This window comes from Morus notabilis, unplaced genomic scaffold (assembly GCF_000414095.1).
Source record: "Morus notabilis unplaced genomic scaffold, ASM41409v2 Scaffold35, whole genome shotgun sequence".
NCBI classification, from domain to species: Eukaryota; Viridiplantae; Streptophyta; class Magnoliopsida; order Rosales; family Moraceae; genus Morus; species Morus notabilis.
The window spans coordinates 334,523-393,718 of NW_010361505.1; the positions used below are offsets into that span (position 1 = coordinate 334,523).

Genomic DNA, 59,196 nt, shown 5'->3' on the forward strand with positions numbered 1-59,196 from the left:
TTAACGTCAATCCTCGTGGGACGATATCGGTCTTCGGACCACTTTATTACTTGTACGACTTCTGTACTTGTGTAGTCAAAATTATATTGCAACAAGTTTTTGGCGCCGTTGCCGGGGATTGAACGGCTAAGAATTAAATTACTATAGTGAAGAAATATCTTGTTTTAATCTAAGTTTTTTTTTATTTGTATTTATTTATCTAATTTTCTTTTGTTGTGTTCGTAGGTGCATGCAAAACGCACGTGGCTCGGAACTCTTGCCTTTGGATTCAGAAATCGAATGAACTATTCAAGCATTAAGGAGAGAATGACGAGCTAGGGCTAAGAACATGGCCGAGGAACAAAACCAAGCAGACCAGCAACGGACGTTGCGAGATTATTTCAAGCCCGTAGTGAACGAGAATTATTCGGGCATCCAACGTCAACAAGTCAATGCCAACAACTTCGAGCTCAAGTCGGCCCTCGTCAACATGGTCCAGCAAAACCAATATGGAGGCTTGCCGCACGAGGATCCCAATATCCACTTGGCCACTTTTCTGGACATTTGTGACACAATAAAGATTAATGGAGTGAGTGTCGAGATCATCCGTTTGAAACTCTTCCCATTCTCCTTGCGAGACCGGGCTAGATGATGGCTTCAATCTTTACCATCAAGGAGTGTAGCTGCATGGGAGGACATGGACTAAAAGTTCCTCATCAAATTCTTTCCGCCCTCCAAGACGTCTCAACTGAGGGCCGAGATTACTCAATTTCGGCAGTTTGAGTATGAACAATTATATGAGGCGTGGGAACGGTTTAAAGAGATGCTCCGCAAGTGTCCTCAACATGGCATTGAGGATTGGTTCCAAGTGCAACTTTTTTACAATGGGCTTATGGGCAAACTAAGGCTCATATTGATGCAGCAGCTGGTGGAACCATCTTGTCAAAGACACCTGGGGATGCACTCAATCTCTTTGAAGACATGGCAATGAATAGTTGTCAATGGCAAAATGAGCAGTCCACTGTGAAGAGAGCAACAGGATTATGATGTGGATCAAACGACAGGAATTTATGATGTGGATCAAACGACATCTCTCATGGCTCAAATGGCGCTCTTGACCAATCAAATCCAGGGACTTACCGCGGCCAATGCAAATGGTAATAAAAAAGCAGTAAATATGGCACAAGCTTTGAGCTCAAGTGATTCATATGATGAGCAATGTCACTTCATCAACCGTAACTACAACTTCAGGCCCACCAATAACTTACCAACATACTATCATCCCGGGCTCCACAACCATGAGAATTTCTCTTATGCCAACAACCGGAATGTTTTACAACCAACCCTGGAGTCGAGTAAACCGGAAATAGAAAAGCCTTCCGCATCACTTGAAGAGCTTTTGAAGACGTATATTGTGGACTGTAAGGCTCGCCTTGATCAACATGACACACGTCTCAATAACATTGAAACTCACTGCACCAACTTGGGGGGTGCTATGAAGGCACTAGAAACACAAGTTGGCCAATTGGCTAATGCTATAACAGGGCAATCATCATGGTCCTTCCCGAGCAACACCGAGAAGAACCCAAAGGAGTGCAAGGCCATCATATTGAGGAGTGGCAAAGAGCTTGAAGGCCCTAGGGGTCAAAAAGCCATGGTTGATGAGGAGCCTACGAAGAGCAACGGCAACGTTAAGGATAAGTCAATGGAGGTAAACCCGGAGGCCAAGAAGGAAACGCCGGTGGTTAAACCGGGTTCGATCACTTTTCCGTATAATCCACCTCATAACACTCCCCCATTGCCATTCCCTCAACAGTTCTAGACGAAGGCGTTTGACGAGCAATTTGAGAAATTTCTCAATATCTTTAAGAGGATCCACATCAACATCCCTTTCGTGGACGCTCTCAAGCAAATGCCAAACTATGCCAAATTTATGAAGGAGGTTATGTCCAAGAAGCGCAAACTCGAGGACTATGAGACAGTGAAGCTTACAGAAGAATGTAGCGCTATCATAATGAGACAACTACCGGAGAAATTGAAGGATCCAGGAAGTTTTACCATCCCATGTACAATTGGTGGGTCAACTTTTGAGAGAGCTCTTTACGATCTAGGAGCTGGCATAAACCTCATACCTTTGTCGGTGTTTCGAAAACTTGGGCTTGGAGAGGTCACCCCTACAATTATCTCCTTGCAAATGGCGGATAGGTCCATTACCTACCCATGGGGAATCATTGAAGACGTATTGGTAAAGGTGGATAAGTTCATCTTCCCAGTTGATTTTGTAGTTTTAGACATGGAAAAGGATCAGGAAATCCCCATTATCCTTGGAAGGCCTTTCCTAGCTACCGGAAGGGCTTTAATAGATGTGCACAGTGGGAACTTGACTCTAAGGGTCAAGAGGAGAAAGCCATCTTCAACATCTTAAATCCCAAGAGGTCTCCGCAAGAAAAGCCGACATGCAACCGAGTGGAGGAATTGAAATCTTGTATCAAGGAGTTCACTCAAGAAGTTATACCGAAAGATTCTTTGGGGAATGGTCCTACCAATTCCCTAACCATAAAAAAATTGAGCAATGAACATTGTCCCAAGAAAGATGATACGGGGGAGTATATTGTTAAGAGGGCTGAAGCCATTGCTACCCCGATGAACAATGAAATGGTGGTGGCCAAGAAGAAAGCCAAGAAGAAGCACGACCAGCGAACCTCATGGCAAGATCTCACTCCGGGCCAACGCATCCTTCTTTTCAACTCTCAGTTAAAGCTCTCCCCTGAAAAGGTGGAGTCAAGATTATCTGGAACATTTAAGATCAAGCGAGTATTTTCATTCTGTACCATCGAGCTAGAACTAGGAGGATGAAGTCGTGTTCATGTCCAGCTAGGGACGTTAAATTAAGCGCTTCGTGGGAGGCAACCCACATATGATTTTTCGTTGATTCTGTGTCAAATGGGCTTCATTGTAAAAAAAAAAAAAAAAAAAAAGTAAATCAGGAGAGGGAGACAGAATGACAGGCGATATGTCGCCTAAAGGATTTTGACAGCCATATTAGTCTTCGGGAACCTCAGATGGCGAACCCGACGGTGGAATTGATGATGCTGGATGAGGTATGGCCGATAACACTTAGACCGGCCGTGAGGTATTGTTTTTCTTTCCTTTGCCCTTTAAGTTTTAACGCCGAATAGTGGGGACACTATTCCTTTTAAGTTTGGGGGAGAGTATCATTTTCTTTTCTTTTGTTATCATCTCTACCTATTGATGTTCTTTTTGTAGGGTAGTTAGATTTCAATTTATTTTGATATTTGTACCGAACTGAGTGTTGTATTACGTATGACTTTGGGCTTTGATGATGACTTCATGCTAAGCCCTCTTCTTTCATTCGATATAGTCACTGCATATAGATCAATCCTCCATAAATAATTCATAATTAGAGCAAGGTAATATCCGTTAACCTCTCTAATTACATCTGTCTCCTTGAGTACCATTGATTTTCTAATGGACAGTGATTCATAAAACACATTCATGAATCGGAGCTCCTACTGGTCCAAGTACCAAATCAACCCTCAAGAGAATTATTTATCTACTTCTTTCTCAAGAAGGAATGGATTCCATCTCATATAATAACATTCCCGGATACCTACTTCATCATATCTCCAAAATATAAGGAATGGGATTCAGGATCTCAGAATCCGTACCGAGTAAATCAAAAGACACAAATCCATAAATAGGAGTCTGTTAAGAACTTAGGATTAAGATCATTCTATATATGACCATCGGTAGACTCAATTATAATTTCTATACTTAACAGAAATTATTAGAAATTCATATTGTGTCTGTGTCCTTGTTCCGTATACTCTCATTATGCGAAATAAACTCATTCAATATCTCACCATATTAACAGTGTGGATAACACCGTTTCATTCTAAATGGGAATGACATGCATTAATAATGTTTTAGTTAAAGATTCTGAACTTTAATTAAATTCATTATGAACAATTTTTTTGATTATTATCCTCTAACATTATCCTCTCATATATAACACTTATATACAATGTTTAAGGTCACATAAATAATCATGGAATTTTCATTGATATTCATAAAATAGTCACAAATATATACACATAAAAATGATTAATAAACTCTTTTATTAAATAAATAATAAATATCCTATTACATCTTATGCTTCTAGGACACCAGTCCCAACAATCCCCCACTTGTCCTAAAGCAGGTAGAATATGTCTCCAAACCTGAAACTTTCTAGGTATCTATGGCTGATCTATGTCTGGAACAACTTCCAGATCAATTAAGAATTTTTAGAGTCAGGTTGCTTTCTTTTGCCACTTCACAAGCGGCTACACATTAACTCTTAATGATAGAACTAGCAATCACACTTTGCCAACAACCTTTCTTGTCTTGACTCCTTCACCTAGTGTGAACACAGACTTGGATGTTGACTCTCAAAATCCACGTATGACTCATAGTCAAAGTCTATATATCCAGTGAAAGACAACTCTTTCACTGACTAAACTATCTTATAGTTTCTCATTTTTCTTATACACTTAAGGATACACTACACGGCTGCTCAATGATCGAATCTTGAGTTCAACTGACAACAACTGACTACTCCCACTGAATATCAGATATTCAGGCTTGTAAAGAATAAGAACGTCTTCTTTTCTTTTGTTTGAAACATCTTGGTTTTGATCAAATCCATAAGACTGAATAGCCTCATCAAACCTGATATTCCATGATCTAGAAGTTTGCTTCAATCCATAAATGGATCTCTACAGTTTGCAGACTTTCTACTCTAGGCCTTTCTCTATGTAACCATCTGGCTGATCGATATAGATGGTTTCCTCAAGATAGCCATTCAGAAAAGTTGTCTTGACATCCATCTGCCATATCTCATATTCAAAATATGTTGTTATGGCTAAGAGTTTTCAGATGGACCTAAGCATGGCCACCGGTGAGAAAGTTTCCTCATAGTCAACTCCCTCTTTCTGGGTGTAACCCTTAACCACTAACCTTACTTTATAAGTCTCTACTTTTCCATCCGCTCATCTTCTTCTCTTGAAGATCTACTTGCATCCAATGGGTTTTACCCCTTGGGGTAGATCTACAAATTTCCAGACTGAGTTAGAGTACATGGACTCTATCTCGAGTTTCATAGTTGCTTCCCACTTTTCCTTATCAGAATCATCCATCGTAGCCTTAAAGGTCAATGGATCCTCCTTGCCATCATTCACAGTGACAACATGTGCTTCCTCGATATACTAGTCAGGTAACCTGCTTATCCTCCCACTACGATGAGGTGCCACAAGAGTTTGATTAGGAATCATGGTCTTACTTCTTAGCGTACCAGTGACTCTTGTCGGTAGTGGTCCAATCTCATTGGAAAGTAACTTTTCAGAACTACTTTACTTCTAGGCTTGAAAACTATCAAATAGTCATGCTCCAGAAACATGGCATTTGTTGATACAAATACCCTTTGATTCTTGTGACTATCTAAAATAATCCTTCTCTTGTCCCCATTGCATATCCTACATAATATGCATATTTTTTATCTTGGTTCTAACTTCCTAGTCTATTGTTTCATCACATGAACCAAACACCCCCATATGCGAATATGCTTCAAAATTGACTTTCGACCATTCCACAACATTAGGGGTGTCTTTGGTACAGAGTTAGATGGTACTAGATTCAGAATATACACGGTGGTTCTTAGGGTATAAACCCAGAACGAAGTAGGAAATGAAGAATAACTCAACATTGATCTTATCATGTCGAGCAAAGTTTGATTTCTCTTTTCGGCTACACCATTTAGCTGTGCTATACCGGGTGCAGCCAATTGGGATACCACACCTTCTTCAATCAAGAAATCATGAAACTCTTGGTCCAGCTATTCACCCCCTCGATCTAATCGAAGTGTCTTGATTGGTTTACCTAACTATATTTTCAACTTATGCTCAGAATTCTCTAAACTTTCTAAAAGTTTCAGATTTCCGTTGCATTAGGTAAACATAACCATATCTCGAATAATCATCAATAAAAGTGACAAAATATTAGTAACCTCATTTATCTTGGACGTTTAACGGTCCACATACATCCGAATGTATTAGCTGAAGAGGTTCTATGGCTCTTTCTCCTTTTGACATGGAAGGCCCCGTGGTCATTTTGCCTCCCATACAAGATTCATAGGCTGGAAGCTTACTAACTTTTACTTTGCGTAAAGGACCATCCTTTACCAGTCTTTAAATCTTATTTAGGCTAATATGACCAAGTCTAGGAGGCCACATATATGTGTTATTTATCATGAGAGATCCTTTGTTTCTTATTCTTAGGTTTGGCAACTTTTAAACTTTTTAATATTTCATAGTGAGCCAGGCATCGGTTTAAATGGTATAAACCATTTTCTAAATATCCAGAACATATATCAAAAAAATTCCGAAAGATGTGGACTAGATTATTATTAAAGGCAATTCTTCAAATAATTTGGAATTAGAAATCAATTTTCGCTTTATGCCTAGAGGGAAATAAACATTGTTCACAACAAGGTATTTCTAAATTGAAGTCTAACTTCTCCCACTGCCTTTGTCGATACCCTCGCGGTATTCCTACCATCATATAGTCCCTAACGGCATGTTCTTTGTAAGAACTAATATTTTGCAAAGAAAATCAAACATGATTAGTTGCTCCCAAATCAACTATCCAGGACGTGGAATCACCCTCTACTAAAGATGTTTTTAGAATTAGTAAATCTTATTTACTTTGATTATATTTCTTTGTTTAGGTGGAAACAGTTTCCATTTACAAGCTAAACGCTAAAACTTAATAAAGAAAATAAACATGATTAGTTATTCCTGAATCAACTATTCATGATAAGGAATCACCCTTTTACTAAACATGTTTTTTTTAGAACTAGCAAATCATATTTGCTTGAGTTCCTTTCTTTATTTCGGGAAACAATTTCCATGTAAGAACTAAGACTTAATAAAGAAAACAAACATGAGTAGCAACTCTCAAATTTACTATCCAGGAATAAGGATTCACCATTTTTACTAAACATGTTTTTAGAACTAGCAAATCATATTTGCTTGGGTTCCTTTCTTTATTTCAGAAAATAATTTTCTTGTAAGAACTAAGACTTAATAAAGAAAACAAACATGAGTAGCAACTCTCAAATCTAATATCCAGGAATAAGGAATCACCCTTTCTACTAAACATGTTTTTAGAACTAGCAAATCATATTTGCTTAGGTTCCTTTCTTTATTTCAAAAAATAATTTTCTTGAAAGAACTAAGACTTAATAAAGAAAACAAACATGAGTAGCAACTCTCAAATCTAGTATCCAGGAATAAGGAATCACCCTTTCTACTAAACATGTTTTTAGAACTAGCAAATCATATTTGCTTAGGTTCCTTTCTTTATTTCAAAAAATAATTTTCTTGAAAGAACTAAGACTTAATAAAGAAAACAACCATGAGTAGCAACTCCCGAATCTACTATCTAGGAATAAGGAATCACCATTTTTACTAAACATGTTTTTAGAACTAGCAAGTCATATTTGCTTGAGTTCCTTTCTTTATTTCGGGAAACAATTTCCTTTTGTCTTTTACTCATGCCCTTACAGTATTTAGCCAAGTCTTTTTATTTTATGGATTTTTAGATACGATATCTGATGACTGCATTATCTCATAAGCTGTCTCCATGCCTTCAGGCTTCTTGTGAATTACCACGCTCAACCCTAGCTAATAGTTAGCTACAGTGGTTTCGTTAGGGATGGGAGGACAATTCTCCATTTGGGACAAACTTATATTCATCACATGAATGTAAGTTGTTTATGTTACTTTACCACTTTGCATAGTTTATCTCTAGTCAGTGTTTCAATTTCATGTAGTGAGATTTTAGGATTTGACATATTGGAAATAAGTAGAATATTCATCTAATCACTTTTTGTGCATGAATATCAAAACATGTAATTTTTAGGCACAATTAAATATGATGCATGATGCACATGAAAAATACATAAATCACGTTTTAATTTTAGGTGCCAACGATAATTCAATTTACCACAAATAAAGTGTACCTTTGGGTAGTCAAATTATTTACAAATTGAACTGAGACTCATCTCAGTTAATAAATATAGTCAAAATATCTCATATTTTCATATTATTAACTACCGTTATTTTAGTCAAAATATAACCAACAAACTTTCATTATATCTTTCCACAAAGCCCCTCTCCAGATCTCACGGTGTTGCGCTAACGGTGGAGACCAGTGGGTCGTATTGTCATACAACTCTCTCCCACTCATTATTTTACAAATATGTATTTTATTTAAAAATCATCTCATGTTTTTTAAAACCCGATAAATAAATAATTTATTTTTCGGACATGTGAATTTCTAAAATTTAACACTTAAATTCAATTTCACATATAACATTATTTTACAAATCAATTTTGCAACTTAAATCAATTTAATCATATTAAATCAATTTTAGTGCATGGTTCTTATTTTATTTTATTTTTCTAAAACACTTTTGTAATAAATAATAACAAATGCGCAAGTATGCATGACATATTATAAAATATATGAGTAGGTACACTATATCTATATGGCATGTTATATGCATGGACATAAAATATATAATTATCAACATAAAATATAAATATATGCAATCGGCTATTGAGATGGTTTGACCGGGTCCCATGGGAAATATAAATTACAACCAAATCGAATAAATAAATAATTACAATAATTCTTTTCTTCCGTTACATCAACTGGTCTTCAATTCTTGAATTCTTCATTCTTCGGCTTCGTTCTTTGTCTTCGGGTCGGATTTCACCTTCTTCGGGGTGCGCGTGCGCAGGAAGGCCACACATCTGGGCGAGCGTGCCCGGACTGGCCGCGTGCCTATGCGTGCGCGCGCGGCTGACCACGCACGGCGTGCGCAAGCGCGGACCGCACGCTGGCAGTGGGCTGGCTGCGCGGGAATTATTAGAAATTCATATTGTGTGTATGTCCTTGTTCCACATAATGTCATTATGCAATATACACTTATTCAATATCTCACCATATTAACAGTGCGGATAACACCGTTCCATTATAAATGGGAATGACATGCATGAATAATGTTTTAATTAAAGATTCTGAACTTTAATTAAATTCATTATGAATAATATTTTTTATTATTATCCTTAAACATTATCCTCTCGTGTATAACATTTATATATAATGTTTAAAGTCACATAAATAATCATGGAATTTTCATTGATATTCATAAAATATTCACAAATATATACACATAAAAATGATGAATAGACTCTTTTATTAAATAAATAATAAATATCCTATTATATCTTATGCTTCTAGGATACCATTCCCAACAGTTTCAAAAAGCATTTTTCAAATGAACAGTACTTCAACCAAAACGTGCGGTTTGGTTGAAACGCACTTTCTAGCTCTTGTGTGTTTGCGTTATTTTATTTATATATATTTATATATATATTGCTTTTGATGTTTTCTTCTCTTTCCATCCTCTCCTTTTCTTTTTACTTTTGTCTCCAAATTTTATTTTTTTCATTCATACCATTCTTTTTAATTTATCCAAATTATTAATTTTTTTTGCAAATATTATTCTATTTAGATATTTCTTTTTAATAGTTCTTTAAAACTTATTTATTTATTCATTTTATTCAGTTTTGACCCTTTTTTATTTTTGTCATGAAAACTTTTTTCTTTTGTTTTAGTTCCTTTTGTCTTAAGATTTATTTATTTTTTCATTCTAGTCCCTTTTTTATTATTATTTTTTATTTTTACATTGAAACTTTATCATTTTTTGTAATTTTGGTTGTCTTTTTCTTATTTAGTCGTGAATTTTATTTTATTTTTTATATTTTGGTATATTTTTTCCTAAAACTTATTTGTTTTTTATTTTTGTCTTTTTTGACCTTTTTTTATTTTTACCTTGAAATTTTATATTTTTTATTCAAGTCCATTTTGTCCTAACTTTTATTTATTTCTTCATTTCAATCCTTTTCTAACCCTTTTTTTAAAATTTTCCTCTCAAATTTTATTATTATTTTTTTATGTAGTTCCTTTGGCCTTAAAACTTATTTATTTCTTCTCCGTTGTCCTTTTTTAGCTCATTTTTTAATTTTTGTCCTGAAATTTTATATTTTTCGTTTTCATCTCTTTTGCCCAAAACTTATTTATTTCTTCATTTAGTCTTTTTTTAACCCTTTTTTTGGCTTCTTGCCCTAAAACTATTTTTTTTTTCAATTTGGTTCCGTTTTTTTATTTCATATTCAGATATTATATGCTTTAAATAATTATACGGTAACTAAAACGTAACACACAGATTACTCCTCACGTGCTAGTTCAACTAGTTGACTCTGAAAAAAGAATTATTGCCTTCTGCCAAAAAAAAAAAAAGAATTATTATCATCAGTGTCCCCTGAAATTTAGAATAATTTTCAATTTGCCCCTGAACTTCAAAGACTCTCACTTTGCCCCCTAAACTTTATATTGTTCCCACTTAACTCCTTCTGCTATAATTTGTGATAATAACATATCAAAAAAGAGAATAACATAATCACGTAACCTTTCTGTTTAGATTTCTGTTAAAAATAAATAAATAAAAACGACCTGACCACACTTAATCCCCTCATTTTCCGTTTGATTTTAATAGAAATTACAATAAAAATGGTGGGTTAAGTGAGAACAATTCAAAATTTAGGAAGTAAAATAAGAATTTTTAAAGTTCAAAAGACAAGCTGGGTATGACTGAAATTTAAGGGGCACTAGTAAGAATAATCTTGATTTTAATAATCATTTTAGTTATCTTGAGAGTGGCAGCCGAACATTTGGAATCACAGAGAATCTTATTTATTTGTTGCTCCAATAGGACTAGGCTTTAGGGTATGCTTTCCTTTATTTGATTTTCAAATTTTTGACATAGTTACTTTTAAAGAGGACTGTAGCATTGTTATCTTCAACTGATTGATTAAAAAAACTTAAGGCCCCGTTCATTTCACCGATTCGAGTTTTGCTATAGTAAAAAACTCTCATAAACAGTCACATTTAATTTTTTTACTACAGTAAAAAGTTCTCACATAAAGTTACATCTCAACTCGAATTAAAAACTCGAATCAGCGAACTAAACGGGATTATTATCTCCTTTGCTTGTTTTCTGATATTCTTTGAATCAACAAATTACTCGCACCTTTATTTTCTAATATGCTTTATGAATCAATGGATCTCAAGTTGTCCTACATGATTAACGCCCAAAAGTGATGTTCACAAGCGGTCAATTGTAGCACAAAAGGGCAGTCGTATCCCCAGAGAGATAACAAAATAACAAGAAAGATTATCAAAATAAGAGCGTTAGAGAAAAATAAATAATAAGGGAATTAAAGAAAAATAAGAGTTTTTGAAGACTTTGTTGCAAATAAAAAGGAGATAAGATTTGTGTGGAAGAAATTCAGTAGTAAAAACGGTAAGGTGTCGAGAATCCCTAATGTTTCGTTCACCAATTCAAGTTTTGATTCGCAAAATAAAAGAATCGAACAAATTAAATCTATATGTTGACTCCGAAAATATTATTATTACAACTTATCCAAAATTGACAATATATCAATTTGACAATATTGCAGTAAAAGACAATTTGTAAAATAATTTGGATAACAAAACAATGCGTGACATAATTACATAAGAAAAGCGTGACTGAACTTATATAAAAATTGGCACACAATAGTTTGAAAAGTAAAAGAAAGATAGGTGAGATTTACTTCATTCGGATGCTGAAGTTTCCAGCACAAGGAATCAAAACCCAAATTAGGTCACTCAACAAAAGTTCATCTCTACCCTCACCAAGAGAACTCTAGCCTAGCTTGCAAAACATTCTCAAAAGTTCTAGAGAGAAAATATGAGACTGACAGCAAGATGATAGAAAACTGAATATTAAAAGCTTTTTAAAACCTTAGGCTAACCCCTCTATTTATAATGTTCAAAGGTTGCCTGTCAAATAAGAAAACAAATAATAAAAATAGAAAATTACAAAAGAAAAGGAAATAAAATAAATTACACATAAATTAGGAGAAATCTTATATTTGATTTAGGGAAGAAATTCGGTAATTTGCTCTGATTTTTGGGAAAGAAATTCAGATTCAGCATCAAAGGGGACACGTATCGCATTACGGTTGGAAGATGGAGTCAGTTCGCCACGTGTCACTCTCAGAGTGGTTGGAGTGTGCTGGCACGGAGTCAGAGCAGGGGACAAGTTGAATGCTGGTGCGCATTCATTGGGAAGTCAGGCTGGCATCATAGACACGGGACCCACACGGAAGAAAGCTTTGCGCTGATGTTTGTACGGAAGGAACGCGCACACTGAGAGAGGGCGTGCTGGTGACGCGCGCGAGGTAGAGTCGGGAAACGCGGAAGAGCTGGGGCCCACATGAGGGGAAATGATAGTTGTTTGGCTCGGCTTGGTGGCTTGACTCGGCTTGCACAGCTCTATCTCTATATGGCTCGGCTTGGCTGACTTAGAATGGCTGAAAACATGGCTTTCATGGCTTCTTTTTGTGTGGCTTTTTACACTGCTATTTATCTGCAAATAATTAAGCAACAACTAGACAAATTCCAATGAAAAATATTCTGAATAAAAATAATGGAATTGTTTAATTAAAGCTTAAATATTTTAATATTATATAAATCAAAAGCAGTATTTAGGGTGCATTTTCATGCACTAATCACAACCCCTAACCAGCTTATTGCTAGTCTCTAGCAATCCAAGGGCAAGAAAAATCATGTCAAAGAAAATTAGAGTCTCAACTAGCTTAGTCACTTGAGTATTTCAAACAAACTGTTAGTATGAAGTCAAAAGATACTATCAAGATTATTTCAGCCACAACTCCAGAGTCGTGTGTGTATGCTCTAGACCATAACCTTCTTACCACTAACCATAACACATGCAGCTTTGAAAATTTCAGCAAGTAGAAGTCTCAACTCCATTAATCTCACAGGTGTCAGAAAATATTTGAGTACAAAGGTTTTCTCTCATGGAGTTGGAAATGGAACAATCAACGTTCAGTGTGAGGAAGGTAAAATTCAGGACAAACAGTCAAACGAACATTGACCAAAAGATAGGTTAATCAACTACTAGAACATTCCACCATTCTTATCACAAACTAACTTTTGAAATTTCATTCAGGTCAAACAGAAATTTACAGAAACGAACAAAGAGCCAAAAAAAATGCATAAGAAAATAAATTACTCTTTTTTTTTCTTCTTTTTTTTCTTTTTTTTTTGGCAAGAGACAACCTGCAATAATGAAGTGAATGTAGAAAGGTGTTCTTTTGACAAACAACTATATAGCACCAAATGCGATTACAACCAAACTATATGATATGTGAAATGTTGCTATTGCTCAAGATCATTCCTATCTAACCTAAAATCCATCCCTCAAGCATACCACTAACCATGTAATGATGTTCAAATAGTGTTTTTACCAGTTCAAAAGATCAATGAAGGTTCAAAAGTCATTTTCTCAACTCTCTTAACTCATCAAAAATCAAGCACTTAAACTTGGGAATTTTCTCAGCTGACATGCATTAACATCCATCTTACCACAAGGTTTAGCACGTGCAAAAAGAAACTCTAGAAGTCATTTCTTAGTAACCAAGACAACGAAAATCAACTCAAACCAAACATTTTCAAATCATACTCAGATAACTTTGCAAAAATTTTAACCCAAATATCAACATGACAAAAATCACTCTTGCGCATGAATATGCTCACCACCCCCAACCAAAATCAGACAATGTCCTCAGTGTCAAAAATTATGGAAATATAGAGAAAGAAGACACCTGGATGAAGAGTATTCCATATATGAGCACAGTCTGAGCTTCCTGATATGATTCTCTGAAAACACACACATAAAAAAATGTAAAACAAATAAACAAGGAAAACAGAAAATGAAAATATGGTACAGGAGATGTGAGCAAACTACTCAGGGCTGATAAACAGGGTCGTCAAGAATGATCTCTTCAACCTGGTTCACCCGCTCTAAGTAATTCTTTAGACGCTGACCATTTACTTTGAAGATTCTCCCATCGGTTAGGTCCTCAACCTCGACAGCACCATTGGGAAAAACACATTTTACTACGAATGGGCTAGTCCACCGCGACCTCAACTTACCGGGGTGGAGATGCAAATGGGAATCATAGAGATGAACCTGTTGATTCAACTCAAAATTCTTCCTCAGGATCTGCTTGTCATAGGCCGCTTTCATTTTTGCCTTGTAGATCCTGGAATTGTCATAAGCATCATTCCTTAACTCCTCAATTTCAGAAAGCTGGAGCTTCCGATTGACACCTGCAGCGCTGAGATCAAAGTTGAGGGCTTTGGTAGCCTAATAAGCCTTATGCTCGAGCTCTATAGGTAGATGAAAGGCTTTTCCAAAGACAAGCCGGTAGGGAGACATCCCAAGTTGGGTTTTGTAACAAGTACGGTATGCCTAAAGTGCATCTGGAAGGCGCATAGACCAATCCTTGCGATCGGGATTAACCGTCTTCTCCAGAATTTGCTTAATCTCCCTGTTGGCCAACTTAGCTTGGCCATTTGTCTGTGGGTGATAGGCAGTTGAAACTTTATGAACCACACCATATTTTTGCATCAGAGCCTCAAAATAACGGTTGCTTAAATGGGTGCCTTGATCACTGATGATAGCATGCGGCGTTCCGAATCAAGATAACACATTTTCCTTTTTAAGAACTTTACAACAGTGGTGTTATCATTATTCCGGCACGCCATGGCTTCTACCCACTTAGACACGTAATCCACAGCGAGGACTATGTAGAAGAATCCATAAGAAGGTGGAAATAGTCCCATAAAGTCTATGCCCCAGCAATCGAATATTTCTATTACGAGAATCGGGTTCAAGGGTATCATATGGCGACGGGACAAGGCACCTAGCTTTTGGCACCTCCCACAGGAATGGCAGAAGTCATTGGTGTCATTGAACAAAGTGGGCCAATAGAGACCACAGTGCAAGATCTTTGCGGCGGTCTTCTTCACAGAAAAATGACCGCCACATGCATTATTGTGGCAAAAGTTCAGGACACTAGACACTTCATCATCCGGGATGCATCATCTCATGATCTAATCGGGGCAGTACTTAAAAAGATAGGGGTCATCCCAGTAAAAGTTATGAACCTCAACCAAAAACTTCCTCTTGTCTTGTGCATTCCAGGTAGATGGAATCTCACCAGTCACCAAGTAGTTAACAAAGTGAGCATACCATGGCATCTTAGTAACGGTGAAGAGATGTTCATCGGGGAAGTCATCTCCAATAGCAGGACTTTCGGCGGAATCATAAAACTCAAGACGAGATAAGTGGTCCACCACCACATTTTTAACTCCCTTCTTGTCCTTGATTGTCAAGTCAAATTCCTACAGAAGAAGGATCCGCCTAATTAAACGTGCCTTAGCATCCTTTTTAGAGATAAGGTACTTAAAGGCAGCATGATCTGTAAAGATGGTGATAGGTGAACCAATCAGATAAGCACGAAACTTGTCGAGAGCAAATACGACAACAAGCAACTCTTTTTCAGTAGTTGAGTAGTTCATCTGAGCACTATTCAAAGTACGGCTTGTATAGTAGACAACGAAAGGCTTCCCCTCCCTCTGTTGACCAAGAACGGCCCCCACAGTGTAGTTACTTGCATCACACATGATCTCGAAAGGTAAGCTCCAATCTGGTGACTACATAATAGGGGCAGAAGTCAATTTTACGATGAGTGTTCAGAATGCATCCTCACACTCTTATGTCCAGCTGAACACAACATCTTTTGCTAGGAGGTTTCTTAGCGTTCTCGCTATAGATGAAAAGTTCTGAATGAACCTCCTGTAGAATCCTGCGTGCCCCAGAAAAGATCGAACATCCTTAACAGCCTTGGGGGTGGGCAAATTAGAAATGAGTTCAACCTTGGAGTGGTCGACCTCGATTCCTCTTTCAAAAACAATGTGCCCAAGAACTATGCCGGATGACACCATGAAATGACACTTCTCCCAATTGAGCACGAGACCCTTCTCTTCACATCTTTGCAGAATGACTTCCAAGTTGAGAAGGCACGTGTCGAATGAATCTCTGAAGACTATCAAGTCATCCATGAATACTTCCATGCATTTCTCGATCATGTTGCTGAAAATGCTCATCATACACCTATGAAATGTGGCAGGTGCGTTACATAGTCTAAATGGCATTCGCCGAAAGGCATAAGTACCAAAAGGACATGTGAATGTGGTTTTTTCCTGATCTTCTAATGTTATCTCCATCCGATAATACCTTGAATAGCCATCGAGAAAGCAATAGAAAGGATGACCTGCCACACGTTCTAAGATTTAATCGATGAATGGAAGTGGGAAATGGTCTTTACGAGTGGTGTCGTTAAGCTTGCGATTGTCAATACACATGCGCCAACCAATCACGACCTTCGTGGGAACTACAGCCCCTTTTTCATTTTCCACCACAGTGACCCCCGATTTCTTTGGTACTACCTGGGTTGGACTAACCCACTTGCTATCAGCAACTGGGTAAATTATCTCAGCATCTATTAGCTTGAGAACCTCATTCTTCACAACTTCCTTCATTGTTGGATTCAATCTTCTTTGAGGATCTCTTCGGGGGTTAGCCCCTTCTTCCAAATGAATATGATGGGAGCAAATCAAAGGACGGATTCCTTTAATGTCAGTAATCGTCCAACCCAATGCAAATTTATGCTTTCGCAACATGGTGATTAACCGCTGCTCTTTTGATGCATCCAGTTTGGAAGAAATGATAACAGGAAAGGTATCGCCAACTCCCAAAAATGCATGCTTCAATCCTTCAGGTAGTTGAGCAAGTTTGACTGTAGGGGTCTCCTCGATGGAAGGCTTTGGTTTCTCTCTTCCTTGCAGAAGTTCCTCAAAACATAGTTGCTTAAACTTAATTCCTCTGTCCTGTGAGTTGTTGAAAATTGCAGACAAGTGAGCTAACTCAACAGAACCGGAATTTTCAGAATCAGAATTTTGGAGGAGGCTTTCAAGATTTTCAGAGTTGCTTTGCAGCTGAACCTCCTCCTCGACAAATGTGTCGATCATGAATGTTTGGTGACACTCGTCGTCACCTTGTGGTTATTTTACAATGTTGAAAACATTTACCTCGAGAGTCATGTTCCCAAAAGAGATCTTCATTAGACCATTTCTACAGTTAATTAGGGCATTTGTTGTCGCAAGGAATGGTCTTCCAAGGATGATCGGGATTTTTGACTCTACATCAACCACTGACTGAGTGTCCAAAACAACAAAATCCACGGGATAGTAGAACTTATCAACTTGCAATAACACGTCTTCAACTATTCCACATGGTTTCTTGATGGATCGATCGGCCAATTGCAGTACTACAGGTGTCCGCTTAATCTCTCCAAGACCAAGTTGCGAGTAAACTGAATAAGGCATGAGGTTTACACTCGCTCCAAGATCCAACAATGCTTGGCCGAATTCGTGTGTCCCAATTGTGCAGGAAATGGTGGGACAACTAGGATCTTTGTACTTTAGCAGTGTCTTCTGCTCAATCACTACACTCACTTGTTCCGTCAAGAATGTAGTCTTCTTGACGTGGTGCTTTCTCTTTATGGTGCATATATCCTTGATAACCTTAGCGTAGGCTGGCACTTGCTTGATCACTTGTAGTAAGGGAAGATTGATCTTCAATTGTGTCAAGTGCTCCAGGATCTCACTTTGATTTTTTGGCACTTTCCCAGCAGGTCGGAGAGCTTGGGGAAAAGGCACCTTTATCAGAATTTTTATTGGCTCTTCTTTCTCCTGAGCCGATTCTTCATTACTCAAAGTGGTTGTACATGTTGATGGCGTGTCAAAATTCATACCACTTGGAGTAGAGATGGCGTTAACTTCCTTGATATTTTGACCTTTAGAGTTGGAAGTTTGAGCAATGTGTTGTCCTCTCAAATTGGATTGGGCTTGTGATGGAAATCTATGGTGCTCCTGAACGGTTAAAGCTTCTGTTAGCTTTGTGATCTGACTTTTTATTTCCTTGTTCTCTTCCACCAGCTGCGTGAGCATTGAATCAACCCTTTGATTCATTTTATTTTGCGTGTCCATAAAAGCTTTTAGGGTATCCTCTAAAGAATTCCCTTTCGGCTGCATGTAATTCTGAAGCGCAAAATATGTCCTTGGTGGTTGAGATTGTTGCTCTGATCTCCATTGCCCTCCAAATGATTGTGCATGTTGGTTCGAATCTCGCCAACTGAAGTTCGGGTGGTTTTTCCAACCAGGACTGTAAGTTTTTGAGAAAGGTCCACAAGGCTTTTTGTATGTGCCCAATGCATTGCACTGCTCCTCGTATACCCCTCTCATTTCACTTGAAGTGTGGCAATCCTGAGCTAGATGGCCCTCTCCACCATAAATGAAACAGGGCTCATATGCCTCTGTCCTTCCCACCATGTGGGGTCCTTTACTATCTTTACTTTTGAGGGCCTCAATTTGCTTTGTCAATGCTTCAACTTGGGCCTTGAGGCTGTCATCTTCCCTTAATTGATAAACTCCAACTACTCGGGACCTACTGGTGCTCTCAGTAGCACTCGGTCCAATCCAAGTATGAGCTTTCTCAGCTAACTCATTCAGGTACTCGATAGCTTCGTCAGGATCCTTTTGGAGAAAATCCTCATTGCACATCATCTTGACAAATTGGCACTCTCGGATTGTGAGTCCATCGTAGAAATAGCTTAGGAGGTGCCAACATTCATATCTATGGTGGGGACACAGATTTAACAGATCTTTAAAATGCTCTCAAGCTTGATAGGTAGTTCCATTTTCCTTCTGAGTGAAATTCGAGATCTGTCGTTTCAAATTGTTGGTCTTGTGGTATGAGAAATACTTGTTAAAAAATGTCGTCGTCATTTCTTCCCACGTACCAATAGACTTGGGCCTAAGAAAATACAACCAGTTTTTGGCCTTGTCCGTCAGATAGAAAGGGAAAAACTTCAATCTCACGATGTTTGCGGCCTTAGCACGGCTGTGAAAGGTGGCCACCACCTCTTCAAACTCCCAGATGTTTACATATGGATTCTCGTTCTTTAACCCGTGAAAGGTTGGGAGAAGTGCAATCATGCCCGGCTTGAAATCCGTAGGTGGTTCATTCAGTGGGAACTTGATACAAGATGGGATGGCCGTGCGCGTTGGGTGCAGGTAATCTTGCAACGTCCTCTACTGAACTTCCTCGTGTTGTGCCATTGCGAATAGATTTTGAAATGCGAATTCCAATGACGAGTGTGAAGACGGAGGCGTAGAAGACGAGTCGGATAGAGTTTCATTAGGGGTTTCGAAGTCTTGATGTTGAGCAAAACTCCCTAGTTCGTCTCTATACCGATGCATTCACCCTAAGCGGCCTTTTTTTTAATTTTTAATTTTTTTAAAAAAAATTTTTGTTTTTTTTTTAAATTTAATCAACACAAAAGAAAATAATTATACAGTAACATAAATTGTCACCACCGAGAGTGCTCCTAGGAAAGACTATAGCTCTTGGCTCAATGAATAGTCTCCTAGATAGAGCAAAGTTCCTAGGAAAGATTAGTGGGGCGAAGCCCACTTAAGTACCAACTTTTCTAGACAAAACTCCCTCAGATTGCACTTTCCACGTAACCACACAATTATTCTCAAAATCAATTATTAAATTTTATTGAATAAATTATGAAATGAAAGCTAATTAATGGAAACTATTCCTAAAGTAAAAGGCTTAAATCTACCAAATTATGAAATTTCTATATTTAGAATAGTCAATTAATTACAATCCTAATTATAATCGTAAGAATTAATAAAAACTATAAAAGGAAAAATTAAATTAGGCAATAAGATAATAATTAACAATTAAATTATATAAATTGAGAAACAAAATAAAATCCTAATCTATCAAAATTAGAAGATGACAAAACCAAATCAATGATACTTTAAATTGTTAAAAGGAAAGATCTAATATTACAATGAGAAAATTGCCAATTAAAATAAATCCTACGGATTAACTCCTACCAATTAATAACGAAAAATTATAGGAAAGTGAACTAGAAAAAGATTTTTTTATTAATATAAAGAAACAAAAAGAAAGGAATGTGCACGGGGATTTAAGGGGACAGCTAGCAACTGGCCTTTTTTTTAAAATCAAATTTTAATAAAGAGAATGGAAACTAACGCTAAAAAGAATGAAACAAAAAAGACGAAGAAAAGAAAAAGAAATAGAAAGACAAATGCAGTAAACAAAGATTGTTTTTTTTTTTTTGAAAACTAAAAGAACGTGAATAAAGGCTAGACAAAGACTAATAACTAAAAATAAAAAACACAGCTTAATAGCAAAGAAAATAATAATAAAAAAAATGTACACTTACCTCTTTGGCACAAAAATCTACTGATCAATCTTGTTAATAGCACATTCCCGGTAACGACGTTAAAATTTGATTAACGCCCAAAAGTGATGTTCACAAGCGGTTAATTGTAGCACAGAATAGTGGTCATATCCACAGAGAGATAACAACATAACAAGAAAGATTAGCAAAATAAGAGCGTTAGAGAAAAATAAATAATAAGGGAATTAAAGAAAAAAAGAGTTTTGAAGACTTTGTTGCAAATAAAAAGGAGAGAAGATTTGTGTGGAAGAAATTCAATAGTAAAAACGGTAAGATGTCGATAATCCCTAATATTTTGTTCACCAATTCAAGTTTTGATTCACAAAATAAAAGAATCGAATAAATTAAATCTCTATGTTGACTCCGAAAATATTATTATTACAACTTATCCAAAATCGACAATTTATCAATTTGACAATATTACAGTAAAAGACAATTTGTAAAATAATTTGAATAACAAAACAATACGTGAGATAATTACATAAGAAAAGCGTGATTGAACTTATATAAAAATTAGCACATAATATTTTAAAAAGTAAAAGAAAGATGAGATTTAATTCATTCGGATGTTAAAGTTTACAGCAGAAGGAATGAATACCCAAATTAGGCCACACAACAAAAGTTCATCTCTAACCTCACCAAGAGAACTCTAGCCTAACTTGCAAAACATTCTCATAAATTCTAGAGAGAAAATATGAGACTGACAGCAAAACGATAGAAAACTGAATATTAAAAGCTTTTTAAGACCTTAGACTAATCCCTCTATTTATAGTGTTTAGAGGTTGCCTGTCAAATAAGGAAACAAATAATAAAAATAGAAAATTACAAAAGAAAAAGAAATTAAATTAAATTAAACATAAATTAGGAGAAATCATATATTTAATTTGGGGAAAAAATCTGATAATTTGCTCTGATTTTTGGAGAAGAAATTTAGATTCAACATCAAAGGGGACACGTGTCGCATTACAGTTGAAAGATGGAGTCAGTTCACCACGTGTCGCGCTCAGAGTGGTTGGAGTGTGCTGGCGCGAAATTAAAGCAGGGGACAAGTTGACAGCTGGCGTGCATTCATTGGGAAGTGAGGCTGGCATCGCAGACACGGGACCCACGCAGAGGAAAGCTTTGGACGCGCTCTGATGTTTGCGTGGAAGGAACACGCGCGCTGAGAGCGGGCGTGCTGGTGACGCGCGCGAGGAAGAGTCAAGAAACGCGGAAGAGCTGGGGCCCACACGGAGGGAAATGATAGTTGTTTGGCTCGGCTTGGTGGCTTGACTCGGCTTGCACGGCTCTGTCTCTATATGGCTGGGCTTGGCTGACTTAGAGTGGCTGAAAACATGACTTTCATGGTTTCTTTTTGTGTGACTTTTTACACTGCTCTTTATCTGCAAATAATTAAGCAACTAGACAAATTCTAATGAAAAATATTCTGAATAAAAATAATGTAATTATTTAATTAAAGCTTAAATATTTTAATATTATATAAATCAAAAACAATATTTAGGATGCATTTTCATGCACTAATCACTACGCTTTCGCTTCCTCACAGAAATTTTTTAACAAAAAAGTGTTCCCAACAAATTGTCCCCCAAATTTTGATGTGCAACATGTTTTTTCTTTTTCCCGCTAATAGATGCACAACTTGGTTCATGCACAGAAACTTTCAGGAAGCACTTGATAGTACTCAAAAGGTGGATAAATGTTTGTTAATAATACAAAAAAGCCTAAATTTAGATTCAGAACAATATTGGTTGAATAATGCAGCAGAGAGTTCTCCCTCCGATTTGTATCATGTATTGACCAATCTACCAAGTAAACCTTCCAGGAACCGTGTGAGAGACATTGCAGCCTAACAGAAAAGCAAACAAAACTAACAGAAACAAGGAACTAGGACTCTATCATTCCTTTTTTAAAGCAAAATTAAATGAAATGAAACGATAGCAAGTCAATCCCATATTCACAGATTCGGCTTTCGCAATGCATTTTGGTCTGTGTGCATCCCAATTGCAGGAAAAATGCACCCCAATATCCCTATAAGCTCAAGGACACAGACATCAATTAGTGCATTCTCAAATTTTTTAATATCATATGCAAAGACATGTATTCAGACACACACACAAACTCGGTATCTGGACCCAAAAAATTTGCAACGAAGATATGTATCCACATTCCATATATTGTTAACCTCATGTAGAAGAAGTGACAAACCATCAACAAATATTTATGACCAAGGAATGGACAAGAACTTAAAAACCAGTGAAAAGAGTTGGGCAATGCACTACTTCCACAAAAGAACTAAAAGCAACACATGAAAATGTGATATGAAAAAGTAACTACAGCAAACTTATTAGAATCTCGCATACAGTCAAAATGAAATGGGTAGATGTTGATACGAGAAAAGCAACAACAAGAACTCATCCACTTAGCCCTTCGTCTGCTAGTCTTCTCAAGTACGGATGAATAATGTCGATGGGAAACTATCGAAGGTTCTAGAGATTTCAGGTTTATAACTAGTCGAACACAGACCTAAGCTAATTACATAGCTCGTTCTCTTCCCCTTTCCTTCCCTCTTGACTTACCGTTGTTAACGCCTTTTGCTGTGCCTCCTGCTCTTTCTCCTGCTGCTCCGATCGTCAGAATCAGAATCCGATGCCGAGTCAGAATCAGAAAAATCCGATGATGAGTTGTACCTCCGACGCCTACCTCTACTTTTCTTCTTTTTCTTCTTCCACCGCCTCCTCTCCTCCTCAGAATCAGAGGATGAACTATAATCCGAACTACTCTCCTCTGAAGAATAATCGGAAGCTTTAGCTGATGATGACCCACTATCAGTCTCGAAAACTGAAGCCTCACTATCACTGCCAGAATCAGAATCTGACCTGTGCTTCCTTTTGCTTTTCTTAGACTGCTTGCTTTTCTCTTCATCCTCTTTAGCATCTGGATTATCCAAATCATATGAAATTGACACCTTCATTTTCAATTTCGGGTTCTTCAACTGCTGAGTCCGAGAGGGCCGTGAGATATAAACGCGTTCGTTCTTGCACTCATACGTCCAATGCCCAGGCTGAAAACACTTCTGGCATTGCGAAGCTGCGCCACCAACAGTAGACATACTGGCCTTAAGGTCTTTCCTCTCACCCAGTCTTACAGCCTTTTCAGTACTCATCAGGTACATCTGTCTTTTCGCTTCTCGTTTCTCCTGCCATCTGCTAGGCCCTTCTTCTTTCTGCCCATATGCATTGACGTTTCTAGCCGCAGCTGCAGCCGCTCTCTCTGCCTGAGCTCGACTAAGACCCTTTGCAGCACTCAAGGCGGCAGCCTTGATTCTTTCAGCTGCCGCCTGAGCTTTCTCTTCTTTCTTACTCGACATGTTTTAGAACACAGTTCGTTCTTAAACAAGAACTTGCAAAAAATTGGAACTTCAACTCCCCAGTCAACGTCAGCGCAAGCTCACTTACCCTGCATTCACCAATTAACATAATCACTCACTTTGATATGTTCCAATCCTCATCATAGTCTATGGTCAAGAACCCTAGAAAAATATAATGTACAGATAACAGTGGCAACATTACAGTAACGGAGGGAATTAGATAGCCAAAAAAATTTCACTAATCAAAAACCAACAACTAGACCAGAGTCAGAGAAGATAGAAACAAAAGTGGCGCTAGCAAAATCAGTATGTTTTCCATTTATGCCCAATTATTCTAGCTTAACTTTACTTCTAGTTATAAAAGCTTTCTGCAATGTCTGCTTATAAGCGTCAAGCCATGAAGGCAATTGCGTAAGACCCCTTATTAGGAAATTTTTAACCAATTAAGTCTCAAAATATTGAATTTATCATATTAATTAGGGTTTTTTTTTTTTTTTCCAAGAGTGAATCCTGTAGCCTCAGCTTAATTCCTTAATCTTTGCGGCTCAAGATAAATATCTTAAAAATATGAACAAGAATTCTCACGCCCAGAATCCAAATCGGTAACTAATACGGTTTAATAAAATTACGAAAACCAAAATCAAACTCAGGTTTTTAGGGCTGAACATAGAGGGCTTCTATAGCTATGCAAAACAAAGACTTTAGAAAGATATTCAATCAGATTTCAGAACTGACAAGAAAATGATGAAGGAAACACTCAAACGGCTCGTATCTATGGACAGAGAAAATTTCGGGATTTTAGGGTTTCTTTTTTCTTTTTGTAAAATCAGAAGAATAAAAGAGATTTCATCACACAGAAATGAAATCTAGAAGGAAGGATCAATTCATTTAGGAACTTTTGGATTAAGATAATTCAAAAACCCTACCTCAGAATTTCAAGATCTCCAGATAGCTCCTTGCTCCAAAAAGATTCGCTGCAGAAAATTGGCCTTCTACTCTGTGGAAAGCTCGGTGGTGCAGCCAAGGAAAGAAAACTTCGGTTGTGCTTCCTAGGAGAGCAAGGGAGGGACGTTCGGCTTGAGGGGGAAGTTCGGGGAACGAAGAGAGAGAGAGAGAGAGAAGGGGAAAAGGGCAAAAGGAAAGAGAGGGAGAGGGAGAGGGAGAGAGGGGTGCTTGAGAAAGAAGTTCAGATATGAAGTTGGTCACTTTTGTAAAATTCAGAAACTTTGTGTCAAAACGTAATTTTAATAACGTGTAGGGAAATTTTCATTTCTGGAACCTTGGAAAAGATAAAAATTCACTTTTGAATTATAATTCACGTTTATTTAGATTATTTTTTCTCATAAAAATTTAAATTTAATTTTTTTTATAGTGTTTTCTCTCGCATGAATTCATTTTTTAACTTAAATTTTTAACTCGAACGAGCAAAATAAATAGACCATATTTTCTTAAGAGTTTTTTAAATAGGTCTCGGAAAAAACCACTAAAAAGTTCTTATTTTTAGCCGTCAAATCTATATTAGAATTGTCTATTTCTTTTTCAATTTTATGTGATTTTGATCAAATTTAACGCCCATAAATAAAATTTACAAAAATTGCCACCACAATTTCATCAACATCTGTCTTCTACAACCCATCTTTTCTGTTTCATTTCACTCTGTGGCTTAAATAACAAATAAAAGGCTTCCATGGAAAGTGAAAACCTGATTTATTGAAAGGGGTGCGTTTATTGACATCTCATTTTTTTACTTTTTACACACCTCTTTTTGATATTTTTAAATTACCCATTAATAGAATAACTTATGCGGACCCTGCTATTATAAATATATGTTAGAAATAATGTCTTAGAAACATGAGATGTAATAAGATATTTATTATTTATTTAATAAAAGATTTTATTTATTATTTTATGTGCATGTATTGTTGAATATTTTACGAATGTCACTGAAAATTCTATGATTATTTATGTGACCTTAAATATTGTATATAAGAATTATATGCGAGAGGATAATATTTAAGGATAATAATCAAAATGATGTTCGTAATGAATTTAATTAAAGTTTAGAATTCTATAATTAAAACATTACTAATACATGTCATTCTCATTTATAATGAGACGGTGTTATCCACACTATTAATATGGTGAGATATTGAATGAATGTATTACGCATAATGAGATTATACGGAACAGGGACATCCACACAATATGAAGTTTTGATAATTTAAGTATAGAAATTCTAATTGAGTCTACCGATAGTTATATATAGAATGATCTTACTCCTGAGTTATTAGCAGACTCCTATTTATGGATTTATGTCTTTTGATTTACTCGGTATGGATTTTGAGATCTTAAATCATATTCTTTGTACTTTATAGACATGATGGAGTGAGTAGCCGAGAATGTTATTATACCAGATAGAATCCATTCCTTCTTGAGAAAGAAGTAGATAAATAATTCTCTTAAGGATTAATTCGGTACTTGGACCAATAGGAGCTCAGATTCATGAATTTGTTTCATGAATCATGTCCATTAGAGAATCAATGGTACTAAAGGATTTCACCTAACTCTAATTATGAATTATTTATGGAGGATTTATCTATATGTAATGACTATATTAAATGGACACTTTATAGTTTAAAAGTAATTTATATTTATAATTATCAGAGTACAATTCTAAGTTTATAGTGCAGTAACTTTTGAAATTAATAAAATTAATTAGTTAATTAAAACGTTTAATTAATTATTAATTTTATTGGAGCACAAAATTATATGTTCATGAGTCTCCGCGTCGTTCTTGTAATCCTACAAGACACTAAAGGTAAAATGAGAATTTTAAAATTTTAAAATTCTAAAAATAACGCTCAAGGATAATTAATTGAGAATTAATTATAAATTAAATAATGTGATTATTTAAGTTTAAATTAAAATTTTGAAAAACAAATGTAAAGGTGTTCACATAGTGTGAAAACCCAACATAGTGTGAATCTATTTGAAATTCAATTGCTTACTCTTTAAGTTATAAATTGACTTATTTGATAAGTTATCTAATTTAAAATTTAAATTGATTTAAATTTGACTTAAATTAAAATTTGAATTGAAGTAAAAATTAGGCTGTAGAATAAATGAAAAGTTTTAATCTATTCTTTACTTGCAGATGTGCTTATCGCAGGGAGAAATTTCCTTGTGCCGACAAGAAAAAAGAAAACTCAAAAAGGGCACAATATCTTCTTAGAAATCCATGTCCACTTGGGCATTCACTTCCTCCAGCGTCGGCCTCTCATCAACGTCCGCTTGGGCATCATAGTTGCCTTCTTCCTTTCCATTCTCCATCATCCACATGCCTTCTTCCTTTAGTTTGAAATTGATATTTTCTTGAAACCTTCATTTGGGCAATCAGTTCTTAAAAAAAAAAAAAATGATCTTCGTTAAGAAAAGATGTTTTAGTTCTTTTGGTCTCAGATCCCATACTTGTTATAGTTAATTTATTTCATATACTCAACTCAAATAATTAATTTTATTTTAATATTTTTCTCTCATAAAATATTTAAATTTTAAACATTAAAATCAAGAATTATAGTTTGAAATTTTTTTTAAATTAGCCTTTTTTTCTTTGCTTGTTGATCACTATTATAGCTCTGCTTCAAATTCATTATGATTTTTCCGTTGACTTTTCTTTGATGAAGTTCTTTCAAGGTATAAAAATTATAAAAAGTACTTCCTCTTCATGTGCACACAAAGAAAAAAAAAAGTAGATTGATAAATAAAAGGCTGGTTTAATTTGTTAGTTCGAGTTTTTAATTTGAGTTGTGATGTAATTTTATGTGAGAGATTTTTACTGTAATAAAAAAGTTAAATGTGATTATTTTTGAGAATTTTTTACTATAATAAAACTCAAATTCTAAATTCGAATCAGTAAAATGAATGAGACCACGTAGGATGGTGAGTTTACATTTGGTTGCGTATGGTTTTTTATAAGATGCGGACACATGCATGGTTAGACAATATACTCACAAATTTTCAGCCAATCAAAGTGGAGTCGAGAACTTTTTTATGCGAACTACCTGTAGTGTTAAAAATGTATTTTAAATACAATACTTTATTAAACTGATTAATGTGACAGCCATTACACAAATAATATTTTCCCTTAATAAATCTGTTACTTTGTCCTTCCTATTTTTTCTATCATTTTTGTCGACGATGAAAGTTTATTAGCTCGAATTAAGTCTAAGGAATTTTTGCACGCAAATTAATGAATAATAAATGCAAAAATAAAAGATGAAGACAAGATTTATAGAGACTCAGCTGGTGCAATGCCTACGGCCTTTTTGGGTTCTCAGCTTTTCACTAATTCTCAAAAGTACAAAAACAATTGTCAAATTATCTAAGAGGTTAAACTTGTGTGTAAAAAATGAAGGAGGAATCTTAACCTCTCTTTATAGATCTCCAATCTCTTTCAAATTGGGATCTTAGGTCTTTCTTTATCCACTAATACAGACAGGGGATATAACAACCGTTATTAACCATTGTTAGAAGATTTAGTTACAAAAACTATCATCTAATCGCGAGTCTTTAAATGTCTGAGGCATTTAACAACGATTTAAAAACGTCATCTGATGTATTAATTTTAGACAACGGATTTTAAAAATACCATCGTCTAAAGTATTATTTTTTTAAAATTTTTTTTGCTTTACTGAAGGCATACAAAAAATTTATGTCTGCATATACAAAAACGTCATCTAACTTCTATAAGTGCAGGAAATTATGTCTCCGCTACCACCACGAGCCCCAACAAAATTTCATATTTAAAGCTCAACCACAAATATTGCACCGCGAGCTTTTCGGACCGGACCAAATAAAAGTCGGATCACCGTACTCTAACAAGTAATAATACATATATTTAATAGATTCCTAAAAAGTGGTCGAACCTTATATTATCCAACCATGCTCATTAAGTCATACCAGCCCTACCTTCCCTTTCAAAATGTCATTTTCTTTCTCTTTAGTATAACAAAACACTAACATTAGAGCAAAGCACTTATTGGTTGGAAAATAAAAAAAAAATGTATCCTCCAAATTCAAAGATCTCTGAGGAACACTCAAAAGGCTAATCATACATAACCAAAACATGGGACAAACATATATACTAGAAATCTACAACCATGAGTTGAAAAAAAAAAACAAAACAAAAAGAAAGAAAGAAAATAAAATAAAATGAACAAGAGCATAAGAAGGGAACTTACACAATCTGATAGAGGTTCCAGAGTACAGAGTAAGAGTGTAAATCTTTAATTAGATAAAAAAAAAAGGTAAACAATGTAACAACCACTTTTATATTTCATAAACAAGTAGAAAACCCACAAGTTTGACCTCGAAACAGATCTGCACTGCACTTAATTGTCATTAGGAGACAACTTTCATAAGAGTCATAATAGATCTCAGTCACACGCTGCATCAAACACCTATAAAGTATTATTGTAACGTCCTTCAGAATTAAACGTGTATAATTATGTTAAATTGTGAGTTATTAGTATGCCTAATTTGATTTTCACAATTAATTAAGAAACTTTAAATTATTTTCAATATTTATGATTTCACCCTAAAATTTTTTGAAAATATACTTAAATTTTAGTGCATTTTCCTTTTTTTTTCTTTCTATTTTTCCCTTTTCCCTTTTTCCTTTTCTTTTCTTTTTTCCTTTTCTTCTTTTTCCTTTCCCTTTTTCCTTCCCGTGCAGCCCACATAACCCCCCTCTCTCTCTCCCTCTTTCTTTTTCTTTTCTCTCTCTCTCCTCTGGTTTCTCCCACCGCCGCCCTTCTCTCTCTCCTTTCTTCTTCCACGCCGGCAACCACCTCCGGGCTCTCTCTCGCCGGCTGTCTCTCTCTCCAGTTCTCTCTCTCTCTCTCTCTCTCTCTCTCTCTCTCTCTCTCTCTCTCTCTCTCTCTCTCTCTCTCTCTCTCTCTCTCTCTCTCTCTCTCTCTCTCTCTCTCTCTCTCTCTCTCTCTCTCTCTCTCTCTCTCTCTCTCTCTCTCTCTCTCTCTCTCTCTCTCTCTCTCTCTCTCTCTCTCTCTCTCTCTCTCTCTCTCTCTCTCTCTCTCTCTCTCTCTCTCTCTCTCTCTCTCTCTCTCTCTCTCTCTCTCTCTCTCTCTCTCTCTCTCTCTCTCTCTCTCTCTCTCTCTCTCTCTCTCTCTCTCTCTCTCTGCTTGCTGCCGAGACACAAAAAAAAAGCCATAGAAAATGGGAGAAACATAGGAAAACAAGGCTTCATCAATTAATTTGAGGTAAAATCCCTTGAAACCCACTCTTGATTTGAATTTTAAACTTGAGAAAGTTTAATTTTGGTTAGATTTGAATTATTTTTAGTTAGGGTTTGTATTAGAACAATTGTTATTAGAATTGAATGAAATTTGGAGGTTTTCAGTTATTGGACTTTTTGAATTGATTGGAAATTGATTTTGATGGATTCTAGAGAATTTATTTTGAAATTGAACTTAAATTGCAAGTTTGGCATCTTTCTTATTTATGCCGACATGCTGCCAAAATTTCTTTAAAAAGTTATTTTTAAGCTGAAATTAAATAAGAAACCAAACCCATGAATTGGATTTCAAACTTTAAAGAACCCCCGAACTGATTATAAAATTGTTTGTGAAACTTAAATTTGAGTCAAGGCACACTAATAAGAAACAATTAAACATGATTGAGCTTGATTCGTTTTAGGAATGAGAAATACTTCCTAAGATATTGCTTTTGTAATAAAGCTAGTAGAGAATGTCAAGTATTAAAGCTTTAAGGAAAGCGGATGCTAGGAGAACGAACGGCTAGCCCAGGTTTGACATCGAGAGGTAGGATATTCTTATCCATATTCTTGTTAGCCTTACTTTAAATGATTTTGGCCAATGAAAATGTTTTAGAACAAAACATGTTGAAAGAAAATGGTTTTAAAGGAAAAGCATGAATAATGCTATTGACTTTCCAATGGTTTTTGGAAACAATATTTTTAAAAGTATCATTTCTTAAAATGAAATATTTTAAGAAATGATAAAACGCAGTGTAGCCTCAGTGATCGGGATATAAGAATCGTATCCTTGGGGCAAGACCCTAAACCCGTACGGATCCACTTTCTTGCTCCGTGGTGTTATGGCTCTGCACATTTTCATTATACAGACATTTTATCACTTCTTGCCCAGTGGTGTTATGGTTCTGCATATTTTCATTATACAGATATTTTACTACTACAACGTGAGTATTTCCTTTTTTTTTAAAAGATGATCAGTTTCGGGTGTATGTTTTCAGACCGTGAGTACCTTTATTTACTATGTTTTATAAAATTATATCCTACTGGGCCTTCCGCTCACTTTTCTATGTTTCAAATGTGTTAAACCCCTCCAGGCGACGCGAGGAGTAGTGCGGAATAGGTAGCTTCTACTGGTGAGGTGAATCTGTCTTCGAGAAGTGAAGATTTGCATTTTCTTTCCTTTTATCTCAAGGCATGTATTAAATTATAGATTATAAACTCAAATATTACTAGACTGTGGTTGATGTCAACATTTACTTTTGTTTATAGTCATGTATGCTAAACCTATAGGAATTCCTGACATGATACTAGGGGCGAGGTTTTGAACTGATTGGTTGGAAATTCCACCACTTTTCTTGAAATTAAATTTCTCTTAAATAGCGGGGCTTGTTTAGAAATACCTGAATGTTTTGGATTTGAAATTTAAATTTTACACTGTTATTTGCTAATCACTTTTTTAAACATGTTTAAATTTCTAAACAAACCTTCACGTCACTAACCCCTGTTTGGGGGGCGTGACAATTATTAATTGGAGTGATCAAACGAACTAAACATGAATGTAACTCTGTAAATGGACAGAGACAATTCAAGAAAACACAGAGACAATTCAACCAGGAATCGCCATTTCCAATTTCTATAAGCGCAGGAAATTATGTCTGCATATACAAGACAACTATGAACGAGGAATAAAAATTCAATATTAGACAACTATTAATTGATCTTTGAAAAGAAACAACCGAGACTAATAATTTCCTTACATGTTGCTTGACTCGCTTCTACAATACAAATCCGCAATTTCACCACAAAAACTCGAAGCTATCCTAAGCTGCCCAAAAGCATATAGAAATTCCGCAAAAATGTTCACGTTTCAGGCCTTGTAAATATTAATCCTCGCTCAAATTATAGAAATGTTTAAGTAAACTGCAATACACCAGAAATTCAAATTCATATATCCCCGCGACACTTTTAATTTCAATCTAGCGCAACATAGAGCCCCAAAAAAGCCAAAAAACATGCAGGAGAACTCATATACATTCAATAGCGATGCATTGATCTTCAGAAGACGAACGAAAGGGGGGAAAAATGACCAAATAGAATGACAGTATCAAATTTCAGCAAAAAATGAAAAATTGTTGGAACTTGGCATAAAACGCCACATTAAGGAATCGTGAACACATTGAAAAACCGAAAAAAAGAGGAAACGAGGATAAAAAATGAGAATTCCGATTAAAAGCCTATCGCCTTAAATGAGAATGCCGATTGAATGTAAATATTTTGCAAAACTCTGCATAGTATTCATTCATCATTTGAAAAAAAGCAAACTCAACATCAAACCGAAAATCAAACCCGCAATCAGAACCACATACCTCCGGAAAAAAAAACCTTAAATTAAACCCATACCGGCGTGCTCTTCTATTTGCAGCCATCGATTTAAAACCAATCAGGCGCACTGTTTGAAGCCGTGGCAAGTCACCATTTGAAGCCATCGTCCGTCGTACGTCGAGGCTCGCCGTCGTTTCTCTGCCCAGAACCGTCGCCATCATTTCTCGGTCCCGAACTGCCGCCGTTTGAACCTACAAAGTAGTATCCATTGGTCGACCGCCCTTCACATACCGATCACCTGGTCCGGTCGCCCAATGTACACTGACCGGACTACCCACCGGTTGACCGGTATCATTACGGGGAACTTGTTTCTCAGACTTTTCAGTACGGAAAACTTGCACAGAGCATCGGTTTTAATTCAAGTAATCCAATAGGAAAGTTACCTGATCAAAACAGTCATATAATAGTCTTCCCATATTAAATAACACCCAAAATAATAATTCAACCAATTTATCCAGAATTAATTTATTAATTAATTCACCCGATAAATTACTCATGAATTAGCAGCCTAAAAACATTAATTCAACCAATTTATCTAGAATTAATTTACCAATTAATTCACCAGATAAATTACTCATGAATTAATCAATCGATCTCTAATTAACTTTGAACCTTATTACGGAAATAACACAAGTTACCAATATGTAGTAAATACGCCGTATTGTTATAGGAGATTGTATGAGCTAGCAAAGGGACTTTGTGGACATATACAAATCAAGTTCCTATAATCACAACAGTACTTGTAATCCAACAAGTTCATCTCATAATTATAAACTCTAGCGCTACTCCACTAAGCGTAGAGTTGCACTCTCGATTCATATAACATATTTACAAAACTCCGAATAGCTCTCGTTCATGACTCATTATATTAGTGCATCATCCCCATAGGAATCCACAATCGACTTAAGCTCAAGTTCCGTTTTACCTTCTCGATTATAATTATCTTATGTTTCCATTACCACTCCATCAGAAAACCACTATCCATACCAATGCAAATAGTAAACCATTAGATAACATAGAATAGTCTAATGGTTGAGCGCTCATATTTTCCAATCCACAGATAATGCATAAGAGGATATCATTGACTTTTTATAGAAGTTATGGATTCCACTATCTATGAACAATGAATCTATGCACACAAGAGTCATACGCCCAACGTACCGTAAGCTTACCTTTACATAATGTCAGGATGTCTCTCTTTGGTACATCAAAGGATAAAGTCAAGCACACAGGTTCATTATCCATCTCAAGATTAAGATGACCACATATAATTTGTCAAAAATGAATTGTTTTATTCAAATGGAATTATTTATTAAAATAATTCAACTTTGTTCTTACCCAATATAGATTCCACCACTAGGAACTATATTAATATCTCAACCCATGGAGTCCCTCCTCCGACAACCAAGACAAATCGTCACTGTTAGGAAATAGAAAACATAACAATCTTAACATGAATAATGTACCCAACTTCATTCCCTCGATTGCGAATCACATTATTTAGACTTATCATCTTTAGATTCTTGTCTTCCGCATTTTCTTCTCATTACATACATGATCTAAAGATTTAGAATGACAGTCTCAGCTTTTCAATTTACTTATCATATATTCAACTAATATGTATGTAAAGAGGACAATGCATACATATATATATATATATTTGAAATAAATAAATCTTTATTAGTAGTCAAAATGTCTCAAAGAACATTGTTACACTTATTCCTAAGGCCATAAACGCTAACAATCTCCCACTTGTACTGAAGTGAGTAAATGTGACATGCTACACATCCTTATAACCTCGACATGCTTCTCAAAGGCCTTAGTCGGTAGGGCATTCGTGAATGGGTCAGCCATATTGTCCTCCGATGCGATCTTGTATATTTCCACATGCCCTTCTTCGATCAAGCTCCTTATCACCTGATACTTTCTGTCTATATGCTTACTCATTTTTTGATATCTTGGTTCTTTGGTGTTGTTTATTATCGCATTGTTATTACAGTACAGTCTCAATAGTTTATCCACACCAACAACTACCTCAAGATCCATCAAAAACTTACAGAGCCACAATGATTCTTTCCAAGCATCACTAGCTGCCACATACTCGGCTTCCATCATTGAGTCAACAGTGTAAATTTACTTGACACTCCTCCAAAGGACATAACTGTTAGTTTCTGAAACGATTTCGGATGTGGATGTTGGTTTCTGAATCAAATTTGGATGCGGAAGCATGAGAGTAACGGATCGTGTATAACAAAGAATTTACATAAAACCTGTGAGATACTCTATAGATTATATTAATTAATGCATGAATAAATTAATCTCATTAATTTATTTATCAAGAACAAGATTAGGATTTATACCTACCAACCGATTAGGATGATAACTTGAGTTTTTTAACCTTGAGCAATCCTCGCTCCAATGCTTTGTTTAGAAAATCCGAGCCTTCCTCGTCAATTCCTTGTATCCATGAAGACGTGTGTGTGGGCACACCTAAAACAAAATGAGTTAACAAAAACACTCAAGAATTTCCACGAACACCAACGCATGCACGACATGGAATTTTTGGAGAAAAATTTTCCACTCACAACTCTTGTGAAAATCGGTCACTCTATATAAAAATTAGGAGCCAAAAGATTGGGTCACAATTTTTTACTATATCCTTATTTATAGATTAGTAGTTAGACTCCTAGAAGGAGTCTTGCCTTTATGTCCAAGATAAAGCTTATCTAGTTTCTCCCACTTTAAAATTGACTTTTTTTTTTTTAAAAACAAAATCTCCATTCCTTTTCTTAGATATGGCTGGCCACCAATTGGAATCCTTATCCCTATGGTAGGCGCAATCCCCACTTAAAGGATAAGGTAAACTTCTGTATTTATCCTGCAATCCAATTTTAACTCAAATTCAAATTCTAATTTAAGTCAAACTTAAATTAATTTGAATTCTAAATTGAACAACTTATCAAATAAATTTAAATGGATAATTCCATATGTGTTAAACATGTGCCTTGCATTCACACTATGTGAACATGTAGCGCCCTTAAGAATTAAATGTGTTTAATTATGCTAAATGTGGTTTATTAGTGTGCCTAAATTTGATTTTCTTAATTAATTAAGAATTTTGAGCTTACTTTCAACATTTATAATTTTACCCTACAAGTGTGTGAGAATACATGCTTCCACCCCTCTTTACTTTTATTTGTCTTTCCTTATTATTTTCTTTTCCTCATTTTATTTTCCTTTTCTTCTTTTCTTTTCTTTCTTTCTTTTCTTTTCCCTCCTCTCCCGTAACCCTCTCACCGAGCTCTCTCTCTCTCTCTCTCTCTCTCTCTCTCAATGAGCTCTCTCTCTCTCTCACCCATCTCTTCCTCTTTCTTTCAAGTTTTCCCTCTCTCTCAAGGACGTTTTTGAACCAGATTTGAAGAAAAATGGAGACTTTTAAGAGATTTTCAACATCAAAGCCTAGATCGAGGTAAAACTCTTTGAAACTCACTTTAGATTTTTAGATTTAGCTTTGTGGAGCTCGTTTTGGGTCGAGTTTGGTGATTTTTAGTTTAAATTTGTTTTCGAATGGATTTCGAATGAAATTTGATGAAATCTTGATAGAATTTGGGGGTTTTTGATTCTTTGAACCCCATTTGTTGATTGGAACCTGGATTTATAAATTTCCTTTGAGAATATGTCGAAATCGAACCCTAAATTGCAGGTTTTGGCTTTGTCTCTCGCTGATCAGTCATTTTTGGCCCTGGAGTTTCATCCCACCGGTCGACCGGTCACCCTTCCATCGGTCAACTGGTGGAGTTACACTCCTCTATCACTGGTCGGCCGGTTCACACTAAAAGAACCCGAAACTCGATATATACCTGACACAACTTCATTTGAGCACTCAAAGCCAGTGGATTAACCACCTCAACACTGGTTCCCATTTGATTTTTAGAAAGAATTTCAATTGTCAAAGAATCGTGATTTGAATTAAGAATTATTAATAAGCTTGATTTTGCTTAAGTTAAGGCACACTAATATGATACCATTGTGCATAATTAAACAAGAAGGTTTAGTGAGAAAGATTGAATCCTAAACCGTTGACTTTGGTGATGAAGTTAGTGGCACGATTGGAATTGGAGGTTCAAAGGCAAGTGGAGCTAGGGCTACGTGAAGATAGCCACAGGTTTGATATCCAAGAGGTAGGATATTCTTGTCCATATCCTTGTTAGCCTCACTTTCAATGGTTTTGGCCTATGAAAATGTTTCGGAACAAAATATGTTTAAAGAAAATGATTTTAAAGAAATAGCATGCGAATGCTATTAAGTTTTTCAATGATTTTGGAAATGAGATTTTAAAGAGTATGATTTCTTAAAATGAAATATCTTAAGAAATAATACACCGCATGGTGACCACAGAGATCGGGATATGGGAATCATATCCTTGGGGGCAGGTCCCGAAACCAGTATGGAACCACTTCTTACTCAGTGGTAATATGGCTCTACATTTTTCACTAGACAGACATTTTACCACTTCTTGCTCAGTGGTATGATGATTTGCACACTTTCATAATACATATATTTTCTACTACAATGTGAGTATCTATTTTCTTTAAAAAGTGATGATCGGTTCTGGGTGTATGTCTTCAAACCGTGAGTACCTTATTTATTATGTTTTATAAACTTATGTCTTACTGGACCTTCTGCTCACTTTTTCTATGTTTTCAAATGTATTAAACCCCTCCAGGCGACGCGAGGAGTAGTGCGGATTAGGCAGCTACCACCGGTGAGGTGAACTCATTCCTGATAAGTGAAGAATTGTATTTCTTCTTATCCTTTATCCCAAGGCATGTATAGAATTGTGGATTGTAAACTCAAATATTGCTAGACTGTGGTTGATGTCACATTTACTTTTGTTTAAATTCATGTATGCTAAACCTGTGGGAATTCCTGACATGATACCAGGGGCGATGTTTTAAACTGGTTTGGCTGGAAGTTCCACCTTTCTTCTTGAAATTAAATTTCTCTTAATTGCAGGGGCTTGTTTGGAAATTCTTGGATGTTTTAGATTTGAAAAGTTAAATTTTAGCATAGTTATTTGCTAAACACTTTCTTAAATAGGTTTAAGTTTCTAAACAAGCCTCCACGTCACTAACCCCTATTTGGGGGAGTGACAAGACATGGTATCATAGCGCCCATAGTTTAGAACCTTAGGGTTTGGATTATGCATACATGAATGACATCAGGGAACCACTAAAATGCTCTAGTTTTCTTTTCAGGTAAGAGGATGCCGCTGCGCCGTAGAAACCCTAACCCACCGGCGATGCCGAATGAGCAATTCATGGAAGCCATGTATGCAGCCTTCCAGGGGATGGCTACTAGAGCCCAAAATGAGCGTCCTGCAGAGGACAGAAAATAGAGCTACTTCCGTGAGTACAGGCGTAGCTCAATTCCCACATTCACTAGCGTGGGTGGACCCCAGGAAGCCGAGTATTGGTTTGAATCGGTGTCCAAGCATCTGAGTACCATGGGAGTACCAGATGAATACTGGGTGGAGTTTGCAGCTTTTAAGTTTGAAGGTCCTGCTGGTGCATGGTGGAAGCATATCCGGTGAATGCATGATGTAGAGGGGATGACTTGGGGACAATTCAAAGCGTTATTCAATGAACAGTTCTTTCCTCAAAGCTATCGAGATGAGAAGGCCATGGAATTTATGGGCCTACAGCAAGGGGACATGATAGTGAGGGAATACGAAACTAAGTTCAACGAACTATCCCGTTTTGCTTCTTCACTGATTGAGTCAGAGCACATGAAGTGCCTTAAGTTTGAAAGAGGTCTTAAGTGACCTGGTTGCAGCAGCCATCTCTGTCAAACAAGAGCACGTCGCCTTCCTCCAGAGTCGAGAAATTTCAGGAAGAACTTTAGGGGGACCCCAAAGGAGTAACAGAAAAAGCCGTGATCAGGGGCAAGGTAATGGGGGAGTGCCTAGTGGTAGCAGTGACTCTTTGGGGAGTGGGAATAGTGGACCCTATAGCTTCAAGTGCCACCATTGTGGGGAGCTAGGGCATATCAAAAGAAACTGTCCTCTTAAGAGCCAACAGGTGAACCGACAGACCCAGCAATCACCACAGAGTCAAAGGGGTGTTGCTCCTAGTCAAGAAGACTCCCACAGTTCACGCCTTTTTATCAGCCCCAGTTGCCTGCTGATAAGTGCATGAAAGTGCACCTAAATTGTTCATAATTGCTAAATAAATTGAGTTTTAATTAAATATTTTCGTGGAATTAATATTTTGTAAAAGTATTTTATTTTAATTTAATTTATTTTGTTTTGTAGGAAAATAAGACACTTGGGCCAAAATTATAAAGAGAAAGTGAAGCCCAAAGCCCATCTGAAGCCCATCAGCCCTTCAGCCAGCTGTCCGCCGAGCCGAGCCGATTGGAGCCGAGCCGCGCGTGCCTCACCAAGCCGCCACGTGTCGCTCTCTGCCGCATCACAGATTAGTGGGCCCCAGCTGCACCGGTTCCCACATGCGCTTGGCGCACACGGTCCTCCTCCCCTGGCAAGTTCTTATCACGCGTGCGTCAGGCATTTTCCATCCAATCTCCGCATGGGTCCCGCCTTGCAGCCATTCTCCAACCATCTTCTGCCACATGTTCTGGGTGGGCCCCTGCTGCCGGCCATTCTTCCTCTCAGCCAACCAGCCCGCGCCACGTGTCGTGTCCGAAACAATTTGCATCCGCGTTTTCCAAGCGTCTGTCCTGGACGAATCAAGTTGTGCCACATGGTGTTTTCTTCACTTGCTCTAGCCGTTCATGCGAGATTGTTCATCAGTTGTATCCATTTGTGATGGTTTTTCTTCCCATCATAATCAGCTTTTACTCTCAAAATTAAGACTTGTAAATTCTGATTCAATTAGGATCCGTTTGTGCTCTTTTTTTATTTACTTGCTGATTGTATTTTTGTTTAACATGGCCTAGAGACTCTATAAATAGGGCCATGTCAAAGTGTTTAGGTTGTTGATTTTAGAGCCTAAATTCTCACACATTTTCTCTTATTTTCTTGTTCTTATTCTCATACTTTTTTAAAAAAATTTTATGAGAATTATGTGCAAGCTAGGCTAGAGTATTTAGGTGAGGCTAGAGATGATCCTATATGTGTAGTGAACTTGTTTGGATTTTGATTCTCCAATGATTTGTAAGTTTTATACATTCGAGTAAATAATCTTCTTTTATCATATTTCTTCCTCTTATCAATATATTTTATTGTCAACTTTCATATAAATCTAGTGAAGCACTTTTTATGTGATTGTTGCATTATATTATATATTGATAGGTATTATTTTATGAGTAGTCTTTTACTGCAATATTGCCAATGGTATATTGTCGCTCTTAGATTTCTCATAAGATAATTTTTCTTAATTCTAAACGTTAGAATTTTATTTACTCGAATACATTTTTAATTCATATGTTCTTCAAATATTTATTTTCCGATTGATTGTTTGGGATGTGAAACTTTCAATTGAGTCAATTTATGAATCAAAATCTAAATAGGTGAACAAAGCATACGGAGGATTCTCAAAGCCTTACCACTTTTTATTATTGAATTTTTTCCATTTTAAATTGTTTAAAAAATCATCAAAAACACTCATTCCTTTTCTTTGTTTGATTGCTTACTTTCCTAACGCTTTTATTTGCTAGTCATTTCTTGTTCAATTTAACACCTCCTTGTGGGATCGACCATTCAAATTGTACTACAATTGACCGCTTATTTTTGTACACGTTTGGGCATAATCAAATTTTGACGCCGTTGCCGGGGAGGTGCGACTTACAAGAGTAATCAGTAGATAATTAGCCAAAGAGGTAAGTACACTGTTTATTTATTTATTTTAATTTCACTTTATTTTTCTTTAGTTTATAGCCGTGTGTTTTTTATTACTGATTAATTAGTCAAGTTTTTATTTTACGTTTTTGTTAGTTTCATTGTTTATTAGTTTAATTTGGTTTACGTTTTGCTTTTACTTGTTTATTAGGTATATTAGTTATTATTCTAGTTAACTTCTTATTCATTGTTGCTTTTACTTGTCGTTTGTTGCTGTGTTGTTTTAGCTTGTAGCCAATTTTCATTTTCCCGGTTGTTTGTTAAGTTTTCTTTATTACTTTGTTAGGCTTTCTTTTGATTTATTTTGTTCTCAAAAAAAAAAAAAAAAGTTTCTGTTAGTTTGATTTTTCATTTACTATTATTATTAGTTTTCATTTTTGTCCATAAAAAAACAAAAAAAAAAGTTAATACATTTCCTTTAGTTTATTTGTTTTGCAAGTTTATTTGCTTGTATATAACTTTTATTTGTACATTTTCTTTTTACGTTTTACTTTGCATTTTGTTGTTAGTATTATCTTTTGTTTAGTTTATTTGTTTTATTTAGTTCTCTTAAGTTTTCGTTTAGCATTTCTATGCCTTTTCTCTTTATTTAAATAAAATAGCATTTGTTTTTATTTATTTATTTATTTTCTTTAATTAGTTTGCTAGCTTTTATTTTTGTTGTTATTCTTCTTTTAATTTGCATTTATTTTTCCTTTCATAACTAGAATTAAATTTATTAATTTTTAAGTTGTGCCTTTTAGGTGACCAATTTAGACATTAAATTAGAACTCTTAATTTGTCATAATTTGTATAACCTTAGGTTTTAGAATAGTATTAACTTAGGGTACTAATATCTGACATTTAACATTTCATAAAACACGTCATAAAATATGTCGTAAAACTTAATAAATTTTTCAAGCAATTTTGTGGAAACGTTGGAAAGTACAAACTAAGAGAGTTCTGTCTAGGAGGCTGGTTCCTGTTAGCGTTCTACGACACCAGTCTTTCCTGAGAACGTTGCTCTATCTAGGAGGTTGGTTTTTAAGGAGGCCTCGCCCCACCAATTTTTCCTGGGAGCACTCTTGGGGGTTGTGATTCGTGATTCTACATTATTGTTTTCTTTGTTTAAAAAAAATTAAAAAAATAAAAAAATAAAAAAAAATAAAAAAAAAAGTGAAACGCTGTAAAGTGAATGAATTGTTATAGAGACGAATTAGGGAGATTCACAATAAGACTGGAGAACCCTAGTGAAGTTTCTTCCCACACGTCTAGTGCTCCTTCGACCCCAGCCTCATTAACAGTTGTAAATCCGTTCGCGATGGCTCAAAACGAGGAGGTCCAGCAGAAGACGTTGAACGATTATCTTCACCTTACACGTATAGCCACACCGTCATGCATAATGTTTCCCCCTAATATGCCAAATTTGGATTTCAAGCCGGGCATGATTCAACTCTTGCCGACCTTTCACGGGTTAGAGAGCGAGAATCCATACGTGCATATTAGGGAGTTTGAAGAAGTGGTGGCCACTTTTCACAACCGAGCTGAAGCTGTGGACTCTGTGTGATTGAAATTCCTTCCTTTCTCTTTGAAGAACAAGGCTAAAAGCTAGTTGTATTCTCTGCGACCTAGGTCTATTGGAAGTTGGGAAGAAATGACGACAGCATTTTTCAACAAGTATTTCCCTCACCATAAGACCAATGGTCTGAAGCAACAGATCTCAACCTTTACCCAGAAGGACAATGAAACTCTGTATCAAGTTTGGGAACAGTTCAAGGATCTGTTAAATCAGTGTCCTCACCATGGTTATGAGAGTTGGCGACTCGTCAGTTATTTCTACGAAGGACTTACAATTCGAGAGCGCCAATTTGTGGAGATGATGAGCAATGGTGAGTTTCTCCAAAAGGATCCCAAGGAGGCTTTTGAGTATCTCAACGAGTTAGCCGAAAAAGCCCACACTTGGACCGGACCTAGTGCTACTGACAGCACCAATAGGTCCCGACCGGTTGGAATCTATCAATTAAGGGAGGAGGACAACCTCAAAGCCCAAGTCGAATCTTTGACAAGGCAAATCGAGGCCCTCAAAGGCAAAAAAGGTAGAGGAATCCACACGGTCGCAAGGGCAGAGACACATGAGCCATGCTTTGTCTATGGTGGGGTGGAACATTTAGCTAAGGATTGTCCTGCTTATGGTGAAATGAGAGGGGTTTATGAGGAGCAATGCAATGCCTTAGGGGCATACAACAAACCCTTCTCTAACATATACAATCCTGGCTGGAGGAACCATCCAAACTTTAGTTGGCGAGATTCCAACCAAGCACAACCATCAGGAGGACAAGGGAGAACTGAGCACCAGCCACAACCACCAAAGGCGTATTCTGCACCTCAATACAATTCGCATTAGCCAAGGAGTTCTCTTGAGAACACCTTGCAATCTTTCATAGAGGTGCAGAGGAAGACGAATCAGAAGTTTGAGTCACTGTTCACGCAAATGGTGGAGGAAAGTAAAGAAATGAAGAGTCAAATCAGGAAGCTGACTGGAGCTTTGGCTGTCCAAGAATGCGGCAAGTTCCCTTCACAAGCTCAGTCAAACCCAAAGGGTCAACATATGGCGCAAACCTCATGTCCTGATAATCAAAATGTTACGGAGGTGAATGCCATCAATACTCGTAGTGGGAAGATTATGGAAGAATCGTCAACAAGTGCCACCACTTCGAGTAGTAAGGAAGTTGTCCCTAAGAAAGATGAGCCAACAAATGTTTTGGTAAAGGTGCCTTTTCCCCAAGCTCTGCGTCCAACTGGGAAAGTACCGAAACACCAAAGTGAGATCCTAGAGCACTTGACTCAAGTAAAAATTAATCTTCCTTTGCTTCATGTTATCAAGCAAGTACCTGCTTATGCTAAGGTTATCAAGGATCTCTGCACTATCAAAAGGAAGCACCATGTCAAGAAGACAGCATTCTTGACAGAACAAGTAAGCGCGGTGATCGACCAGAAAACACCGCCCAAGTACAAGGATCCCGATTGTCCCACAATTTCCTGTCAGATTAGGGCACATGAGTTCAGCCAAGCGTTGCTTGATCTAGGAGCGAGTGTTAACCTCATGCCATACTCTGTCTACTCGCAACTTGGTCTTGGAGAAATTAAGCCCACATCTGTGGTTCTACAGCTGGCTGATCGATCGATCAAGAAGCCTCGGGGGATAGTTGAGGATGTTTTGGTTCAAGTTGATAAGTTCTATTACCCCGTTGACTTTCTAGTCTTGGATACTCAATCCGTGGTGAGTATGGAGTCCAAGATTCCCATTATCCTCAGAAGACATTTCCTTGCTACAGCCAATGCTCTCATCAACTGTAGGAATGGTCTGATGAAGATATCCTTTGGGCACATGACTTTAGAGGTGAATGTTTTTCATATTGCAAAGCAACCACGTGATGATGACGAGTGTCACCAAATGTTTCTAATTGACACACTCGTCTCGGAGGAGGTTCAATTGTATAGCAATTCTGATGATCTTAACAATTTCCTCCGCATTTCTGAATCTGAGAGTTCCTGTCCTTGTGAGTTGGCCAACAATGTTACCATTTTCAAAGACTCACAAGGCAGAGGAACCAAGTTTTGGCAACCACGCTTTGAAGAGCTACCTCGAGAAAAAGAAAAGCCGAAACCATCCACCAAAGAGACCCCAAACCTCAAGCTGGCTCAACTGCCTGAGAATATGAAACATGTCTTTCCGGGAGCTGGTAATACCTTTCCTGTCATCATTTCATCTAAACTTGATGCATTTCAAGAGCAGCGGTTAGTTGACATGCTGCGTGAACACAAATCGACATTAGGTTGGACGATTACTGACATTAAGGGTATTAGCCCCTTAATTTGCTCTCATCACATCAACTTGGAAGATGGGGTTAATCCACGAAGGGATCCCCAAAGGAGACTGAACCCGACGATGAAAGAGGTCGTGAAGAAAGAAGTCTTGAAGCTTCTGGATGCAGGAATCATCTATCCAGTCGCTGATAGCAAGTGGGTCAGTCCTTGGTCAGTCTTGAAGCTTCAGAGGATTCTTTCTGAACGCTTGTGGCGAAGTTGACTTCCGCCCCCAGAACTTACCATTTGAGATCATGTGTGACGCAAGTGATTATGTTGTGGGGGCAGCCCTTGGTCAACAAAGGGAAGGGAAGCCCTTTGTTGTGTATTACGCGAGTAGAACTCTAAATAGTGCTCAAATGAATTACTCGACCACTGAGAAAGAGTTACTCGCTGTGGTCTTTGCACTTGACAAGTTCCGTGCATATCTGATCGGTTCACCTATGACCATCTTTACAGATCATTCCACCCTCAAGAATCTCCTTTCCAAAAAGGATGCTAAGGCGCGATTAATTAGGTGGATCCTTCTATTGCATGAATTTGACTTGACCATCAAGGACAAGAAAGGTGTCGAGAATGTCGTTGCCGACAATCTGTCTCGACTCGAGTTCAATGATCCTGTCGATGGCCCTGCCATCCGCGATAACTTCCCAGATGAAAATCTTTTCGTCGTCACTAAGTTGCCTTGGTACGCTCATATCGTAAACTACTTGGTGACGGGCGAACTTCCTTCTGATTGGAATGCACAAGATAAATGCAAGTTCTTGGTCGAAGTGTGAAACTTCTATTGGGATGATCCATATCTTTTCAAGTACTATCCCGACCAAATCATGAGACGATGCATTCCTAATGATGAGATTACTAGTGTTCTGAACTTCTGCCATAACGATGCATGTGGTGGTCATTTTTCTGTGAAAAAGACCGCCGTAAAAATCTTACAGTGTGGTCTTTATTGGCCTACTTTGTTCAAGGACACTAATCAATTTTGTCGTTCTTGTGTCCGGTGTCAAAAGTTAGGTGCTTTGTCCCGCCGCCATATGATGCCTTTGAACCCGATTCTCGTGATAGAAATATTCGATTGTTGGGGGATCGACTTTATGGGACCATTTCTGCCTTCTTCTGGGTACCTTTACATCCTCATCGCTGTGGATTATGTTTCTAAATGGGTTGAAGCCGTGTCGTGTCGAACCAATGATAATGCAACAGTTGTTAAGTTCTTGAAGGAGAATGTGTTATCTAGGTTTGGCACTCCACGTGTTATCATCAGTGATCAAGGCACTCATTTCTACAACCGTTCATTTGAGGCTCTTATGTGCAAGTACGGTGTGCTTCATAAGGTTGCTACTGCCTGTCATCCGCAAACGAATGGCCAAGCTGAGTTGGCGAATAGGGAGATCAAACAAATTCTGGAAAAGACGGTAAACCCCGACCGCAAGGATTGGTCTTTACGTCTTCTTGACGCTCTTTGGGCATACCGCACTGCTTACAAATCCCCTCTTGGGATGTCTCCTTATAGGCTTGTCTTTGGGAAAGCCTGTCATTTACCTGTCGAGCTTGAACATAAAGCTTATTGGGCCGTCAAGGCCCTTAACTTTGATCTCAATGCTGTAGGTATTCAAAGAAAGCTCCAATTGTCTGAGATTGAGGAGTTAAGGAATGACGCATACGAAAATTCCAGGATCTACAAGGCAAAGATGAAAGTGGCTCATGACAAGCAGATCCTGAGAAAGAATTTTGAGCCGAATCAGTGGGCGCATCTTTATGACTCCCGTTTGCATCTCCACCCAGGTAAGTTGAGATCGCGGTGGACTGGTCCATTTGTGGTGAAACAAGTTTTTCCCAACGGTGTTGTCAAGGTCGAGGACCCGAGCGATGGGAGAGTATTCAGAGTCAATGGCCAGAGACTGAAGCATTACATTGAGCGTGTGAGCCAGGCTGAAGAGATCATTCTCGAGGCTCCAATTTACCAACCTTAAGGAGTTTGCTTCTAACCCTTTTGTATCATATTTTTGTTTCTTTGTTTCGTTTGGTGTGTTTTCAAAGAAAGCTCCAATTGTCTGAGATTGAGGAGTTAAGGAATGACGCATACGAAAATTCCAGGATCTACAAGGCAAAGATGAAAGTGGCTCATGACAAGCAGATCCTGAGAAAGAATTTTGAGCCGAATCAGTGGGCGCATCTTTATGACTCCCGTTTGCATCTCCACCCAGGTAAGTTGAGATCGCGGTGGACTGGTCCATTTGTGGTGAAACAAGTTTTTCCCAACGGTGTTGTCAAGGTCGAGGACCCGAGCGATGGGAGAGTATTCAGAGTCAATGGCCAGAGACTGAAGCATTACATTGAGCGTGTGAGCCAGGCTAAAGAGATCATTCTCGAGGCTCCGGTTTACCAAACTTAACAAGTTTGCTTCCAACCCTTTTGTATCATATTTTTGTTTCTTTGTGTCGTTTGGTGTGTTTTGTGTGTTTTTAATTTTAGTTTGATTTTGTGTGATTTTATATTTGTTTGTGTTTTGAAGAATCAATTTAGGAGGCTCGGCTTAGTTCCAATGTTCATCATCCACGTGTTCTCTTTTCCTATCTTTTTCGTATTGCATATATTTTTAGACATTGAGGACATTGTCTGATTTTAGGTTGGGGGTGGTGAGCATATTCATGTGTAAGATTAATTTTTGTCTTGTTGTTATTTTGGGTCAAAATTTTTGCGAGATTATCTGAGTATGATTTCAAAATGTTCGGTTTGAGTTAGTTTTTGCTATCTTAATTACCAAGAAATGATTTCCAGAGTTCTTTTGAGCACATGCCAAACCTTGTGGCAGGATGGTTGTTGACACATCTAGTTGAGGAAAACTCCCGAGTTTAAGTTTTTCATTTTTGGTGAGTTGTGAGAGTTGAGAAAACAGCTTTTTGAACTTTCATTGATCTTTTGAGTTGGTTGAGTCATTAACGGAGCACCTCTACTTGACTTGTGACATTTGCTTGAGCGATGATTTCTGGTTAGGAATAATTTTTAGAATTGAGCATGTGTTGTAGATATTTATCATTTTTCTTTTGTACAATTTTCTTTAAAAAAAAAAGAAAAAAGAAAAAAAGAGCAAAAGCATCATTTTATCATCAATGTTTACGTAGTTTGGTTGCACTCACATCTTATGCTGCATAGTAGCCAATCAAAAGAATGCCTTACTACATCAGCTTCATCAAACGTATGTTGTCTCTTGCCTCGAAAAAAAAAACAACAAAAACAAAAGAAAAAAAAAAGAAAAAGAAAAAGGAAAAAAGTTTGTGTATATTTGTTTGTATTTTTCGGCTCTTTGTTTGTTTATGAGATCTTCCTTTTGACCAGAATGAAATCCCGAAAGTTTATTTATAGTTTGAGTGATGGATTGTTCCAGATATTTGATTCCCCTATCATTTGATCAATGTATGTTTATTAGCTTGTCCTTAAATTGCCTTCTCTCACTTGAGCATTGATTGATTGACTTCCAACTCCATGAGTGAAAACCCTTTGCATTAAAATATTTCTAACACCCGTGAGGTAAATGGAGTTGAGACCTTTTCTTGGTGAATTTTTTGATGCTATTTGTGTTATGGATTGTGGTAAGAGGGATACGGTTTGGTGCACACACACACAACTCTGGAGTTATGACTGAAGTAGTTTTGATAGCATTTTTTGATGACTTACTAATGCTTTCTTTGATTGCTTAGGTGATTTTGCTAGTTTTGATTTGAATTTTCGGCTTGACATGATTTTTCTTTCGCTTGAATTGCTAGGGACTAGCAATAAGCTGGTTGGGGGTTGTGATAAGTGCATGAAAGTGCACCTAAATTGTTCTTAATTGCTAAATAAATTGAACTTTAATTAAATATTTTCGTGGAATTAATTTTTTGTAAAAGTATTTTATTTTAATTTAATTTAATTTGTTTTGTAGGAAAATATGACACTTGGGCCAAAATTATAAAGAGAAAGTGAAGCCCAAAACGACAAAACCATGACAAAACAATGAGAAAACGTCGAGAAAACCCCGAGAAATACCTAAGAAAACCCTGAGAAAATGCTGAGAAAACAGAGAGAAAACCTTGAGGAAACCCTGAGAAAACCACGAGAAAACCCTGACAAAACCCTGACAAAACCCTGAGAGAACCCTGAGAAAACCCCGGTAAAACCCAGAGAAAACGCCCAGAAAACCCTAAGAAAACGTGGAGAAAACCCCGAGCAAACCCAGAGAAAACCCTGAGAAAACCCTTAGCAAACCCTGAGAAAACCCCGAGAAAAACCTGAGAAAATCCTGAGAAAGCCCTGAGCAAACCTTGAGAAAACCCTGAGAAAACCCTAAGAAAACCCTAAGAAAACCCTGACAAAACCCGAAGAAAACCATGAGAAAAACCTGAGAAAACCATGAGAAAACCATGAGCAAAACCTGAGAAAACCCTGAGAAAACCCCGAGAATACCCTAAGAAAACCCTGAGAAAACACCAAGAAAACCATGAGAAAACCCCTCAGAAAACCCTCCGAAAACCCTGAGAAAACGATGAGAAAACCCCGAGGAAACCCAGAGAAAACCCTGAGAAGACACTGAGAAAAACATGGGAGAACCCAGGGAAAACCCTAAGAAAACCCTGAGGAAACCCTAGGAAAACCTTGAAAAAACTCTGAGAAAACCCCGAGAAAACCCCGAGAAAACACCAAGAAAACCATGAGAAAACCCTCATAAAACCCTCAGAAAACCTTGAGAAAATGATGAGAAAACCCCAAGCAAACCCTGAGAAAACCCTGAGAAAACCCTGAGAAAACCTTGAGAAAACCCCGAGAAAACCCTGAGAAAACCCTAAGCAAACCCTGGGAAACCCTGAGAAAATCCCGAGAAAACCCTAAGAAAATCCTGAGAAACCAAGAAAACCATGAGAAAACCCTGAGAAAACCCTCAGAAAACCCTGAGAGAATGATGAGAAAACCCCGAGCAAACCTTGAGAAAACCCTGAGAAAACAAAGAAAAAACGATGAGAAAACCCCGAGAAAACCCTGAGAAAACCCTGAGCAAACCCTAGGAAAACCCCGAAAAACTCTAAGAAAACCCCGAGAAAACCCTGAGAAAACCATGAGAAAACCCTGAGAAAACCCTAAGAAAACCCTGAGGAAACGCCGAGAAAACTCAAAGCAAACCCTGAGAAAACATTGAGAAAACCCAGAGGAAACAATGAGAAAACCCCGTGAAAACGCAGAGAAAAGCCTGAGAAGACCCTAAGAAAATCCTAAGAAAACCCGGAGAAAAACCCTGAGAAAATGCTAAGAAAACCCGGAAAAAACCCTGACCAAAATGCTGAGAAAACCCTTAGAAAACCCTGAGAAAATGCTAAGAAAACGCTGAGAAAACCCTGAGAAAACCTTGTGAAAACCATGAGAAAACCCTGAGCAAACCCTGAGAAAACCCCGAGAAAACGCTGAGAAATCCCCTCGCAAACCCTGAGAACACGCTGAGAAAACCCAGAGAAAATGCTGAGAAAATCCCGAAAAAATCCAAAGAATACCCTGAGAAACCCCTGAGCAAATCCTGAGAAAACCCTCAGAAAACTATGAGAAAATGCTGAGAAGACCCCAAGAAAACCCCAAGAAAACCCAGAGAAAACCCCGAGAAAACCCTTAGAAAACCCCGAGAAAACCCTTAGAAAACCCTGAGAACAACCCTGAGAAAACCCTGAGAAAACCATGAGAAAACCCTGAGCAAACCCAGAGAAAACCCTGAGAAACCCTGAGAAAACCCTTAGAAAACCCAGGGAAAACCATGAGAAAACCAAGACAAAACCATGAGAAAACCCTGAGAAAACGATAAGAAATCCCTGAGCAAACCCAGAGAAAACCCTAAGAAAACACTGAGAAAATGATGAGAAAACCCCGAGAAAACCCTGAGAAAGCCCTGAGTAGACCCTGGAAAACGCAGAAAAACGCCGAGAAAACCCTGAGAAAACCGCGGAAAACCCTGAGAAAATCCTGAAAAAAACCTTGAGAAAACTCCGAGATAAACGTTAAGAAAACACTGAGAAACCCTGAGAAAATGTAGAGAAAACCCTTAGAAAACTCTGAGAAACTAAGATAACCCCGAGAAAATCCTGAGAAAACCGTGACAAAACCCCGAGAACACCCCGAGTAAACCGTGAGAAAACCCCGAGAAAACCCACAAAAAACCCTAAGGAAACCCTGAGAAAACCACAAGAAAGCCCTGTGAAAACCATGAGAAAACCCTGAGAGAACCCTGAGAAAACCCTGAGAAAACCCCGGTAAAACCCCGAGAAAACCCAGAGAAACCCTTAGAAAACTCTGAGAAAATGCTGGAAAAACCCCAAGCAAACCCTCAGGAAAAATTGAGAAAACCCCATGAAAACCCAGAGAAAACCCTGAGAAAACCCTGAACAAACCCTGAGAAAACCCCGAGAAAAACCTAAGAAAATCCTAAGAAAACCCTGAGCAAACCTTGAGCAACCCCTGAGAAAACCCTGAGAAAACCTCGAGAAAACACTTAGAAAACCCGGAGAAAACCCTGAGAAAACCCTGAGAAAACCATGAGAAAACCATGAGCAAACCCTGAGAAAACCCTAAGAAAACCTTGAGAAAACCCCGAGAAAACCCCGAGAAAACCCTGAGAAAACACCAAGAAAACCATGAGAAACCCTCAGAAAACCCTCAGAAAACCCTGAGAAAACAATGAGGAAACCCCGAGGAAAACCTGAGAAAACCCTGAGAAGAGACTGAGAAAATGATGGGAGAACCCCGAGAAAACCCTAAGAAAACGCTGAGAAAACCCTGAGGAAACCCTGGGAAAACCCTGAAAAACCCCGAGAAAACCCCGAGAAAACACCAAGAAAACCATGAGAAAACCCTCAGAAAACCCTGAGAAAACGATGAGAAAACCCCGAGCAAACCCTGAGAAAACCCTGAGAAAACCTCGAGAAAACGCTAAGAATAACCTGAGAAAACCCCAAGAAAACCATGAGAAAACTCCGAGAAAACCCAGAGAAAACCTGACCAAACCCTGGGAAACCCTGAGAAAACCCGGAGAAAACCCTCAGAAAGCCCTGAGAGAACGATGAGAAAACCCCGAGCAAACCCTGAGAAAACAAAGGGAAAACGATGAGAAACCCCCGCGAAAACCCTGAGAAAACCCTGAGAAAACCCTAAAAAATTCTAAGAAAACCCCGACAAAACCCTGAGAAAACCATGAGAAAACCCTGAGAAAACCCCAAGAAAACCCTCAGAAAACCCTCAGAAAACCCTGAGGAAACGCCGGGAAAACTCAAAGCAAACCCTGAGAAAATGTTGAGAAAACCCAGAGGAAACAATGAGAAAACCCCGTGAAAACCCTGAGAAAACCCTGAGAAAACCTTTAGAAAATCCTAAGAAAACCCGTAGAAAAACCCTGAGAAAATGCCGTGAAAACCCTGAGAAAACCCTGAGCAAAATGCTGAGAAAACCCTGAGAAAACCCTGAGAAAACCCAGAGAAACACCCCGAGAAAACCAAAAGCAAACCCTGAGAAAACCCTGAGAAAACCCTGAGAAAATCTTGAGAAGACCCCAAAAAAACCCTTCATGAAATGCTGAGATAACCTTGAAAAAACACTGAGAAAACCCTGAGAAAACCCTGCGAAAACCCTGAGAAAACCAAGAGAAAACCCCTGAGAAAACCCTGAGAAAACACTGAGAAAATCGTGAGAAAACCTTGAAAAACCCTGTGAAAACCCTGACAAAACCCTAACCCTGACAAAACTCTGACAAAACAATGAGAAAATGTCAAGAAAACCCTGAGAAAATTCTGAGAAAACCACGAGAAAACCCTGAGAAAACCCAGAGAAAATGCAGAGAAAATGTTGAGAAAATTCTGAGAAAATCCTGAGAAAACTATGAGAAAACCCTGACAAAACCCTGAAAAAACACGGAGAAACCGAGAGAGAACCATGAGAAAACCCTGAGAAAGCCCCGAGAAAAACCCGAGAAAACCATGAGAAAACGCTGAGAAAACCCCAAGCAAACCCAGAGAAAACGCTGAGGAAACCTTGAGGAAAAATTGAGAAAACCCTGTGAAAACTCCCAGAAGACCCTGAGAAAACCCTGAGCAAACCCTGAGAAAACCCTGAGAAAATCCTAAGAAAACCATGAGAAACCCCTAAGAAAACCCTGAGAAAATCCTAAGAAAACCGTGAGAAAACCCTGAGAAAACCCTGAGAAAACCCTGAGAAACCCTGAGCAAACCCTGAGAAAATCTTGAGAAAAGCTCAACAAAACCATAAGAAAACACTGAGAAAACCCAAAGAAAACCATGAGAAAACCCTGAGAAAACCATTAGAAAACCCTGAGCAAACCCTGGGAAAACCCAAAGAAAACCCTGAGATAACCCCGAGAAAACCCTAAGAAAATCGTGAGAAAACACCAAGAAACCCATGACAAAACCCTCAGAAAACCCTCAGAAAACCCTAAGAAAACGATGAGAAAACCCCAAGCAAACCCTGAGAAAACCCAGAGAAGACACTAAGAAAACGATGAGAAAACCCTGACAAAACCCAGAGAAAACCCTGAGAAAACCCAGAGCTAACTCTGGGAAAACCCTAAGAAAACCCCAAGAAAACCATGAGAAAACACTGAGAAAGACCTCAGAAAACCCTGAGAGATGATGAGAAAACCCCGAGCAAACGCTGACAAAACATAGAGAAAATGATGAGAACCACAAGAAAACCCTGAGAAAACCCTGAGCAAACCCTCGGAAAACTCTGAAACACTCTGAGAAAACCCCGAGAATACCCTGAGAAAACCATGAGAAAGCCCTGAGAAAGCCCTGAGAAAACCCTCAGAAAACCCTGCGGAAACGCCGGTAAAACTACAAGCAGACCCTGAGAAAACCTTGAGAAAATCTAGAGGAAACGATGAGAAAACCCTGAGAAAACCCTGAGAAAACCCTGAGAAAAACTAAGAAAATCCTGACAAAACCCGGAGAAAAACCTTGCGAAAATGCTAAGAAAACCCTGAGAAAACCCTGAGAAAAATGCTGAGAAAACCCTGAGAAAACCCTGAGAAAACCTTGAGAAAACCAAGAAAAAAACCCTGAGAAAACCCAGAGAAAACCCTAAGAAAACCCTAAGAAAACCCTGAGAAAACCCTGAGAAAACCCCGAGAAAACCGTAAGAAAACCCTCAGAAAATCTTTAGAAAACCCGGAGAAAATCCTTGAGAAAATGCTGAGAAAACCTTGAGAAAATGCTGAGAAAACCCAGAGAAAACCCAGAGAAACCCCTGAGTAACCCAGAGAAAACCAAGAGGAAAACCCTGGGAAAACCCTGAGAAAACCTAGAGAAAGGCCTGAGAAAACACTGAGAAAACGCTGAGAAAACAATGAGAAAACCCTAACAAAACCCTGAGAAAATGTCGAGACAACCCCGACAAAACACCAAAAAAACCCTGAGAAAAAATTGGGAAGACCCTAAGAAAACCCTAACAAAACCCTGACAAAAGCCTTACAAAACCCTGACAAAACGTAGAGACGACCCCAAGAAAACCCTTTGAAAACCCTAGAAACCCTGAGAAAACGCTTAGAAAACCCTGAGAAAACCCTGAGAAAACCAGGAGAAAACCCTGAGAAAATGAGAACGATGAGAAAACCCCGAGCAAACCCTGAGAAAACCCTGAGAAAACATAGAGAAAACGATGATAGAACCCCGAGAAAACCGTAAGAAAACCCTGAGCAAACCGTGGGAAATCCCTGAAAAACTCTGAGAAAACCCCGACAAAAACCAGAGAAAACCATGGGAAAACCCTGAGAAAACCCCGAGAAAACCCTGAGAAAAGCTTTAGAAAACGCTAAGGAAACGCCGGGAAAACTCGAAGCAAACCCTGAGAAAACTTTGAGAAAACCCTGAGAAAACCCTGAGAAAATCCTGAGAAAATGCGGAGAAAAACCTTGTGAAAATGCTAAGAAAACCCTGAGAAAACCCTGAGCAAATTACAGAGAAAACCCTTAGAAAACCCTGACAAAACCCTGAGAAAACCCTGAGAAAAACCCTGAGAAAACCCAGAGAAAACCCAGAGAAAACCCTAAGAAAACCCTGAAAAAACCCTGAGAAAACACTGAGAAAATCTTGAGAAAACCCGGAGCAAAACCTTGTGAAAATGCGGAGAAAACCCTGAGAAAACGATGAGAAAACCCTTAGAAAACCCTAAGAAATCCCTGAGAAAACCCTGAGAAAACCAAGAGAAAAACCGTGAGAAAACCCAGAGAAAACCTTGAGAAAACCGTGAGAAAAACCTGAGAAAGCCCAGGGAAAACCCTGACAAAACCCTAACCCTGACAAAACTCTCGCAAAACAATGTGAAAACGCTGAGAAAACCTCGAGAAAACCCTGAGGAAACCCCGAGAAAAACATGAGAAAACGCTGAGAAAACGTTGACAACAAGCTGAGAAAACCCTGACAAAATCGTGAGAAAACCATGAGAAAACCCTGAGACACCCTGAGAAAACCCTGAGAGAACCCTGAGAAAACCCCGAGAAAACCCCGAGAAAACCTTGAGAACAACCCAAGAAAACCCTGAGAAAAAGCTAGGAAAACCCCGAGCAAACGCTGAGAAAACCCTGAGGAAAAATTCAGAAAACCCCGTTAAAACCCTGAGAAAACCCAGAGAAAACCCAGAGAAAACTCTGAGAAAACCCTGAGAAAACCCCGAGAAAAACCTGAGAAAATCCTGATAAAACACTGATAAAACCCTAAGCAAACCCTGAGAAAATACAAAGAAACCCCCGAGAAAACCATAAGAAAACCCTGAGAAAACCCTAAGAAAACCATGAAAAAACCCTGAGAAAACCATAAGAAAACCCAGAGAAAACCCTGAGAAAACCCCGAGAAAACCCTAAGAAAACCCTGAGAAAACAGCAACAAAACCATGAGAAAACCCTGAGAAAACCCTTAGAAAGCCCTGAGAAAACGATGAGAAAACGCCGAGCAAACCCTAAGAAAACACAGAGAAAACGATGAGAAAACCACGAGCAAAACCTGAGAAAACCCTGAACAAACCTTGTGAAAACCCTGAAAAACTCTGAGAAAACCCCGAGAATACCCTGAGAAAACCATGAGAAAACCTTGAGAAAAGCCCGAAAAACCTTGAGAAAACCCTCAGAAAACCCTGAGGAAATGCCGGGAAAACACCAAGCAAACCCTGAGAAAACCTTGAGAAAACCCAGAGAAAACGATGAGAAAACCCCGTGAAAACCCAGAGAAAACCCTCAGAGAACCCCAAGAAAACCCAGAGAAAACCTTGAGAAAACCTGAGAAAATCCTGAGAAAACCCAGAGAAAAACCTTGAGAAAATGCCGAGAAAACCCTGAGAAAACCCTGAGCAAAATGCTGAGAAAACCCTTAGAAAACCCTAAGAAAACCCAGAGAAAACGCTGAGAAAACCAAGAGAAAATCCCTGAGAAAACTCTATGAAAACCCTGAGAAAATCTTGAGAAAACCCAGAGAAAAACCATGTGAAAAGGCTGAGAAAACCTTGAGCAAATGCTGAGAAAACCCTTAGAAAACACTAAGAAAACCCTGAGAAAACGCTGAGAATACCAAGAGGAAAACCCATAGAAACCGCTGGCCCAAGGAAAACCCAGAGAAAACACTAAGAAAACCCTGAGAAAAGACTGAGAAAACACTGAGAAAACCATAAGAAAACCCTGAAAAACCCCTAAGAAAACGTCGAGAAAACCCCGAGAAAACCCCAAAAAAACCCTGAGAAAACCCTGAGAAAAACTGGGAAGACCATGAGAAAACCCTAACAAAACCCGAACAAAACCCTGACAAAAACTTGAGAAAGCGTAGAGAAAACCCCAAGAAAACCCTGAGAAAAACTGAGAAAACCTTGAGAAAACCCTGACAAAACCCTAAGGAAACCCTGAGAAAACCCTGGGAAAACCATGAGAAAACCCGAAGCAAACCCTGACAAAACCCTGAGAAAACCCCGAGATTATCTTAAGAAAACCCCCTGAAAACCTTAAGAAAATGCTGAGAAAACCCTGAGCAAACCCTGAGAAAAGCCTGAGAAAACCCTGAGAAAACGATGAGAAAAGCTCGATAAAACCCAAAGAAAACCCAGAGAAAATCATGAGCAAACCCTGAGAAAATCCTGAGAAAACTCTGAGAAAACACTGAGAAAACCCAGAGAAAACCCTGAGAAAACCCAGAGAAAACTCCGAGAAAACCCTAAGAAAACCCTTAGACAACCCCGAGAAAACACTGAGAAAATCCAGAGAAAACCCAGAGAAAACCATGAGCAAACCCTGGGAAAAAGCTAAAAAACTATGAGAACACCCTCAGAAAACCGCAAGAAAACCCTGAGAAAATCCTGAGAAAACCCTGAGAAAACTCAGAGACAAACATTAAGAAAACAATAAGAAAACCCTGAGATAACCTTAAGATAACCTTGAGAAAATCCTAAGAAAACTATGAGAAAACCCTGAGAAATCCCTGAGAAAACCCTGAGAAAATCATGAGTAAAAGTTGAGAAAACCCCGACAAAACCCTGACAAAACCCCGACAAAACCCTGTGAAAACCCACAGAAAACCCTGAGGAAACGCTGGGAAAACCCCGAGCAAACCCTGAGAAAACCCTGAGCAAACACTAGGAAAACTCAGAGAAAAACCTTAAAAAAACACTGAGAAAATCGTGAGACAATGCTGAGAAAACCCTCAGAAAACCCTGGGAAAACCCTGAGATAACCCCGAGAAAATCCTGAGAAAATGATGAGAAAACCCCGAGAAAACCCAGAGAAAACCCTAAAAAAACCCTGAGCAAACCCCGGCCAAACGCTCAAAAACTCTGAGAAAACAATGAGAAAACCCCGAGAAAACCCTGAGAAAATTCTGAGAAAACCCTGAGAAAACTCATAGCAAAACCTTAAGAAAACACTGAGAAAACCCAGAGAAAAAGCTGAGAAAACCCTTAGAAAACTCCGAGAAAACCTTGAGATAACCCCGAAAAATCCTGAGAAAATCGTGAGAAAACCCCGAGAAAAACCCGAGTAAACCTTGAGAAAACCATGAGAAAACCGCGAGAAAACCCTGAGAAAACCCTCTGAAAACCCTGAGGAAATGCCGGGAAAACACCGAGCAAACCCTGAGAAAACGCTGAGGAAACGATAAGAAAACCCAGAGAAAACCCTGACCAAACCCTGAGAAAACCTTGAGAAAACCCTGAGAAAACCCTGAGATAACCCCGAGAAAACCTTGAGAAAATCCTGAGAGAACCCTGAGAAAACCCGGAGAAAAACCTTGAGAAATCCTTGAGAAAACACTGAGTAAAACCCTGAGAAAACCCAGAGAAAAACCCTGAGAAAACCCTGAGAAAACACTAACAAAACGCTGAGAAAAACCCTGAGAAAACGTCGAAAAACCCCTGAGAAAACCCTGTGAAAACCCTAACAAACCCTTGACAAAACCCTGATAAAACAATGAGAAAACGTCGAGAAAACCCCAAGAAACCCTGAGAAAACCACGAGAAAACCCTGAGAAAACCCTGAGAAAACGCTTAGAAAATGCTGAGAAAACGCTGAGACAACCCAGAGAAAACCATGAGAAAACCCTTAGCAAACCCTGAGAAAAATCTGAGAATACCCTGAGAGAACCCCGAGAAAACCCTGAGAAAACCTCGAGAAAACCCCGAGAAAACCCAGAGAAAACCCTGAGAAAACACTAAGAAAATGCTGTGAAAACCCTGATAAAACCCTGAGAAAACCATGAGAAAACCCTGAGCAAACCCTGAGAAAAATCTGAAAAAAACATGAGAAAAATCTGAGAAAACCTTGAGAGAACCCCAAGAAAACCTTGAGAAAACCTTGAGAAAACCTCAAGAAAACCCCGAGAAAACCCTGAGAAAACCCAGAGAAAACCCCCAGAAAACCTGAGAAAACGCTGAGAAAACCCCGAGCAGACCCTGAGAAAACCCTAAGCAAAAATTGAGAAAACCCCTCGAAAACCCAGAGAAAACCCTAAGCAAACCCTAAGAAAACCCTGAGAAAGCCCCGAGAAAAACCTGAGAAAATCCTGAGAAAACCCTGTGAAAACCCAGAGAAAAACCTTAAGAAAACCCTGAGAAACCCTGAAAATATGCTGAGAAAACCCTTAGAAAACCCTGAGAAAACCCTGAGTAACCCTGAGAAAACCCTGAGAAAACCCTGACAAAACCTAGAGAAAAACCCTGAGAAAACCCAGAGAAAAAAGAAAACCCTGAGAAAACCCTGAGAAAACCGTAAGAAAACACTAAGAAAACCCTGAGAAAACCCTGAGAAAACAATGAGAAAACCCTGAGAAAATGTCGAGAAAACCCAGAGAAAATCCTGAGAAAACCCTAAAAAAACTAAGAAAAAACTAAGAAACCCTGAGAAAAAACTGAGAAGACGCTGAGAAAACCTCAAAAAACCATGACAAATCCCTGACAAAACCCTGAGAAAACGTTGAGAAAACCCTAAGGAAATCTTGAGAAAACCCGAGAAAACCCTGAGAAAACGCTGAGAAAAGCTCAGAAAACCATGAGGAAACCCTGAGCAAACCCTAAGAAAACCCTGAGAAAACCCCGAGAAAACCTTGAGAAAATCCCGAGAAAACCCGGAGGAAACCCAGAGAAAACTCTGACAAAACCCTGAGAACAAACTAAGAAAACACTGAGAAAACCCTGAGAAAACCCTGAGAAAACGTAGAGAAAACCCCGAGAGAACCTGAGAAAACCCCCAAAAAGCCCTGAAAAAACCCTGAGAAAAAGTTGAGAAAACCCAAAGAAAAAGCTGAGAATACCTTGATAAAACCCTAACAAAACCCTGACAAAACCCTGAGAAAACGTCAAGAAAACCCCAAGAAAACCCTGTGAAAACATAAGAAAACCCAGAGAAAACGCTAAGAAAACGCTGAGAAAACGCTGAGAAAACCCTGAGAAATGAGCAAACCCTAAGAAAACCCTGAGAAAACCCTGAGAAAATCCTGAGAAAACCCTGAAAAAACCCCGAGAATACCTGGAG

General features: G+C 37.9%; 4 protein-coding genes, 3 non-coding genes and 1 pseudogene across 7 annotated transcripts; 4 read left to right on the plus strand and 4 right to left on the minus strand.

Moving 5' to 3' along the window:
- The first annotated feature begins 328 nt into the window (after positions 1–328).
- Positions 329–1,026, plus strand: LOC112091897. The gene is made up of 2 exons (XM_024166636.1): positions 329–568; positions 886–1,026. Exons 1-2 carry the CDS (start codon positions 329–331, stop codon positions 1,024–1,026), a joined length of 381 nt encoding a protein of 126 aa, XP_024022404.1.
- LOC112091921 lies at positions 725–831 on the minus strand. Its single transcript, XR_002902352.1, has one exon. It is a non-coding gene; the product is annotated as a small nucleolar RNA R71 (small nucleolar RNA).
- A 16,119-nt stretch (positions 1,027–17,145) lies between the features above and the next one.
- Positions 17,146–18,708, minus strand: LOC112091898. The gene has a single exon (XM_024166637.1). The coding sequence runs from the start codon at positions 18,706–18,708 to the stop codon at positions 17,146–17,148; it is 1,563 nt and encodes a 520-aa protein (XP_024022405.1).
- Positions 18,709–18,775: 67 nt separating this feature from the next.
- LOC112091919 lies at positions 18,776–18,882 on the plus strand. The gene has a single exon (XR_002902350.1). It is a non-coding gene; the product is annotated as a small nucleolar RNA R71 (small nucleolar RNA).
- Positions 18,883–22,678: 3,796 nt separating this feature from the next.
- LOC21409486 (zinc finger CCHC domain-containing protein 10) lies at positions 22,679–24,950 on the minus strand. Its single transcript, XM_010099651.2, has 2 exons — positions 24,720–24,950; positions 22,679–23,882 (listed from the first exon to the last, which is right to left on the minus strand). Exon 2 carries the CDS (start codon positions 23,791–23,793, stop codon positions 23,008–23,010), a length of 786 nt encoding a protein of 261 aa, XP_010097953.1. The 5' UTR covers positions 23,794–23,882; positions 24,720–24,950; the 3' UTR covers positions 22,679–23,007.
- A 13,023-nt stretch (positions 24,951–37,973) lies between these two features.
- On the plus strand, positions 37,974–38,664 carry LOC112091899 (serine/arginine-rich splicing factor RS2Z32-like). Its single transcript, XM_024166638.1, has 2 exons — positions 37,974–38,034; positions 38,303–38,664. The coding sequence occupies exons 1-2, from the start codon at positions 37,974–37,976 to the stop codon at positions 38,662–38,664; spliced, it is 423 nt and encodes a 140-aa protein (XP_024022406.1).
- A 3,342-nt stretch (positions 38,665–42,006) lies between these two features.
- On the minus strand, positions 42,007–42,113 carry LOC112091927. Its single transcript, XR_002902358.1, has one exon. It is a non-coding gene; the product is annotated as a small nucleolar RNA R71 (small nucleolar RNA).
- Positions 42,114–42,795: 682 nt separating this feature from the next.
- On the plus strand, positions 42,796–46,147 carry LOC112091900 (annotated as a pseudogene).
- The last annotated feature ends 13,049 nt before the right edge of the window (positions 46,148–59,196 follow it).

Excerpts from the sequence above, each read along its gene's own strand:
- LOC21409486 (XM_010099651.2), bottom strand. The coding sequence starts at position 23,793 with ATGTCGAGTAAGAAAGAAGAGAAAGCTCAGGCGGCAGCTGAAAGAATC.
- LOC112091898 (XM_024166637.1), bottom strand. The coding sequence starts at position 18,708 with ATGATGTGCAATGAGGATTTTCTCCAAAAGGATCCTGACGAAGCTATC.
- LOC112091899 (XM_024166638.1), top strand. The coding sequence starts at position 37,974 with ATGGGAGTACCAGATGAATACTGGGTGGAGTTTGCAGCTTTTAAGTTT. Across the intron at positions 38,035-38,302 it reads TAAGTTTGAAGGTCCTGCTG|CAGCCATCTCTGTCAAACAA; the intron begins GTGCATGGTGGA and ends ACCTGGTTGCAG.
- LOC112091897 (XM_024166636.1), top strand. The coding sequence starts at position 329 with ATGGCCGAGGAACAAAACCAAGCAGACCAGCAACGGACGTTGCGAGAT. Across the intron at positions 569-885 it reads ACACAATAAAGATTAATGGA|GCTCATATTGATGCAGCAGC; the intron begins GTGAGTGTCGAG and ends GGGCAAACTAAG.